At 40.5% G+C, this 72089-nt stretch overlaps 1 pseudogene; it reads right to left on the bottom strand.

Annotated features, from left to right (window-relative positions):
• Positions 1 to 34151: 34151 nt before the first annotated feature.
• Positions 34152 to 50285, bottom strand: LOC125121967 (tissue alpha-L-fucosidase-like; annotated as a pseudogene).
• Positions 50286 to 72089: the final 21804 nt, after the last annotated feature.

Consider the following 72089-nt stretch of genomic DNA (forward strand, 5'->3'; position numbering starts at 1 on the left):
GAAAGCTCCTTAGCTTAGCCTTTTAGATCAGCGGATTCTGGTAAGTAATGACTAGGACTTGAGAGAAGATGGATGCAGAGGCTGTATAGAGGCCTGGCTTAGGGATGGCGGCTGGACTGCAGCCTGTTCCCAGGCATGTGACAGAATGAGAAAGACTGGAAGACTCTTGATGAGCCCATTCTATTAATTTCAAACTACTCTGAAATAAACCCAAACATATGGGTCTCCTGTCTGCTGCTAAAGATCTCCAGGAGGTAAATTCCACAGGCTTCTTGGGTAAACTATTTGGACTTCTCACAACTCTTCTGAAAGTCAGGACATTTTTCCTTATGTGTGATATAAATCTTTCCTGCATACATCCGCTTGTGAAAAACGTATGCTAACATTCCCCCAAAGCAATGCAAGTTCAACTAGCTAGACAACATGATGCTATAATTTCATGGCTAGAGTATATATCTTCCCTTTTTTTAAAAAAATAGTATACATCCCCTAAATTGTTTTAGAAACCTTTAATGCATACACAAGGGATAGGACAAGTGGGTTTGTTTTTTTTTTTTTACCCCATATTTAACTTAGCTTTAGACTTTATAGAGATGGTGTGTATGTGTGTGCATGTGTGCACTTTAAAATGTTGCTATGCTCTCATTTAATTCTTCTTATATATTTTAATCATAGACTTATGATACTTTTTCAGATGCTGATCAACTTCCCCTGTCATTTCTGCTGAATGAGAAAATGTCACCGTAACTGAGAGGCTTTTAGGTTATTTCTGAATGTATCTTTCTTCTTCAGTTGAGATACAATGACTATTTTAGGAACATTTGGCATCCAAAAAATCCTAGCATTGTGTAAATTAAAACATCTGCTTATACTTTGACACCCTCATTCTTCAAAGGTTAGTTGGATTTGCGGTTGCTTTGTTCAACAAGACTGCTCTTCGAGCCCAAGGATGCACATTTAATTATTAGGAAGATATGTTTGACACAGCTGCCGGGGAAAAATTACCCTTTATATTCAGACCAGCATTAACATTTTTATAGAACGAGATTGCTTGAGAGTCAAAGAAGGGGGGAACCTCTGGAAAATAAATATGACTCTATTTGGTCACTGGTCTTCTACTGATTTACAAGACGCCAACCAACGACTCTTGGCTCTGTTGCCTAGAACTCATCAGTTTGCTCTCAAACCAGCATGTCTGATTTCTGCTGAGGTTAAAGGCAGCAAAGTAAACTCTGCTTCCAACAATAAATAACAGAGGAAGTTATTCTTTTCATTCAAACAGGCTTTAGATCACAGCAGACAGCTACAACCAGGTGCATTTAGCTACATTTGTCATTGCCACGAATGCAAAACATGTAAAGAATCTGTGGCAAACAGGTCTCTATCCAGCCCTTTTCCACCTCAAACATTCTTCCATCCCTGTTGTCACCCAATACCAGAAGGAAGGGCCAAGGTGTCTGTAGTAATAGCAGCATCTCCTGAATGGTTTGTTGATTTACACATGTCACTGGTGCCAGCTAGCCGATTGTGCACTGGAAGTCTTTCTGTGTCTCTGGCCAAAGACTGGTAATCTCTCTGGGCAACACCGAGATAACACATGTCAAGAGGCAGCAGTGGCTGGTGAGCCAACTCATCACTCACCTCACCCTACCACCCACCCTGGCCTCCTCTTGTTGCAGTCTTTTCATTGCCATTCCAGAAGCCGACAGACTGGGAGGGAAGGGAGAGGAGAAGGAGAATGCATAACACAGGCAGCAAGGGGGATTTGGTTAGGCAGGAACCAGCAGGTGAACAATGACTCCTTTGGAAACATGCAGCTGGGTGTGTGTTATTTGCATACCAGGGACCCTTTGTAAAAGCGGCTTGCCTAGCTGTGTGGGCGCATCTGTGTGGGGGCTGCTGTGGGGCGGGAGATGAATTCTCAGGAGAGTGGAGGAACTTCCTATTTAATTTGTTCACAAGTTAGGGGAAGGTGCTCTCATTGGGGACCTGCTGCAGAAAAGCCGCTAGGTTCTGAGATTTATTTTCCTTCTGCCAAGTATATTATTTCCAAACTTGCCTTTTCAAGATCTTGCAAATTCCCTTGAAAAATGATTTAACAATTTACTGAAAACAACAGTGGAACAAAAGCCACGTTGATGATGGACAGAAGTAAGGTTGGATCTGAAAGGAGCGACGAACCTCGTAATGAGATGTGCAGCTTTGTATGTTAACCGATTTCTCTGCGGTACTTTTCCAGATGTGATGGAATACATTTATTTTTGTGCTCATCTGAACTGAAATAATACAAATGAGATACTAAAAAGATATCATTACGTGCAGAAGTAGGCGAAGAATTTAGAATCCCAATTCCATACGTTAACAGCTGTGCGTGAAGCAATTCGAAACTGCTTGGAGTCTGCAGGTTGCCCAGGAACCTCTGTCAAGCTCGTACGGACCAGTGATGATCAACGTGTGAATCCTACATGTTGATAGTTCAAGGCGACTTTATTTCAGGCAAAAATAAATAGGTAGTAGTAAGAAGTCCTTCCCCACCGAAAGCCTGCAGTATGGCTGAATAGAGCCACTGCAGTAGTGCAATAAAACAGGATGAGTTTTAAACTACCAGATGGTACCCTGTACAGTGCCTGAAATAAAATGGAGAATTAGGGTGCCCTAAGGTGTGCACAGGAAAGGCAATTACATGAAATAAATGGGCCTCAGGCCTACAGGATGCTCAAGTATGCTACACAGGAGACAAATAGTACATCTGGTGAACAGGTTTTATCACACACTGGAAAGCCATAAAGCACGCCGTTGAATATCGGATCCCCATCTCACAATGACATTTTACCTGTGTTAGTATTCAGTGCTGTTTATTTTAAAAGGTGCTGTAATCTCGATGATGTGTTTTAAAAGCCTCTTTAACATTGTTTTTGACTATGCACCATTTTGCGGGGGACAGACTGATACAATGCAATGAGATTTTGTGGACAAAGAGCCACTCGGGTCGCAGGAGATCAAGTGTTTTTATTTCATTTATCTTATTGTATGTGATTTTAGTAATAGGATTATACTTGTCAGCACTCCCTGTTTGGGAAAATGCCAACATATTTTTAATGCTAGTTCCCACATCTCCATTTCATTGTCTGTAACCTCACTAGAGTTGTCCTCCCCGCCCCACCCCCTTTTCCTTAATTCTCAAAAAAAATGCAATTTTAGGTGGTGGTGGTTTGTGTGGAGAATTCATTGGCACAAAGCCCTTTCTTATTTCTTCTCCACAAATGCAAATCTGTTTTCTGTTTGAAAATTGTGTGTTCCTTTTCTATTGTAAAAAAGACTAAGGAATACGTAACATTCATTATTGTTTTAAGGGTTGCTGTAATAAAATCCTCTCAGTATTTAAAGAGAGTTTTAGTGTCCCTCCTAGGATTCATTCTAGCTTTGATAATTGGGTAATTGCATCCCCTCCCCCATCAATAAATATTTTCACCCAATTAAGTTTAAAACGATAATAAATTCTAAAGAATTATAGTCTAAAAATTCATACCCTAGAACCAGTATTAAGTATGAATATTTATCTTAAGCCGTGGAGCAGTGCAGCCTGTTTATATGCTTCTCTACCGTCTGTGCAGTGTCCTAGCTCTGGAGAGCTGCCACCGGCAGTGTGGCTTCCCTGAGTACCAGGCACAAGCTGCAGGAGCCTGGAAACTAGTGCCCTTCACTGCCTGTGTGATTCCCTCACTTCCACGTTCCAGCTCTTCTTTATTTCCAGATAGCATTCTTCTACCCTTCGCTCATTCATTCATTCATTCATTCCTCCATCCAATAACTTCTAACTGAGCCACGAGGCCCGTGCTTGGAGCTGAGGCTGGGCGTGGAAGGCATACGGATCCACAAGGCAGCTGTTCGTTTAGGGCTCACCTTGGACTCCTTCCCATCTGCTCCACAAACCAATGTGTCCAGATCAAGCTTCCAGGGTTTTATTACAAGTTAAGCCCTCAGTTGCATATACTCTCAATGCTAAAGGGCAATCGAGCAACCCAGGGCACTGACCACATCGTTCGAGTGTGCAGTAAGTGCAGAGCAGCACACAGAAGGCAGTCCAGGCGTTCACATTTTAAGCCCCAGCCGGCTGGAGATGCACAAACCTTCTGTTCCCTCCTTAACCAAATAGGAATACAATCACAGCCCCCAAAGCCAGTAGCTTTTGGCAACAGTAAGGTGGGGGACCCTGGAGCCGGCAGCAGGGACAACAGGGCACCAGTGACGCAGCTGAAGGCAAAGTCTAGGTGAAGGGAAAAGAGCAGGAGAGACATAGTGTAGCCACAGCAGGAGAGAAAGAGGCCAGGAGCTGATTACAAGGGGAGAAAGAGAACCAAAAAAAGCAACTGGGTTAGCCCAGCTAGCAGAGAGGAGAGAATGGGCCCTGGGCTCTGTCCACCATCGCTGGCCTCAGACCTGCTGCTTCCTTTCATCCACTCTGCGCCCTCCTCCTAAGCCATCCAGTTCTATGCTGCTGATCTCAAGAACCCAGACAAGCTCTCCTCTGGCCCCTCTGCCTCCTCCATCAGCCATCTCTGCCCCATTCCTACTTATTACAATGCAGGGAAAGCACACAGAGGCACTGAATGCACAGGTGCTTGTACTTTAAGTGAAACGTGGAGAAAGAACAATGGCCTGAAAACACAAAAAGATGTGGTGCTAAATCTCCAGGGTAACTCGGTTTTAGGTGCTGAATTCTATTAAGGAAGAATATGCCACTGATACAATTAAGCTGGGGGGGAAATGATAAGATATTCAGGAAAACTTTAGCTTCTAAAGCTCTACATAGATTTCAAGAATTTCTGAGGACGTCCTCAGAGAATTGTTTTTTAAAATCAGGATTATAATACTTGAAAAAAAATCAGAATCTAGGAACCTTTGCTCTTCAAAACCTTTCTGACAGGTGGTGAAGTTGGTGGTAGCAATTGAGGTTTACGAAGAAAAAACATTTTAAATTTTGAAGTTCAATAGCCAAGTTGGAGCTAAAACTAGTCTGATATCTGGCTCATTACATCATATGCAGAACCAATCAAGATGATGGCAGTAATACATGATGTTTTATTCACTTTCAAATACTTCAATTGATTTTGAAGATTTCACTTGGGGAAGTAAAAGTAATGCATTTAAAAAATAGCTTATTTAAGCAAAGGGCAGGAGAAGATGGCAGGAAAGAAATGGTAGAGAATCTCTTTTACATCTGGATTCAATTTCTACCGTATCCAGATTTTTCATCAGTTCTTAATAAACAGTTAAGTCGCAGGGAAGGGTTGCATCAAGGAGGAGGATGTGGACAGTTATGTGTTTCTAGGAGGCTGTAAAGGAAAAGTTGTGTGGAGACAGGAGTTCTTGTTAGGAAATGTGCAAATTTGTTTCAAAGCTGTTTCTCCAAGGGCAAGCTGGACCACAGGTGGCTGCTTGCTGCCTCATGCCCCTTAGTGTGTCCCTTGTCTTGAGGCAGGTTAGCTGAAGAAGGGATCAGACCAGAATTAGCCCAGGTGGCAGAGAGCCCCCTCCCAGATGGAAGCTGCCTGAGCAGGTGCAAAGAAAGGTCGTTTCCGTGGCAGCCGTCACTAGGCGCTCTGCCAGGGAGGCCCTCTGGGACTCAGTGGACTGGAGGCGAGATGTCAGCATCTCCGTCCTGCATGGCTGCACCAGCAATCATCGAGTCGCACCCGGCTTCATAGAGCAAAGCCTTCCAGCACGACAGACACAACCAGACTGCATGGGTCTCACGCCTGCTGCTGTTACTTTCTAGCTGTGTAAACTCAGGCACAGTATTTCATCTTTTTAAGCCTCAGTTCTCCACTCTATAAGTGGACATGAAAATAGTAGTACTTCCCTCATTAAACTATAATGAGGAATAAATGAGATAATCCAAATAAAATGTAACGTACACTGCCTGGCTCACAGTAAGAGCTCAACAATTTTTAGCTATTCTTACAAATAACTCTGTAGACAAGGATAAATGAATTAGAGGCATAGAGAGGAGAGGGAAATGAGGCTTTCTTTGGGGCATTATAGAAAAGCATCAGAAGGCATGTAAGAGAAAAAAACTTGGAGGATGGTACAGTGCCGTGGAGGACATGCAGGTGGTGAGGAACAGAATTAAATTGGACTCATTCTCCATCTGATGTTGCAGGGCCCCCTATCATTAAGGAGCCTTAGCCAAGGAGTCCTTTGGGATAGAGGAAATTGGTGGATGTGGGAGAGTAAATCAGAAATTATGAGAAAAAAGAAAAAAGAAAAGAAACTATGTTAGAAGCTGGCCTGTTGACAAAAAGTGATGAGAATTGGATGGCAACTCACCTAGCCATTGTTGGATGTGGGGAGAGTTGGGTCATAGCTAACAAGGAACATGTGGGTATAAAGACAGGGGAAAGGGGGAGATGGCTCCTGAAGGTGATTGTTGGCTATTAAGAAGGAAAATAAAGTGAGAACAACTCCAGATTGTCATCACAGGGATACTGTTAATGTCATTTGAAGGTCCTTAGAGACCATAGGATCTGCTGAGTCTCAACATGTAGATGAAGGTAGAGCAAATGGAAAGGTTTTTGCTTTTAGGAAATTGGTGACATTGAGGAACAGAAGACAATAAAAGGGTCTGAATGACTATAAATGGTATTAGATGCTGATATTTAATTTTTTTAAGGTGACAATAAAATGCATTTAAATTTGCAGGGAAATAAAAAATGGAGTGAAAATATGAGACTTGAATTGATCTAGAGATAATTCCAAAATGTTCCGAAGATGAAAAGGATTGAAGAAATAGCTGATGTGCCAGAATGCATCAGCAGTAATGCTGGATAAAGCAAAAATGAAACTAGATTGTAGAAATATTTTGATGCCAATCCTACTGACTAAACAAATCTGAGATTTGTAAGGCTCCGAGACCAGCAAAGACCTTGTTTGTTTGTTTGTTGAAGTATAACTGATTTATAATATTGTATTAGTTTCTGGTGTACCACATAGTGGTTCGATATTTATATACATTATGAAATGATCGCCGTGATAAGTCCAGTTACCATCTGCCACCACACAGTTATCTCAGTATTACTATCTTTCCTATGTTGTACATGGCATCCCTATGACTTATGCTATAACTGGAAGTTTGTACCTTAATCCTCTTCCTCTCTTTTACCCATCCCCTTACCCCCCACTCCCCTCTGGCAACCACCAGCAAAGACCTTACTATATATATATAGCTGACTTTTTTGTGCTGGGTAGGAGAATGACAAGACGTGGGATTTTTCTAGGCTATAGACAGAAGAGAAATAGGAAGAGAGAAGCTAGTAGTATATGAGAACAACCTCCATAAGTTAAAACCCAAACATGTATATCATATTTTTGTAATATCATTTTGCACGGACTTCTGTTTTCTCACCACTCTTTCTCACTTTACTGTCTTGAATTCTGAGTTCTCTCTCTTTGACTCCACCGACTCTGTCCTTTCAAAGATCAATTGCCAAATTCACTTACTTGTGTCCATATACTCATTTATTCAATGTGTATTTACCAGGCATTGGCTACATATAGGACCTGTGCTAGATACTGAGTGATATGATCCCTTTAGAGAGCTTACAGTCTGGATAAAAGGTGGCTGGACACAGATAAATATAGAACAATACAGGAGGTCAATATTATGAGTTCTATAAGGACAATTTTTTGAGGATATGGAATATAGGTAGGAACTATGACTTTTCACTGGGTGGACGAAGGGGCTTTGGGGAGTTTAGTATTTTAACAATGAGAGCAGGGATGTGAGAAGGTGTTCCAGAATTTGAGAGGGACAGGAATGAGCCAAGGCGTTTTCAAGAGATGATAGGAAGTGGGGAGGTCAGGAGAGTGGAAGAAGCACTCTCCAGCTGTGGAAGGTCCAGTTTGCCATATGATCGGTTCTGTATATTACAAATACTGCTCTCAGCAATGGGTCAACAGAGAGACAAATAGTCCTGGAGTTGAGGGAGACAGGACAATGATTTGAACTGAGGCTGTAGCAGAGGATATGGAAAAGAAGGGCTGTGTTTGACACACTGTGGACTGTGGAGGTGAAATCAACAATACCCAGTGACCTGTTGTGTGGGGAGGGAGGGAGAGGAGGGAACACAAGATTCTTTTCTGAGTTCTCATTCTCTTTAACCTTTCTCCCCCCATGACACTGTTTACTACTCCCAGCTTCTTGAAGCTCTCTTCTGTTTCATTTAATGAGGCAGCACTACCTTGCTTCTTCTGGTCATGAGCAAAAACTTAATAAATGACCTTTTGTAAGACATTCGGCTCTTCATTCCAACACTCATTTCTTGAAAAGATTAAGTGATTTATGTGATCAGGGTCAAGGCTGAGTTAAGTGCTAGGTCTGAGACCATGAGACTTATCTACCAAATGGAGTTCATCCCCCGGGGAGAAGAAAAGGGGAAGAGGTTTGGTTGCAGGTGTGTACAAAAGTAAGTCCAGAGAATTGAAATGTTCCTAGGACTCTTATGGCTGGGGAACTCAATGCTTCATACCGGCAGGCAAAAATAGTTTAAAGTTCATTCCCAAGATAGTGAGTTTTAAATAGAGATATGATTTGGAATGGTCAACATATAAATCTTCTTCCCAGGCTTCAACATGAAGCACGAGTTTGATCCAACAGACAGCAATGAGTCTTTAAGAGCTGTAATGGCCCATCATGTCAGAGGATATTTATGGATTTACAGAGTCCTCAGCTATCTGGATCTTGTGCAAGGATGATAAAAGCCCCCTGAATTTTTTTTTTTTTTTTGCACAAATAAATGACTGCTTAGCTGGCTGTGTTTCTTAAATTAAATGACTCAGCCATTGTTCACTTGTAAAATACCCAAGGGTCCTAGTCTACATTTTGAAGGAATGTGCTTCAACATTTCTGTTGGAAGAACAAAGCATTTGGAGGGCTATAGGAAACCACTAACTTCTATTTTTGTTTTTCACATTTAATAAGAAATGTGCTGCTGAGTACAGATTTTTATGACAGGAATTTCTTAGGTCATATCTCCAATGACAAACAGGGGTGACAGGAGCAAAACAGTCTTGCATTAAAAAAAAACTGATTTGGGACATAGGTAATAGTCTTAAGAACAATTCTGCTAGACTCTTTTTTTTTTTTTTTTTTTTTTGCTTTTTAGGACCTCACCTGTGGCATATGGAGGTTCCCAGGCTAGAGGTCTAATTGGAGCTGTAGCCACCAGCCTATGCCACAGCCACAGTGACACAGGATCTGTGAACTACACCACAGCTCATGGCAACACCAGATCCTTAACCCACTGAGCGAGGCCAGGGATCGAACCTGAAATCTCAGGCTCCTAGTCGGATTCATTTCTGCTCCAACATGATAGGAATTCCCATTCTGCTAGACTCTTGATAGGATCTACAAGCTAATGATTGTGCAAATGGAAATCCTGCTTCTAGAATCATTGAGTTCTCCCATTCTCCGCAAGTAGTTGAAGAACTTCTTCTGCTATCTCACAAGTTCTCTTCTTGGATAAGGAGAAAAACTAATGGGATTCTCTGTACCTGTATGAAATGTTTGCCATGATATGAAGTTAAAGTAGGTCCCTTTTGTTCAATGTTTGAAACAAAATATTTTATAAATAAAGCTTTACAAGTAGCTGGTACTAAAACAGTCAACTGTGTTGGAGGACATTCAGGCTTCCTGGCTTTTCTGTGTACCAGAAGCCAAGGTGCTTTGGCTTACTTGAAACCAGGGACCAGAGGTTTTCCCATTTGTATCAGGCAGGTAAATCTTGGCCCACAGGGATTATTTCTTTTTTAGCAAATGTTTTTCTAATCTATACTTTTTTGTGAGATCAGCATGGAGGAAGGGTTGGATAAAATGTTTCCTTCTTGGTTTGGAGTACTGAAATGGGAACATGTCATCCAATGATGGCCCTGTCTGGAGCAAAATCAGAGGGCCTGAGGAAGGTTGCCGCAACCATCACTTCCAGGCAATCTCCTAAATCCCCAGGAGGGAGGCAGAGCTCTCCAGCCTTCTGATATGGGGACTAGGAGACTGAAATACAGGGGAGGAAGAATGAGAGGAGTTTATACCTTCTACCTCTGCCAAAGTGACCTTTCTTGCCTTCGAGTCAAGTCCTCCTGGGTTTGAAGGTGTTGTTGATTTACTTATTAAAGAAAAACTCAGCTTTTCTGAAGATAAGCAACCCCAACTTGTATTTACACATGATTTAAGTGACTATTCAGAGAACACTAAAAAGCCATATGCAATGGAGTTTCCCCTAGGAATTACATAGAATTCCTATCAGGTAATACAAGCACACATTTAAAGAAAAGTTGAAGACTGGCACATTAGAGGCACTGCGACAGTAGAGATGAAGGCTTGGCTCCAAAGGGAGAAAGGAATCAGTTTAAAAAGCTGAGTCCCAAGTCCTCTGTAGTGACTCTTCGGGGAGACTCCAGAATCAACATTAGGGCATGAACAGCTTTTCAGGTATATGAAACTATATACATTTCCTTGGTTGTGAAGACATTTCATCTCCAGGCATAGGGGAAATTCATGTGTGTCTTTCCTTAAGCTTTCTGCAATCCAGATCACTGGGTGAATGCTTAGAGGGAGTGATGAAAATCTTTCCTTGAGTGTTCCAGCCTCTGGCTAGCACTGTCCTCTAGTGTGGGACCACCAATTCCACCTGGATTCAAGGCTCCAGGGACTGTCAATAGTATGCCTAGGTCTAAGACCTTATCCTTTGCTTCTGGCCACTAGACTTACTTGGATAAGCAAAGGACATCAGCAGAGACCACTGAGCAGAGAATGGTCATGACTGTGTTCCAGAAAGATCATTTTGGTAGCAGTACAGAGGAATGAATTAAGGCAGAAAGAGAATGATGGCAGGGAGTAAAGTCATAGCTTTTCATATCCTTTGAGTGAGAGATGATGAAAATTTGAAGGAGGACAGTGGCAATTACAATGGCCTGCCTTGTGACTACAGTTATTGTTATCATGAACAACCACTGGCTGAACAAACCTCCACATGACCTTAGACCACGTCATGCCTACCTTACTGGCTTAGAGTCTATGCCTACTTTCTCCCATGAGATCCTCCACAACTTTCTTCAGCCATGAGTATATATGTCATAAGCATGTCTACCACATAAGAGACGTGTGGTGAATTTATGGTTCTGGCACACAGCCATTACCTCATCCTGCTCATAACTAAAGCCAGCAGGATTTTCTTTGCCTGAATCACATTTAACTTCTGATCACAAAGATAGGCAGGGCAGGGATGAGCACATGGTGACAGCTACATAAATGGCCTCTCTCTTTCAGGATGACTAAGGTCAGGAGAAGACCCTGCAGCTGAGATCAGTGTGGACTCATACAATAATAATAGGAGCTCCCTTCATGGCTCAGCAGTTAATGAACCCTACTAGGATCCATGAGGATGTGTGTTCGATCCCTAGCCTCCCTCAGTGGGTTAAGGATCCAGCATTGCCATGAGCTGTGGTGTAGGCTGCAGACACAGCTTGCATCCCACATTACTGTGGCCGCATTACTGCAGGCCAGCAGCTATAGCCTTGATTTGACTCCTAGCCTGGAAACTTCCATACGCCACAGGTGTAGCCCTAAAAAGCAAAACAAACAAATAAACAAATAATTATGACAGCTTTATACTGAACACTTGCTTTGTGCTAAACTCTGGGATGTGTCTTACACAATTTTTGTCATTTAGTTCTCACAACAACCCTATGAAGTAGGTAGTTAGCATTCCTATTAAAGACAAAACCAAGGCTTAACTAGAATTTAAGAAATCTTAAACAACCTTAAACTTACACAATATGTCAATTATACTCAATAATACTGAGACAAAAATACAGACTATCACACACACACACCCTTAAAATTTCATAGGTAGTAGGTGGCAGAGCAGGGGTTCAAATCCAAGTCTGCCTTATTCCTGAGCTCAAACTCTGTGACCTTGTACCATGAAGAACACTGGCACCTCATCATGCCTGCACAGATGCTAATCTATTTCTGGTACAACCCCATGGTGTAAGGTCAAACTAAACCAAACAGAAGGCATTTCTTCCAGTCTAATTCAATATAGGAAGAAGAAGCTGTCCTACATCATGAGAGACTCTCTTAGATTTAATCCAGCACTTGGAACCTGGGTATTGGCAGAAGAGCATTTATCAAAAGGTCCAGACCAGATGAACCCTCAGATTCACTACACATGGGTCCAATCCAGGTCTTACAGGAAAGGAAGAGAATGTATCCAGCGTCCACATGGACCTCTTTCCAGGGTTGGCCCTTGACAGGCACAGGTTCCTTTCCTCAGTTCATAAAATTTATGAACCAGTAGATAGTCTTGGCAGACTTATAAAAAGGCTCAGGTGAGGTTTGTACCTGGGCATTAGTGATATATAGTCTCAATGAGCACTAGGTTGTCATATCTGCCAAGAGAAGTGGGTCTATGAGCCAAGGTTCCAAGACCAAGCCTTTACATGCAACTGCGTATTGTCAACTAAAAACTCAGTCCCAAGTGGAGAAGCAGCTTCTGGTCATCAGTTAAGAGTGTATTGCAAAGAACTTCTAAAAATCTGACGGCATAGAGAAAGTAAACAAAAGATTAATTTCCGACATTTATATGCAAGCAATACATCATTAATGATCATTATGGAGAACTTGCTTAGTTCAAATGAGGTTCCAGAAGACTGGAAACATTTCACCGCAGCTCCAGTATTTATAATAGCCACCCTGGGGAACAGCAGGCCCATCAACTTGACACAGCTAATATGCAAGGTAATGGAAATAAGCAGAGGTGAAACGGAGCACTGAATTATCTTGGGAGCCAAACTCCATGCAAATAATTAGAGACTGCCCTGTTTATTAGCACAGTGGAGAGGACGTTCCTCAGACACCTTAGGTCACACTTTCACTTACCATTTGAAACTGGCACATCAAGTCACCCTGCTGCTTAAAAAATCACAGCAAAGAACATTCTGATGAAATTTGAGGACAGAGTTTGTCCACAGGGTTTGGGAAGCAGCATTATGTTGAAGAAGAGGGTGGTCTGGATTTTAGTCCCAGTCCCAGGAGACTCACTGTGTAGCATTTTCCAATTCACTTAAACTACCCTGTCATTAGTTTCCTCAACTAAAAAATGTGGATACTATTGCCTAACTTATCCTATAGTTTGTATAAAATAAAATAGAAGAGCTACTTGAAAGTGCTTGGTAGTGTGTCAGACAGGAAAGGGACATGCAAATGGCTCAATGGATCACAGGAAGGCACAGGGGGAATTCTGCAAACTGGTAACTCAGCTCTTGTCCAGTTTTTTAAAAAAATTAAAAAAAAAATTTTATGGCTGTACCTGTGGCATATAGAAGTTCTTAGCCCAGGGACTGAATCTGAGCTGCAGCTTCAGCAACCCTGGATCCTTTAACCCACTGCGCTGGGCCAGGGACCAAACCCGAGCCTCTGAAGTGACCTGAGCTGCTGCAGTCAGATTCTTAACTCACTGTGCCATGGCGGGAACTCCATGGTCCTCCTATTTTAAAGCAACACTGGAAGTACCTTTTGTGTATGTGAGTGAGAAATCTCTCAACTTTAAAATGCAGCAACCAGGGAGTTCCCATTGTGGCAAAGAGGAAACGAATCCAACTAGGAACCATGAATTTGCGAGTTCAATCCATATCTGGCATTGCTGTGGCTGTGGTGTAGGCCGGTGGCACCGGCTCTGATTAGACCTCTAGCCTGGGAACCTCCATATGCCAGGGGTGCGGCCCTCAAAAGACAATAAAAAGACCAAAAATAAATAAATAAATAAATAAATAACATGCAGCAACCAAAACAAAAATTTCTAAAACTCTATTCATGCAGCTGGCATTCTATTCATAGGCTATTAGTTTGCAACCTCTCCCTAATGGATCATCTAGTATAAGAGCAACTGGGAATTTTATTAGTTGATAAAAATAATAATTGCTAACATTTTTAGAATGCTTACTATGTACTAGGTACTCTTCTAAAAATTACATGAAGTAGTCCCAAGAAGCCCAAGGCACAGGTAATTTCATAATCCCTATCTTACATATGTGGAAACTGGGTAAGATTATCACTGGCTAAAGTTATCTGAATTTTATAGGAGCTTTAATGTTGTTTAATTCAGCAGAAGGTGTGATGTAGAAACCTCTGCTCTCAACTTTTCTTAACAAAACACTTCTCTGTGGGAAATATTTTCTTAAAACATGATTAATTCTTTATGTTGTAGATAAAATATCTACACAAGATGCATAGATATTGCTTATTAATAAATACAGAGAATTTGTCCACATTTCCTCTTATACTTTCACTTTAGCTTACCCTGACCCATGGAGTTAGTAAGCCAAATAAAACTAACAATTCATTTATACTTTGTCGAATAATAATCAGTATCTAGGCTGCAAAGAACAAATAACTTTATCTAGGGTCTTAAGAATTGCAATTGAGGAGACACGGATTCAGGTAAAGCTGAAAGATTGTTCCAAGAAAGAGAAAAAGTCAGGGGCTTATAAAGACAAAAAGTCACAAGATTGTTAAAGTTGCTGGGCAAGAATTGTGATTAACTCTGATGCAAGTCAGAAATATTTGTCCTTCAAGGAAATACAGGTTATTTTAGGGTAAGGGTTTGATAAATAGATAGGCTGTCCCGATATTTTAGGGTAAGGGTCCAATAGGTATCTTGGGGAGGACAATGAGTGGTCAAAAGGTCAGGAGATTTCGTGCCCAGTAAGATATGCATAGTCCCACTTCCTCACTGGCCTCCTAGCTCCATTTCAGAAAGCTCTCTTAGCAACACCAAGCTCCATTTTAATTCTCCTCTCAATTTACCTGGGCAAAGCAGGGAGTGGCCAGGGGAGGCAATCTCTTAGCCTGACTTATATCCTAGGGCTGCACGTGGAGTGGAAGAGGTAAGCTGCACACCTCCGCCTTGGGTCAGCTTCCAACACCAGATCACTGAGCCCAGAGGTGGCACAATAACGTTTCAACTTCTTGTTATTGTGAATTAAAGACTCCACCAGAAGTCTTTTGTTTGGAAAATAATATGGGAGGGGGGAGCTTTTCAAGTTTAAGAACAGTATTTCCAAGAAGATGGGTAATGAATAGAGAGGAGGCTGACTGCAGAGGAGAGGCCTCTGTGTGTGAGCCGTCAGGAGGTCAGGTGGTTATCATTGGAATGAGGCCACCTCACAGTCCCTGCCTCCTTCTCCCTTAGCAGGGCTTTGTCAGCATCTTCGCTGGTTAGCATGACTGTCAGAGAGCACATGGAAGAACCCCTGAAAAGCAACGTTCCTCATGGGACAATGAGCAGAAAATGATCACGTGTTGAGATGATTAGAAAAGGACTAGCAGGGAAAGACTTTTCTGAGGCCCTAAAATCCAGGAATGTACAGGAGCCTCCCGTCTCTTGGAGTTGGTACGCCTCCCATCCGGCATCCTATTCCCCACACTTGCGTTTTCTGGCCCAGCCATGCCCATTCTGTCGCAGCCTGGGGATGAAGAGCTCCGAGGCGGCAGAAGGCAATTAAAAAGTAAGGAGCTGGCCGGGCAAGGTCACAGCAAAGGGAGGTAAGAGATGGAATCTTACCAAGGCTCAGTGTGGCACTCGGAAGATTCTGGTGCTGCACGTGAGTGACGAACTTGGGTGTAAGAGAAGCCCAAGCGAGCGGCCCAGACGCAGAGGAGCCTGAGGGGCTCGGGGTCCTCACCCCTCCTCTTCCTGTCCGTCACAGGCTGAGTCCTTCCCCAAGGAAATGGCGAATTAGAACAGGATGTGTGTAACCCCCAAGGGAATGTGAAACAAAAGCAAAACAAGAAAAGAAACTTCCCTTCATGTGCCCTTCACCAAAAGGGCATTCATTCTGAGAAGCAGAGAGAGTTCGCTTAAAATGGCGTTTCCTTGGCCTGTGAGAGGGAGCTAGTCAGTAAATTCTCAGAAGCAATGACAAAGGAAGAGTCTTGGGATTATGACAATTTGTAGGTATCCTTGATATTAATCATGAAAGGAAGTGTTGACCATTAGAAAATTCCCATGAATAGGTTATACGGAGACAGAGGGGAGAACGGCACTAATTTTTTTAAAGGAGCGGCACACCTCTCCTCTGCACTCCACCCCTCCCTGCCCCCCACAAAAAAATGCAGCCTGTGGATCTTAAGCCTTCTGAAACACATTCAACTGTTAGGCATTTAGGGAGATGTGCCTAGGACTGTGCTAGGTGTTTCTTTTCATGGCCGTTAAGAGGAGGCTTTTTTCATTAAGCAAAGTCATCACATTGGGAATGGAGCTGTCAGGGTCAGGAGTGGTTTTCAGGCCCCTCAAGCTTAATGAGGGATTTCTGTCCCAATCCTCGATCTGAAACGGGAGAACTGCCTTTGTGAACATTCCGCAAGTGGACATCTCAGAAGGTGAGGGCATCCTGACTATGGGAGAAGTCATGGGGCTTTCAGACAACTTGCAGTCCATTGCAGGCCCAAGCCTGATACTCTAGGAGAACTAGACCCGGATCGGCTGGGGGACTGCTTTGCAAGTACCAAGTTTCCTGCAACTTACGATTCGGAATAAGGAGTAGAGGCAGCCCCAGAGCAAAATGAGCTGAGTCGGGAAAGGGGGAAATAGATTCAGAATGTAAAAAACAAGATTCTTTGATGGGCTGAGGAACTGACACAAGGAAAATGTAATGCATTATTGACAAACACGTAGGCTGGCTGCAAAAATAATTAACACAAGCAGAAAAGAAATAGGAATGAAATGGAGCAGAAAGACTTTGAAAGATTGTGAAGTGGCTGCTGAAACTGCCAAGCTAATGTCAGAGAGATGATTAAAATTTTCCAATAGAACAGGTGACTAGGTAGTTAGGAAAGTAGAATGAGAGACAGTGGATCATTCTATGAATCTACACTGAGGTACTAATCAGCATTTTATATGAAACTTTGCAGTGCACATTTCAGCAGATGGAGGAAGCTCTAAAAAGCTGCTAGCTAAACCAAGTCTGCCTGCCTTTCTGTTCCATAATAACCATCCTTGCCCAAGTGAGCACTGCAGGAACAGTTCACCAAATAGAATTCCAGACATATCAGTATGCTCACAAAGACAAGATATCTGCAAAACACCAGGACCAAGGGGAGGAAGGGGAAGCAGTGGGAGGTTTCAGTCTTCCTAAGTAGAGGTGCCTGGATGAACAGGCTCTAAACAGGTAAGCTGGAGGCTCAGTAATCAGAACTCAAAGTGAAGATCAAGTAGCAACAAGGAGAGATGCATCTGCAGGCCAAACTCTATGCATGCTTGCAGGCACACACACACACATCCGTGAAACTATTGCTGCCATAACAAAAACAATTAGATGGTGGATTGTGGGTATGTTAAAAGGGAATAATTCTTAATGATCAGAATGAATTTTTTGCTCATTCAACAGAAAAAAGACTCTTATTTTTTATTTGTTGGCAAAGCCAAATTAGAAAAAATATATATCTTTACGACCATAGGAGACAAATGAATGATACCAAATATCACTAAAAATGCTATTAATCTACAGTGATATAAAATTACCATCTCAGCACAAAGAAAGCCTATATAATCTGAATTTCTCTAGCATCATAAAAACGAATGAGAAGCGAAATTGAGAGTAAGTATGCTTTTGAGATGCTGTTAAGAGTTACATGCATTGTTAACAAATGTGGCTGGGCAGACTGGTGATTTACCTTGAGAAACAAATCTATAAAGCCCCAGAAAATTTCCAGATGATACCAACGCATTGCCCTTCTCATTGGCTGATGACACCTTTGATGGTGTCATTCTCCTTTCTTAGATATTTAAGTGTGGCTAACTAGCCATTGACTTTGGGGATTATTTCCCCTTGTTTTCATTTGCCCATTTTCTGCACACTTCCAAAGCCAAAAGTAGCTTAGGGTGGGGGTGAGGGTGCGGCAAGGAAGAGAATACAAGTCAAGCTTCTGCTTCAGGTACCAGAGGGACCCCAGGGACCCTTCCCCCTCCCCTGCATGGCCAGTAAGGAACAGGAAGCCCTGTTGGCTCCATCACTGGGGCAACCCCCCTCAAACCCGAACAAGGCCATCTCTCTGTTATTCTTCCACTGTGGCTTGCCCAGTCTGGGGGAGTAGCATATTAGCTCAATTCAAGGATGTTTCACCAGCCTCTGGATGAGCTGGAAGAGGGTAGTAGCCAGGTCAAAATCCAACAGGAAGTAGAGGACATTGGCTTTGGGCTGTTGATGGGGTGGGAGGCTAATGAGGAAATGGCAGAGGAAGGGTTAAGGTAAAAAGACAGAGAAATGGGACTAGGAGGGAAATAAGTGTTTCCGCTTCTTCCATATATAAGAAAAAGAAAAAACACCAGCACCACCATGAGCAACAACAGCACTTTGGGGAAATTTAGCAAGGGACATTTGACAGTTTTTCAACTGGTCTCAAGGGTGGTGTGGGAAGAGCAAATTAAGGTGGTAAAATAAAGCCTTATCAAGATGCTACCTGGAACCTCAGTTTGCCGCCCACCAGGGAATATGAAAGGAGTGAGAGCAATGGCTTTTTCCTTTTTGTTGGCCCCCCTCTTCTGCAAACGTTTTAACATCTATGTTGTAATACTTCTTTGCAGGAGGGACATCCTTGTGACATGAGGAGGCGCTCTTATTTAGAATCCCATTTTATTAACAGGAAAATGTCACAGAGCATTACAGTCTCCTGCCCAGGGACACGTAATTAAAACAAAGTTTATCCAGAAATAGAATTATGTCCCACTCCAGTCCATTGTTCTTTCCATGAAACTGAGCTAGACACCGATTCCTAACACTCTTGTCAGCAGAGATATCCCCTGAGAACACAGGGGGTGTGGGCATGCCTTTTGCATCCCAGCAGAAGTTCCAGGAACAGATCCTCATTTGTGGCACCTGAAGCTTAAAATTTTCACTCTTTAAGAAAAAGAATTATAACAGATGAATGCAAAATCAAGTATGAACAAGAAAATTAATTTGAATGAGTAAGAAATAGCATCAAATCAGAGATTTTATAAAACTGGAAAATATCTCAAATTTCCAAAAATTCAAGAAAAATAACGCTATATTTTTTTATTAACTGTCTGATATAGTTCTGTAATGCTGGTTCCCCTATATTTTTTGCCTTCATACTCTTTGATTGCCTCTTGCTATGATAATGATATTTCCTAGAAAGAAGATAGACAGGAAGTTTGATCTTTCCTCTAGCACGGTTGATCAAAATCTATTTATTACTGATGGTTTCAAAATATGACATTTTGCTTCAGCCTTTATTGGCAAGGCAACACCTATAAAGTCCTTCAGCAGTTTCTTGCTTGAGAGGTGTTTCTTAGCTGAGGCCACAGCTTTGGGAGACTGTAGCCATCTGATGGAGCTGAGAGCCTCTCCCTCCCACCCACTGAACCCAGGCTTAGGTCCTCACCTTCTTCCTCTCCAGACCCTACCTGGAGAAAAGGGGCAGGACTGCCAGGTGCCGTGAAGCCCAGATCAAAGTGGTAATGAGCTGATCCCAGTTCAAATACTTTCTCATTGAAAGCAGAGAGAGGTCTGCCCGCCAGAAGAAGCTGTCATTAGGGGCCAGGCCAATGGAAAGGTTGTATTCAGCCGTCAGCCCAGCCAGCAGCCCCAGGACTACTGCAGGCCAGGGCAGTGACACCCGAAGTTCTTTGTCTTCTAGCTCAGGTGACTACCTTCTCCTGTGGGCAGGAGCTTTGGAAAAGACCTTGACTTTTCGACTTCTCCAGCTACGATGTGAATTTGCCTCTAGTGAGCCCTGGCCACAGTATGAAATAGAAGCCTTGTTTTCAGAACCTCACTTTCTCCTGGAAGTATTTCCTGTTTTTGGAATCTAACTGCATTGGAAAGTCATAGGTAAGGCATTTACAGTATTAAGTGCTGAAGCTTAGAAGAACTTTTCTAACCTACTGATCAATAAACTATCAAATCTTGATTAATCTTATTAGAGGAAAGACTAAATTATTGTTCTCTCTGTAGTAAATATTGCAAAATTGCAATCTGAAGAGTGAATCAGAGTATCCAGCCAAAAACAAAAAACAAAAAAAAAAACTGTAGTAAAAAGTACTGTAGTGGTTTTTCCGCCCCCTCCCCAGCTGCCCCAGAACCTAGAGGAGCTACTATCCCCCCCATCCCTGAGATAACCCCAACCCTATGGGGGACTCACTCTTGGCTTCCTGATAGAGCTCATTAAGAAATGCTTCCCTCTCAAATAAATGCCTGGGAACCATTTAAGGTGCCCCATACCTTGAGTGACTGAATTTAGATCAGAAATTTAAAAGAAAAATCGTCAAGATTGTAAGGAACACAGCTGCAACTGCGAGGCTCCATGGAAGCAGTAAGGAAGATATTGTGATAGAGAATGTCCCCTCAATTAAGCCAAAAAATAGGCACATCCATCACATGTATGTATACAGTCAACACCAAGTCTGAGCTTGGCAGGTTTTGACCATCCACCAGCTGTATGAGCTGTAACAAATTTCATAACCTTTTTATTAGTCTTAGTTTCCTCACCGATTAGAAAGGGAATGATGTTATGGTTATACTTAACTTGAAGGATTTGAAAGCACCTATTGCAGCGCCCTACATATGGTGCTTAATAAATGCTATTTCCTCCTATGACTTTACAATATAGGCTCTTGAATTTTACAGACAGTTTTCTATGGTGTCTTTCATCTTCACTAATGCTTCTTCTATGTAACTTGAGTTCCTACTGGAACCCAAGAGACCCCATTGTTTTTAAGACCTTACTAATTTTTGACTTTGTCTTCTTCATCCAAAGACCACTTTGCTGAACTCTTGCTTCCACTCTACAGTGCCTGTTTTCTATGCGTTGACACTAATCCTTAGAACAAATGAGGTGACAATGTTAGATCATTTCTTCATATAGCTTTTGATGTTCAACCATCCCAGAAAAACTGGTTACACATCTCAGAGGGGGTATAAGCCATCATGATACTTACTACAACTTTTTCTCCTACTCAGACTTCTCCAGGCTGCACATATTTCTAATTTTAAGAGTGCCTGTAAGCAGTTAGAAGTCACGCACTTACATATTCAATGGTATGTGCCAAAGCTGCTCATGTGTGATCAGATATCACGTGCTCAGTTATTCTGAGCCGTTTCCTTTGAAATGGATGCTTTAATGCTTCAAAGTTTTCTGATATTTGGTGATATACTTTCCCAGACCTCTTCCTAAAGCATGGTGATTTTCAGGTCTGCAGTCAAGCTTTTAACTGCTCCTAGCTATTGAATATATCTGGTTCATTTACTATTATTATTTTAAATTCTGTGTCTGCTTGTAGAAAGGCAGGGGACTGAGGACAAGAAGGCAGGTAAGGTAAGATTTTGGATTAAAACAAGTTGATTAGAAAGTAGGGATTGCCTTTCAGATGCTTGGTATCACTCTTAATTTGAGATAGTTGTTTTCAAAGGTGAAAAGAGATGGCTATAAATGAAGGCAGGTCCACTTGGATATAAAAGTGATCAACCTGGACATAATCTATATTAGCAGTGCCTTCTGATTGCAGAGGAAAAGGGTACCATGTCTTCCTTCAAACTTATCTGTCTTCCCAAACTTAAAAGAACAAGACAAATGCTTGCAGGGATTTTTAACTTGGACAAATATGCTTGCAGCATTAGCATAGTACCTTGAGTTCTTTGGAGTCAAGCTGCTGGCTAGATTTTCCTTGCTAATAAATGTTTGGCCACCAAGTCGTATCCAATTCCATGGTCTGTGTTGTACATTCAAGTTTCTTTGGTTTGAGCAGACCATTTTGTATTAAAGTTATTTGAAAATCATGATCTATTGCTAAGATGTATCCTCACAAGAAATGAATCCTTATCATGACCACAGAAGCAATCAGACTGTTAAAGGTAACTTGACCATTGAAGTAAACAGACTGTCAAAAAGAAGCCTTAGGAATAATTTAATTTAATCCAGTCATTTTACAGATGAGAAAAATGAGGCCCAAGTTGTTCATGTGATTTGGTTAAAGAAAGTTAGCAGCCAGCCATTAGCATCCCGGTGTGCTGATATCTGCCTGAAGCCAAGACAAGATGTGGTAATATTTGTACACCATATTGGAATAAACTAGCGGGGACTCGAGGACATCTAGGTGAAAATATTTATTATAATTTCTTTATACTTTTACGATAAGCATTAGAGATGGATATTAAATATTGGATTTGTATAAAAGCCCCAAATAAAATATTTTCCAAAATTTTTAATGAGAAAGTTGAGCTTGCTTTCACACACATAACTGTTTTATACCAAGTTTTATGTTTGAAATGGCTAAAAGCAAGTCCTGATGAAGTCTTTTTAATGATCTCTTCAAATTCTTGATAGTCACCATTGAGGAAACTTTGTTCCCACAAGTAGGTGATAAAAAATTTAAAGCCATTTTTAACAGCCATTCAAAAATTTACAATAGTCGGAATTAAAAGAGTTGAAGAACTCTTTTATTTTCTTTGACCGATGTAAATGTTGAAAACGTCTTTCCATAACAGAAATATATTTCAAATCCAGTCAAACTTTTTCACTCTAAGGATTTCAAAAGAAAGGTGCTTGAACATGCAGAATGTGCACGCAGCACTAGAGCTTTGCCCTGCCTCCTGCGTGGACTTCATTAAAAGGCGCCCCTATGCAAATAGGCTTAAGTATCAAGTACATGTGAAAAAAGAGGTTCAGAGCTTTTGGAGCTCTGCATCACAGAAGTCCCACCTGGCCTCCTTGCCTCCCTATCTTCCGCTCTCAGCCCAGGTTTGGATCACACATCACATTCCTCAAGCCCTAGGAGCAAAAGTCTCTAGCATCTCTGCAGACTTCATGCCCACAGTGGGTAGCAGTGTGCTCTGCAGTGGACTGTTGAGGTATTTAGCAAAGAGCACCTTCTTGGGAATGCTCAGTGCCTTGTCGAGAAGCTCAAGGACTATGGTATTGGCCACCTACAGGGTATTGGCCATCTACAGGGACTGTGGGGTGTGCCATCAGAGCCTCTCAGAGCCTTGATGGGTCCTGGATTAACAACCAGTTCGGGGCCTCAGTTACCCCAGACCTTTGGTGCTGAGGATTCATTAGATTGCAATATACCTGTGACTTCTTTGAGCACAGCCATCAGGAAGCCCAGAGAGGTACCGATAACTGGTCCAGGTGACAAATGACAGGCCAAGAGCAGAATAGGATTTTCTACCACTCAACTTGCATTCTCTCTCCTTTCCAACATGCATCTTGGTTAATAATCTGGCCAAGAGATTGTCCTTGAGGCTGAAGGTAATTTCTCCCCAGTTCTACTGGTAAGTCAGCAAATGTGGTAGGTTTACTTCTGTCTAATAAAGGGTGGTCCTGAAAATTCATACAATTAGTATCCAACTAAAATTTTATTTTGTAAATAAATTATTATACTTAATCCTATTATGCCCACTGTGAGATCATGCTTTCTTCCCCAAAATGCTCAATGTCCATGAGATCTGCACTATTGACCTCTTTAAAAACAAACATCACTATGGATAGAAAAAGAAAATCAAGCAATTTCTTTATCATTTTTTCACCCAAACTCCATTCATTAGCTGACTTTGCATACACTTCATCCATTTCAATTCCCTTGGGCTGAGCAGTTTATGTTGTAAAGAGCTGCAGCCTGCACGAAAAATGCCCTTCTTCCATCTTTCTTTTCAAAAAGAAAAACTTTTTTCTGTTCCCGGTAAGAAGTGCTGAGTGGACAGTCCTGGCGGCTTCTGTTTATTCTGTGAGCAACTGCGGCACAAATCAGCACCAAGTTTCTCTTGATTTCTGCCTGGAACAATATTATCCTGCAGAGACCCACTCGGGGGGGGAGGGGGGGAGGCAGAGGCTGATGTATTCCTTGCTGTCATATGCATGTGCCTAAGAGAGCAATTTTAGCCCCTCTGAGTCCACCAGAAACAGTGGATGGTGATGGGGTGGCACCACGCCACCATATTCTTTGCATAACCCATTAGCAGCACATGTTTATTAAATCCCTATATGTACAAAGCTGTGTTAAGTTCTATCTGCTAGCTTTATGTACTAAGTACTATGTACCGTCTATGTGCTAAGGATAGAAGAAATAATAACAAATATTTGTTGAACATTTCCTATATGCCAGGTACTAAATCAAGTATGTTAAACATCTATTATCTAATTAGGTCTCCCTCACTATGATTCAATGAAGGCTTTATTGTTATCCCAATTTTATGCATAAGCATATTCCCAAGATTATGACACCTCTATAAAAAGTTTCTCCCTAATTCCCTTAACTAATGCAAGTACGTTTTTCTCCATCTCAGTTCCTTATTTGTTTTCTTCATAACACTCCTCATACTTTTACATTTATTTGTTCATTTATTGGATTTTGAAGAAATCCCCCAATGAAGTCATTGAGGAAAGACAGCCCCCACCCGGCATCATCAAGGGAGGTTCATGGGTATTGATAACAGGCAATGGGCCAACTAGACCTTTCAACCTCATGCATAAAGTAACTGGAGTGTCTCTGTAGCCCATCAACATGTGCATTCAAATGAAGTCCTATTCACATTATTATCTCAAATTATTTTCTCTCACAGCCTCACCCTGCTCTAACCTCCCTGCCAAGTCTTCCCAATATATTCTTGGGAGTCCCCAAAGAGTGTTTCATCTGGATTGCACACCTTTCATGCAAGTCTCTGAGCACTCCAACATTCTTCTACTCCTGCTCTGGATCCTCCACTCGTGACACGCTGGAAGAAACCTCACCATAGCAGCAAAGATGATGCCCATGACAGGAGCACAGAGTTTATAACACAGGCAACACCTCCCTAACCCACCAATCTGCAAGGAGCCAGAGCTCTCTGGGTTCTTCAGAGAAGGAAGGGTGGATGGTCCTCCCCCAGGTTCTGTGCCACACTTCAGTATGCACAAGAGGGGTCACTTTGGGGTCTAGATGACAAGGTCTCTCATAAAAATAGCTCCTTCAGCTTCTCCCATCAGGTGATAATCCAGTCCAGGGAATCTGTTAAGACAGAGGCTAGACCATGTCTTCCGTTCTCCATGTCTCTGTGCTCCTATCAGAGCCCATGCAAAACAAAACAAAACAAAGCAGCCACTAACAAGGACAATACTAACATACTCTGTCCTCCAGTTCTAAAAACAAGAGCTCTCACAGATACCAACTCATATAAAGTTGTAACCAGAATAGTCACCCAGAACAGAATAGTTGTACCCAGGTACATACTGATGTGTGTATACTGATGTGTGTATATGTGTGTGTGTATGTATATGTATAAATATATGTATATGTATCTATATACACATATATATAAATATATGTGTGTATATGTGTGTGTTTATATATAAAAATAATATAAATATATTTATAAGTCTCTCCTGTTCCACAAGCAACCAAATTCTAACCCTTGATCTGTGTTCAGCAAGAGCATCACACTACCGTGCACCGAGGGTATGTTCTATATGCTAGCCCCTACTGTTCATGGCTTAGGGACTCCACCATCTTGCTCACTCACTGTGGCCTATAAACACATACAATGCATACTTCTTGCCTCCTTTACTTGCTCAGTCAGCAGTTCTGCGTATGTCAGTTAGCTGTCACCACAAAATGTTACACAACAAATCACTCCCAATCTCAGTGGCTTAAAAGAATAGTCATTCGTTCTCACTCATACATTTGGTTTGGCTGGTCCAGGCTTAGTTCAGCTAGCCTTGATTTCAAGCTAGAGACTGGGTCAAGATCTGCTATACATGTTTTTTTTCATCCTTCTTAGACCACCAGGCTGGGCTTGGCATTTTTTTCTCATGGTGGAAACACAAGAAGGGCCAGCTCAAGTGCACAAGGACATTTCCACTCTCTGCTTCTGTCACGTCTGCTAATATTCCATTAGACAAAGCAAGTCACCCAGCCAAGCCCACCATCAATAGAGCAGGAAAGTATACCCCTCAGTGAAGGTATGGAGGGGGAGGAGTTGGGGGCAAGCGTGAATATTTGCTGAACAATCACCTCATGTACCACATACCCAAATCCAAATGTACAGGGTCAAGACGTTTACGTGAAATACACCCATGTCTCATATAGTACAAATAGTTCACATCAAAGCATTACCACTTGGCTTCTGGGTCAGCTCCTGGATGACCTCGTTTGAAAGTCATGACTTGACCAGTAAGGGACCCTGGTTTCCAGAACCAATGCAGCCCTGTCATTAAAAGAAATCACCACTTCTTTCTCTCACTTGTATTATATATATAAGTGGAACTTTCTGGGGTCCAGAACCTTCTGTTTGCTTTCTCTCTCCCAATCCCATGCCCATTTTCAACTCTCTTGGGTTCATCCTTTTCTCCCTGTCCTAGACTACTTCTAGATAAGTCTGACGGCTTTGTAAACTCAAAGTAAGAGGAGATAGAGGTCCCTCCCTAATGCCCTCCTCCTTCTTCTAGTTCATATTACATAAGTGTGGGGAGATGTCTCTCTCCATATATGATACACCACGTTCAGCAACCACACACACAGCACTTACCCTCCCTTCAGGGAGGAAGTTACAGCCCCCTGCTTGGGTCCCTTCTTGCCTCTATTGTTCTGCATTGCCTTTCGGTCTGAAATAGTTACATAGAAACTTTCTTTTACAGGGACAATGACATAATGTTTAGTCCCATGTTTAATACTTGAAAGTCAATATTTGTAGAAAACATAAGCACAGCATGATGTTGCCTTAGAGTTGTTGATTAATCCCTTTCTGAGGCTTCTCTTCTTTAAATTTCCTTCTTATTTTCAGCTCATCATTAGTCCTGTAATGGAGTGTGGGCCAGTTTGTGTGAGTGCATTATCTTGTTGCCCTAAAGCCTGGTAAGGACCACAGTGAACCTTTATTTTGGATGAAGTCATACAGACCTCCTCCTTCCCATCTTGTTCCGGGAAGAACGATAAGAATGACTTAATCTAGCATCCTTGGGAAACAGAGACCAGCCATAGATGGCTGAGAGAAGCAAAGTTGGTATCGCTGTAATCTGCGAACTAGATGATGAGGATGTTTGTCACCTGTTTAGAAAGCTAAACATCACCGTAAATAGTTCTTTGATATCTATTTCATGTACAAAGAAAAGAAGGCACATGGACATATGAAAAGACAAATAAGAATCACACTCTGAATTGGTGGGGGCTTTAAATGAACTTTAGGAGACTCTGCTTCTCAAGGCATTGAAATTCTCTACCGAGACTTGGCACCATGAATTTTTCATTGTGCAAATCCCCTTTGAAGTGGCTTTTTAAACTTATTTTATTTTATTTTATCTTATTTTATTTTGTTTTATTTTATTTTTTTGCTGTTTTAGGCCCATGCCAGTGGCATATGAAGGTTTCTAGGCCAGCGGTCAAACTGGAGCTGTAGCATCTGGCCTACACCACAGCCACAGCAACACTGGATCCAAGCTGCATCTTCAACCTACACCACAGGCCATGGCAAAACCAGACCCTTAACCCACTGAGCAAGGCCAGGGGTAGAACCCACATCCTCATGAATCCTAGTTGGGTTCGTTAACTGCTGAGCCATGAAGGGAACTCCTTAGGTAGCTTTGAGGCGGGAGCAATTAAACTGAGAAAATATCAGAAAAGTTCTGTAAGAGAAAGGCTGAGCCCCTTCAGTTTCTTACCAACTTTCTGTTCCTCCCTTCTCAAGGTTTAAACAAATTTTAATCACAAATCTTTTGGCCCACTGGTTTTCCAACCCATCTGTTACAATACAAGATAGGGAATTTTCATTTTGTGTGTCTGTTTGTATGATTGCTTATGTAGCCTGCAGACCTCAGAGAAATACAACACTGGTTTCTTTTCATGTATTAGAGCTTTATTTTATGTTCAGTTCCAAAAATGTAAATTATGAATGTCTTAGCTTGGGAACATTAAGTGCAAAGAAATTAGCTGAGTAACGTGGCTCATAGAACTTGGGACAATTACAACTTCTTGCAAAGCTGAAAAGAAGAGCTTTTGAGTCAAGGCCATTCAGCAAAGCTCATGTTTAATAAAAATTCCATTAAATTTTGTAAAATCTTTTTGCTGGGCAAGAAGTAAAAAAATAATTTAGATACCAATGAAGAAATCTAAAAGTCATTCAGACAGGCTTCTCTGGGGAAAGGACCTCAGTAGGTTTCTGCCTGTTACTGGAAGTCAAAATATCTAACGTCCATTAACTCTTGGGTCCTATTTATTCCCTACCCAGAGCTCCTAGTCCTCCTGTTTCCAGTTCGTCTGTGCCAGCATATCTGTTAATGCCGCAAGTGACTTCCTTTACAGCCGTGTGATCATCTGTGTATTATTAACTAACCACAAATTAAAGTCATTACTTGGTGCTTAATTTTATGTAACATTTCTTTGTAATGTGTACAAAAGAAATTTGTTTTTACAGGAGTTTGGTAAATAGCATGTGCCATGATTAATTAGACAATATAATAGTTCTGTTGATTTGAAATTAAATTCAGTCCAACAATCTTCTCTAAAAATGATTTCTTAAATGACATTTCAAGGTGTGTAAGCCTGTTTTAAAAAGTGAACCTCCTGCAGTCTTTATGCCCTGTCCTAGATCTGTTGTATTTCACCTGCTAAATGTCTCATTTTTCTTTTTCCCAAATCTATAGGCACTTTAAGGAACAGCAACTTTCAAAGAGAATTTTTTTTTTCTCTTTTTTTAGAGCCGCACCCACATCATATGGAAGTTCCCAGGCCTGTGTTGAATCTGAGCTGTAGCCACTGGCCTATGCCCACAGACACAGCAACACCAGATCCGAGTCCCATTCACAGCCTACACCACAGCTCATGGCAATGCCAGACCCTTAATCCACTGAGCAAGGCCAGGGATGAACCCTGTGTCCTCATAGGGTTCATCCCTGCTGAGCCACAGCAGAACCCCTCAAAAAGCTTTTTTAAATCCTTTTTAGCATGTAAATGAATAAACTAACAAATAAGCAAAGCCCTAAATACTTGAAGGTCAGTTATAATTCAGCTTGGTTCCTTCCCTTCAGCTACACGCACTCTTCCTCTTCTTCATGCTCACTAAGTGCATTCCTGCCTCAGGGCCTTTGCACTTATTCTTTCTGCCTACACATATTTCTGCCTGAGCTTTCATGTGACTCAAACTTTAGACAGGGACTTCTCTGACCATCGAAACTAAGGAAGTTCCCTGCCCCAGTTCCTATCACACTGCTGTGTTTAATGTTTTATTCACAGGACAAATCACTCTGATTTTATCTGGCTTTCTGTGTGTTCACTGCTTTTCTTCTGTCTCCTTCTATGGAAGATTTTTATTCTCCTTCCTTGAGAATAAAAACTTGTCTGCCTTATCCTCCTTGCATCTCCAGCACCTAGAACAATGCCTGATACATTAGTTGGTGCTTAATAAATCTTTATGAAAGGAATGAATGATTGCATTGCTCTTACAAGCCCCTATAAATAATCATGTGCCTAATAGAAAGAAAGCACAATTGGATTTAAAAGTTTTCTTGGAGTTCCCATCGTGGCGCAGTGGTTAACAAATCCGACTAGGAACCATGAGGTTGCGGCTTTGGTCCCTGCCCTTGCTCAGTGGGTTAACGATCCGGCGTTGCCGTGAGCTGTGGTGTAGGTTGCAAATGCGGCTCGGAACCTGCGTTGCTGTGGCTCTGGCATAGGCTGACAGCTGCAGCTCCGGTTAGACCCCTAGCCTGGGAACCTTCATATGCCGCGGGAGCGGCCCAAGAAATGGCAAAAAGACAAAATAAATAAATAAATAAATAAATAAATAAAATAAAAGTTTTCTTGAAGAAACAGAGAGAGAAACAGTATTTGCTGGCTAGGCATGAGATGGATTGGAAGGAAATGAAAAATTAAAATATAAATAAATTGAACATTAAGAAGAGCAGGAGTAAATACTGGTATTAATTGCTAAGTTTGCACAAACATCAAATACCAACTATGAAGTAAAAACCTTCAATCAGTAGGCACTTTCTTTATAAACCCAACAATTAGTTTAATGGGAATTATTCCCATTAAAACAACTTAGTCAAGATACCATCTTTGCTGATAGTAAACAAAAAGATCTGAAGATTCTTTCACCTTTCATGTATTTAAAACAGAATTCTTGGGACTGGGACAACATTTCACTGTGTGGAGATATGAGGAAGCATGAGATGAGAGTGCTGCAGTAATACAAGAGTTTCTGACAGAGAAGAAACTAAGAGGCATACATTTCCATGTTAAGTGTCACACCACATTAAGGTTTATCCTCAAAATATACTGAAGTCTCTCTTTGTTCCCAGACTCCTGTGCCTTTTAAAGTTTTTCTCAACTCAACACAAAGGCTATATCAAACAATGGGACTGGCCTAACAGTATTAATAAGATTTTATTCCCCAGAAGATGTTTAATATCTGGTTTTCTCAATGTGCTTAGGGTAAACAGAAGCTCAGTGTGTAATGAGTTATAATTTCCTCATGTTCAAATCCTATGACTGCCATTTACTAACTGTAAACTTTGGCAAGATACTTAATTTCTTTGACTCTCAGATTTCTCATCTGCAAAAATGGGTCTGATGTAACTTTTGTGGGTTAAATGTAAAGCACTTGTTTTCATATAATTGTACATGTCAAACTTTTTACTTATTACTTTAGATTAAAGTTGTAATTTAGAGAGTTGGTCCCATAATGGATTATAGAGTAATACAGCCAGATTTTTTAATATGTTATCCTTTATCTGCAAATTTCCCAATCATTTAAAATTTGTCCTGGTGTACAGTATAAGGAACAGCTTCAATTTTACCTCTGCGTATGGCTACCCAGTTATCCTAATACCACTTATTAAAAAGTCCATGTTTTCCTCACTAATTAGGGATGCCCACTTTTACCATATACTAAATTTTTATATACAATTAGGTCTACTTCTGAATTTTCTACTCTATTTGTCTAGCTATTTATGCATTAATACCAAACTTTTAATTATAGAAGTTTATGCTGTATTTTAATATTATAACATTGCTTTTCTTTTTGAGGGCTTTCTAAGCTGTTCTTGCATGTTTATTCTTTCAAACACACTATAAAATCAATTTATTGAGCTCTGGGGGAAAACCTGATAGCATTTTTACTACAATTTTATGAAATTGTTCAAATAAACACAGGAAGAACTAAGATCTTTATGGTGTTGAGTTTTTCTATGAATATAGTTCATCTTTCCAAGTTTATATTTTCATGATTGTTTATAATTTTCTTCATATAGGTTTTGAACACTTCTTGTTAAACATATACTGAAGTATTTTATTTTGTTTCAAGCTATCACACACGTGGTCTTTTCTTCCATTATGTTTTCTAGTTAGTTTTTGTTTGTAACCATTGATTCAGTAATCATGTTGTGGTAGTATTGGTATCAGTGTTCTGAAACCATTGTGTATATAACAAACTGTACATACACTGGTGTCATTGAGAACTTGGATTTGCAGCTTTGGTAAGAGCAGACACAAATGTAAGATCAAGGAGCGAAAGTAAAAATCCTATAGTTCTGAAAATGAATCGGAGGTAGCAATACTAATTCATAATATGTTTTATGTTTTGAAAGTACTCACTTTTTAGTTCTGTCCACTGAAACAGCCTATAAACAATGGCTAACCCAACAACAAAAAACACTTCCAGAACCCTGATTACGTCTCTAAATACTATTTCCCACCAAAAGGAACCAAACCTCTTGGAAAAATGGCTGATTCCAGGTCTGAGGCAGGAAGTTAATCAAATGAGTCTGAAACATCTTGTCATACTGATAGGGATGGAGTAGGCACAGGTAGTTGGAGAAATCCTAATAAAGGATCATAGATAGAGAGGGAAATCTAGGGCATGTTGGGAGATCACTGTAAGTTAACAATTGCTCAAGAAACCTATCAGAACGAGACAGGTTTGCTTGACTAGTAGAAGCTCAAGACATTGGGTGGGGAATGGGATGAGGCCTGAATTCAGATTCAGCCAAGGGCAGGAGTTTGAGGACTGTCCTTCTGCTGATTTGAATACACACCAGATACCAAGGAGGAGCTACTACTCCCAGAAAGGAAGAGGTGATCTTTTCCGACCCCCACTCCCCTTGGATTATAAAACTGTAGCCCACCAGATCCTGAGGGCAGAGCTTCCTTGCCTGCCCATTTGCATCTCTCACAAGCGTCCTATCCTAATAAATCTATTTCTTGCCTATCACTTTGTCTCTTGCTGAATTCCTTCTGTGTGGAGGCATGAAGAACCTGAACCTCACTAAGTCCAGACACAGGGTGAGTGCCAATTAAAATGAGGGTTCAAGTCTGAATAGGGTTTAGGCTGTGTTTGAGTCCTGGTATGTGGGTTCAAGTCCCAATCTGGGTTTAGGTTGGGTGTAGGCTGGGTTCAAGTCCCGGCATGTGGGTTCAGGTCCCAATCTGTGTTCTTGCTAGGTTCAGGCCTTTAGTTAGTGCTGTCAGTTTCAACACCAGGCAGCAAGGAAGTGAAGGAAAACTACTAGGATTCTGTCCAAAGGATTTTGGGTACCAGCTTAAAGAGGATTCAGCTGGCTAGACATGGGATCATTTGAGCACCAGTAGTCTGATAAATGCAATGGATTGAAACATATCAAGTATATTTAAATCCATAATTTCAATATGATACCAAAAACTAAGCTCATTAATCACCTTTAGAGGATGCTAAGGAACCAATTCATTGTATTAAAAAACAAACAACAAAAAACTGATCTCAGAGTAACGAAAGAATCAAAGGGAACTTTCTCTTTACAGATGTTTTTCAACAAATAAACTAATAAGGAATGACAAAATTAGGATATCACCATTTGCAACCTCCTAATGAATTAATGGATCTGGGAAAAGACTACCAATGGTTGCGCACATCACCAAAAAGAGACAATCAGGAATTATATACCTCTTGGAGTTCCCACCGTGGTACAGTGGTTAACCATGAGAAACCATGATGTTGCGGGTTCGATCCCTGGCCTTGCTCAGTGGGTTAAGGATCCGGCATTGCCCTGAGCTGTGGTGTAGGTCGCAAATGCGGCTTGGATCCCATGTTGCTGTGGCTCTGGTGTAGGATGGTGGCTACAGCTCCGATTAGACCCCTAGCCTGGGAAGCTCCACATGTGTGGGTGCAGCCCTAGAAAAGGCAAAAAGACAAAAAAAAAAAAAAAAGGATTATATACCTCCAAATAGAACTACGTGTGAAATATTCTTGACAAAATAATTGAACCTGAATCTTATCTTATCAAGCCTCTATATCTACCTACCAACTTACAGTTTACAACGCAGAGGATCACTTTAAACAACATCATGAGGACACAATCAACAAGATCCAAACTGTTAGAAGTCTCAGGACAAGCTGCCTGTTTCTTCAACAGTAACAAACATTTCAAGGAAAAAGAAAACAGATAAAGAGATAGTAGTGAGACCTATAAATTTTGTTAGCATGCAAATTTATTTATTTGATCATTTTGAAAAGGTAGAGTAGAATAAATCCATTTTCTTAATAGTATCACTGTAAACAGACTGAATTCAGAGCTCATGCTTTGCTTTATGAACTTCTGAAGAGTGAACATTAGCAGCCTAGCAAGCCTTTTCCTTCCCCTCCAGGCTTTCCTGCACTTGGTAGATGGGGGAAGGGGGTGCTATTTGGGGGGTTGGTGATAATTGATGCCAAATAAAGAACATATGGCTGAATTTGCCAAACTCTTTCCACCTCCTCCCCCCCATTGGCAACAGGTGACTTGGTTTATTCTTTAACTAAAGTCAAGGAGTAAGCAAGTAAGTTTATCAAACACAGAGAACGGAGGGAGGTTTCCATTGTAGATAACTTCTAACAGTAGGAGTGGATGAACTCAGGGGCTTAATTATTCAGTCCATTCTTTTGCTGACCAGAGCAAGGTATGCTGGCAATAGAGCTCAAAACACTGGTTCATTGAGTCATCAATATAATGCACTCAGTTCCTTTGATTAAAATATGTTGGAAAAGCCATCTTTGGATGGGGAAGAAAATTATTATACTGATATTACTATATGAGGAAAATAAAAGCAGCAAACAGCCAGACAATGACCCTTTCCTCTTGAACTCCATTCCTGTCAGTTCTACAGTCCAAGCAAACTCAACTGGGAGAGCAGAGGGTGAGGTCAAAGAAAAGAGGAGGCCTTTATCCAGATCTGTGGACCACTTTAGATCTTTTTGGATCCTTACCTTTGTAGGTGAGATAGTTATGGGGGATTGAAGGTTTAAGACTCCATTTTTTTGACCAGTGTAGTACAATGGCATAATTAACTTATCTTTTTAAGGTACACCACACAGATGCCTTGTTCCTTTCCCATTGCATCCTCCATAGTTTAGATGCATAGATAGCTTCCCCATTATACTCAGTCACTTCCCAGCAGAAAGACACCTTTATTTGAAGATGATAAAAATCTTTATCTTTATCTCAGTTGGTTCAATGTTGAGAAGGTAGTTGGCTCCCAAACTTACTGTCTGAACCAGTTCTGAAATGATTTCATATTCTCTTTCAATGTCAGACATGATCCAACAAGAGTCCTAGGGTGCCTTGTTCATAGTGGTGAACACCTCCCACTTGTAATCTAGCCATCTCCCTGGCTTGAATTTACCTCAATAGTTCTAGCACCCTCTGTGACAATAGAAGTATTTCTGACCCCATCATGAATCACTACTACTTCATCCTTGACAAGGCTGTCGTAGAGCCAAGAAAGAAAATCTGTTGAGTTCCAATATGTATTAGAGACATGCTCATTCTACATCAGACCAATTTAAGTCAAGTTCCTACCTATTAACAAGGTCGTGGAGTTCTCTGGTGACTCAGTGGGTTAAGGATCCTATGTTGTCACAGCTTGGTGTGGGTTGCTGCTGTGATGCTGATTCGATCCCTGGCCCATGAACTTTCTTATGCCACAGCCCCAAAACAAAAACAAACAAAAAAACAAACCTCCAAAAAATCAAATTAGATCAAATAGCTCTGACATTGTTTTTGCACTGAAAAATGCTGTTTTGAGGCCATTTTTATTAAAAGTAGGTAGAGTGGATGGAGGCATTCTAAGTGTGGATGATAGAGCCCATAGGCATTTGTTCCTCTTCTAGACAGCTGTCCCCAACTCATCAATTCATCAAAATACAGTGGGGCCTCAGGTCCTCCAAGCTCCAGCTCCAAGACATAGGACTTGGCCTGTTTGTGAGGCCTTGGTGATGCTTTGTGCTCAAGACTAAATATGCAGCCTGGAAGAAGTCAGCCCACTAGGGGTGGAAGAGGTGGACAGTGAACCATGCATGGTCCCAAATCCCTGTAGCTGAAGCATGGTGGGTGGTTGTCATGCCTGAAGTGCTGGTACTGGGGTGGCTGCTCCCCTTCCAGTACCACCAGAACACTCCACACTCCTGGGCCAGCACCCAGAACGTGCCCTGGGGCACTAACACCTCAAATGTTGCCTCATCGAACCAGCCTGGAGTGTAGATTCAGGGCATCCCAGGTGCAAGGGCACCCAGCCTGCACTGAGCCCCAAGCACTCACCTGGCCTTCCAAGTAAGCAGCAGCCATCCCATCTTAAGAGTAAGGACATCTGTCTATTGAAGTTGACTTTTAATTCACTAATCCTAATGAATGGAGCTTGTTTGGAACGTGACTCAAGAAAACATTTTGTTTTGCTTTGTTTTAAGGAAAACAGAACCAGTATGGTGTTTATGAAAAATAGATGAGATAGGCTCAGAAATCAGAAAGAATGAAGAGTGCTGGGGTCCAGGGAGTTCCTGTTGCGGCTCAGTGGTAATAAAACCAACTAATATGCATGAGGATGCAGGTTCAATCCCTGGCCTCGCTCAGTGTGTTAAGGATCTGGCCTTGTCATGAGCTGTGGTATAGGTCACAGACACAAGCTGGATCCTGCATTGCTTTGGCTGTGGCATAGGCTGGCAGCTACAGCTCTGATTCGACACCTAGCCTGGGAACTTCCATATGCCATAGGTGTGGCCCTAAAAAACAAAACAAAACAAAACAAAAACAAAGAGTGCTGGGGTCCAGAAGTTGAGGAGGGTGAAAGTGCAGGCCAAGTGAGGCAAATGTAAGACCTTCCCCACTAAGTGATACCCATCACAACCTCAGGTATGTACTGTCTCCAGTTTGCCCACCTGGGAAATATTTGGGTTTGACAAGAATCTTAGAATAAGAATCCAGTGGAAGATTAGCTGTATTAAAGCATATCCTCCAATTCAACCAGAGATGAAACAAAAGAGGAAGGAGACATATCTCCAAATTCAATTCTCCTATCTTCGCTTATGTTTTATGGAGAACTTATGTCATTCACAAAAGAGATGTAGTTTCCCCAAGGGAGACAGCAGGTGTACATTTTTTCTCAAGGTTATTTAATTGCTGTCAAGAAGACATATGATTAACAAAGCCAAATGCTGGAAATATGAAGTATAGACAATTTTAAAGTTGTTTATATAGTTGATTCCAGTATATCATACAATGTGTTTATTTGCCATAAACCTGCCTATCACAAACTGTTTCCACACCTGTGCATCTGCACAGAACATCCCACTGCTTAGCTGTGCATAATTTCCCAGCTGAAAGAATGGGTGGCACCAGCAAAAACTAGCTTATTTTGGAGTTCCTGATGTGGCACAGTGGGTTAATGATCTGGCTTGTCTCTGTGGTGTTGCGGGTTCAATCCCCAGCCCAGCATATTATGTTAAGGATCTGGCCTTGCTGCAGCTGTGGTGTAGATCACACCCTGGCTCATATTCAATCCCTGGCCCAGGAACTTCCATATCTTGGGTGCGGCTGGAAAAAAAAGAAGAAAAGAAAAAGTAGTTTATCTTGTGGTATCTCAGTCATGCCCTGTGCCCTAGCTTTGCACCAGTGAATGTGAGGGCCTGAGTCCTGCTGACCTGTGCATCCCCTGCTTTCATGGGAGCACTTTGAGCTCTATAGGAAGAAAACAGTATGGAAATGACAGGGCTTTGGGGTCCCTCACTGTTCTTTATGACAAGGCTGCTCAAAGTAAGGCCCACAGTCTGTAATCTGTTGGTTCTTGCAGAGATGAGACAAGAACAGAATTGAAAGGAAACATTTAGTGCTGGTGAGAGCCATATGGCAACCTAAGTTTATATTTGTTGAATCCAGTTCAAAAATGGACTTGAATTTTGTGTTCACTGACTTTTTTAAAATTCCATTTTAAGTTATTTTTTATCACACTTTACAAAATAATCAGGCTATGACAGGTTGCTGGGCTGTGGTATAGGCTGCAGATGCGGCTCAGATCTGGCATTGCTGTGGCTGTGGTGTAGGCTGACAGATGTAGCTCTGATTTGACCCCTAGCCTGGGAAGCTCCATATGCCACAGGTGCAGGCCTTAAAAAAAAAAAAAAGACAATGATGCCCACTTTCACCACTCTTATTAAACATAGTACTAGAAGTCCTAGCTAAAATAATCAGATAAAAAAAAATAAAAGACATACAAATTGGAAAGAAAGAATTAAATTTTTTTTGTCTTCAGATGATATGATCTTATATACAGATAATCCTAAAGACTTCACACACACACACAAAAAAAACCTGTTAAAGCTAACTAATCAATAAATTCAGTAAAGTTGCAGGATATAAAATCAACATGTGGAAATCAGTTGTGTTTCTACTCACTAACAATGAAGTATCACAATAAAAAATTAAGAAAATAATCCCATTCACAATAAAATCAATAACAATAAAATACTTAGGAATAAATTTAACCAAGGAGGTAAAAACCTATATGCTGAAAATGGTAAGAATTTGATGAACAAAACTGAAAACACAAGTAAATGGAAAGCTATTTCTTGTACAATATTGTTAAAGTATCCACACTACCCATACCACCCATAGGTTCAATGCAATCCCTATTAAATTCCAATGCCATTTTTCATAGCAATAGAAAAAAAAAATCCTAAAATTTCTATGGAACTACAAGACTCAAAATAGCCAAAACAACCTGAGAAAGAGGAACAAAGTAGGTGGCATCACACGTCCTGATTTCAAACTATACTACAAAGCAATAGTAATTAGAACAGTATTGCACTGGCAGTCACTTGAACATAATGGAGAATAATGTGAGAAAAAGAATTTATGTATAGATATGATTGGGGTCACTTTGCAGTACAGCAGAAATTGACAGAACATTGTAAACCAACTATAATAGAAAAAATAAAAATCTTAAAAAAATAGACACTTGTGCAAATGGAGCAGAATAAAGACCCCAGAAATAAACCACTGTAGAAATAAACCCTTGCATACACAGTCAACTAGTATTTGATAAGGGAGCCAAGAATATTCAATGGGGAAAGGACAGTCTCTCCAATAAATGGTGTTGAGAAAACTATAGATACATACAGAAGAATAAAACTGGACCCCTATCTTACACCACTCACAAACACTTACTCAAAATGGATTTAAAACTTAAACATAGGACATGAAACCATAAAACTCCTAGAAGAAAAGACAGGGGAAGAACCCTTTGACATTGGTCTTGAAAAATTTTTTTTTTAATATGACACCAAAAGCACAAGCAAAAAAATCAAGAAATAATACATGGAATGACATCAAACTAAAAAGCAAACAAAACAGTTAACAAAATAAAAAGCCAATCTATGGAATGGGAGGAAATATTTAAAATTGTATATTTGATATGCATTTAGTGTTCAAAATAAAGAACTTCATACAACTCAATACCAAAAAACAAAAACAAAAAAAAAAGAAAAAATCCAATTAAAAAATAAGCAAAGAACCTGAACAGACAGGTCTTTTCCAAAGAAGACACACAAAAGCCAACAGGTACATGAAAAGATGCTCAGCATCACCAATCATTAGGGATCTGCAAATCGAAACCATAATAAGATATCACTTCACACCTATTAGAATAGTTATTCTCAAAAAATTAAGATCCTTGGCAAGGATGTGGAGGAAATGGAATCCTGGCACACTGTTGGTAGGAATGTAAATTGATGTAGCCACTATGGAAAACAGTATAGAAGTTCCTCAAAAAATTAAAAGCATAACTACAGTATGATCCAGAAATCCTGCTTCTGGGTATGTATTCAATGCAATTAAAATCAGGATTTTGAAGAGATACCTGTACTCCCATATTCACTGTAGCATCATTCATAATAGCCAAAAATACACAACCTAACTGTTCACCACCAGATGAATAGAGAAAGAAGATGTGGTATACAGGGAATTCCAGCCACTATCTTGAAATAACTTATAACGGGATATAATCTGCAAAGATACTGAATCAATATGTTGTATACCTGAAACTAATATAATATTGTAAATCAGCTATATTTCAACAAAAACGAAGATGTGGTATATATACAATGGAATATTATTCAGTCATGAGAAAGAAGGAAATTTTGCCATTTGTGACAACATGGATGAAAGTTGGGGGCATGTTAAGTGAAGTAAGTCGGACAGAGAAACACAGATACTATATGATTTCACTTATGTGTAGGATCTAAAAAAGCCAAACTCAGAAACAGAGAGTAGAATGCTGGTTACCAGGGGCTGGGGGTAAGGGAGATGGGGAAATGTTGGTCAAACTTTCAGTTAGAAGATGATAAGGCTTGGGGGATCTAATGTACAATTATAATTGGTGAATACAGTTAACAATATTGTATTACATATTTGAAAGTTGCTAAGAGACTAGATCTTAAATGTTCTCACCACAAAAAAAAAAAAAAAAAAGAAAGAAAGGGTAATTATGTGAGGTGATGAAGGTCTTAACTCCATAGTGGTAATCATTTCACAACATACATGTACTAAATCAATGTTTTATACCTGAAACTTATATAATGTTATATATCATTTATGCCTCAATAAAGCTGGAATAAAAGATTTTTTTAACTGGTAAAATGGTGATCTTGTGGGGGAAAACCCCCACAAAGACATGTTTCTTTTTGCACACTGGTTCTTTTTTGCCCTGGATCAAATGCTTCATTCGGTGACTGTTAATATTGCCCATCTCCTCTCTTCAAAATATCCAACTGTTGTTTTCTCTTATGGTTCTTCTTGGAATCTGAAACCAAATATTCTAAAGAAATTCAAGAATCAATCTAAAGAAATTTTAAAATCTACTGTTTAAATAGACTGAATTGTGTCGCTACAAAATACAATATTTTTTGTCAGCTTTCTACAGTCTAGGCAAAGAATTTCTTTTCTCTCCAAGTCCATGTGGTTGAGAAGCTTACCAGGAGCATTCGCAAAGCTGGGTCTTAATGTTAAAGTACACTCCCAGAAGTGCAAAGATAATGTGTTAAAAAAATCTGTCAGTGATGTAGATGAAAATGAATGTTACAGCAATTCCTGGGCAGCAGAGAAAGAGCCCAATGTTTTCATAATCCTAATGTGCATACATGGCTTCTTCATATTTTCCTGCTAAAACTCATCTGGCTTTGCTCAAGACCTCAAATGCAGTGAATTCTAGGTAGCACCTAATATTTATTCATGCCATTGTCAAGAGCATCTTTGCAGTTCTTGCCAAGGTCTGTCATTGAATATGTTTATCCAGCTGCATGGCAAAAACATAATACACAGTCATCATTTTACTCAGTCACCTACTCAATATTTTCTTCTATGATTAAATTAACTCATAAATATTACACTTTTAATGCCAGAAAGCTATGGTTCATCCAGCCAGTTGAATACTTGTTTGTCCAATTTCTAATGTTGCTGGGCACTCAGTCATTTCATTATAGAGTTTGAAATAATGAAAATCATTGCATTTACTTAACATGCACAATAAACAGAGCAGAATCCTTCTATGAGCTCCTTTATTATGCAGTGCAAGGTTGTAGGAGAAATTTTGTAAGAGGCACTGAAGAACTGTGGAGGCTGTGTTGGAAATAGTCTTGGTGTACATAAGCAAATAGCCCCTGACTGCCTAATGCAAAGGACAGAAATGCTGGCTCTATTTGCAGCTGGCACAAATTTTTGCTTAACCCAGGAGGGTTTCAAATAAGACATCTTGGTCTTGCTCGTACATGATTCTTTACCAGACTGTGCTCACGAACCCTATAAGCTGTTTGCATGTACTGTGGCACTTTTGAGACTCTTTCCTTTAAACATCCACAACCAGTCTGGTTTTTTAAAGCAGCCTCCAAGACGCTTATATACTCATCTCCACGGTAAAAGGATGGAAGCTTTCAGGCAAGAATCTGCTTTGCCCTCCAATGCTGACCCTGGTGACAACAGCACAATATGCCTCTACATGGCTACCTGGCCCTGGAGGCAAGAGCCATGTACCACAGGAACCCTATCAAATCACCTTCTGAATGAAATATTTATAGCTGGCACTGCAGGGCAGTTAGCTTTTCTAGAATTATATCCAAATTTGCTTCATCATTCTGGGAATAGCCTTGGTTCGCAATTGCTCATAATGTCAACGCTTTTGGAAACTTTTTACAGTCGTTTTATTGTTTTTATTTCAAAAATAAAACTTAAAGGAGCTTGAAAAGTAGGTTTTTAGATGATCACACGATGGCCTGATTTCAGTGGTTTCAGTTCTGTGGATTTTACTTTATGCGCACCCACTGAAATTAAAACCAAAATTAATCCATATCTGAACAAAGACAGTGGATACAAATGAGCCCTAAATTCCTAGCTCCTCTGTGCAGTGCTCTAGCTGAAGTGTTAGGAATGCATTGGCCCTGGGAGGCGAAGAAGTTATAGCAAACAACATATGGGCTTTAAAATCTGGAGCTATCCAAGACAGAACAAGAAAGCTATTTTCACTTTCCTTGTTCCTTTTTTTTTCCTCCAGAAGATGAATAATTCCTAATCACATTTTATTTTCATCTTTAGAGCTGCATCCAGAAAGAGCTGGGTCGGTTTAAAACTGCTGGTGAGTTTGCAGCCCTGTCCAATGCCAATGATTACCTAATGCATTTGTGTCATCTGCTTTCCTTGTTGTATAAAAACACACTAAGGAAATGTGTAAGTCCACGGAATTGTTCCCAAATCTTTTATTCACCTTTCAGCATGCTAGTTCCTTCCCTTGGCATTGATATCATTATGCATTTGTCAAAGAGAGACTGTCACTATAGGGCCTCTATTATGTGCAAGAATTGGCAGCAAATTTTGCCACTGGGATTTGCTTATATCCTCTGTATGTTATTGTACTTCTTTGGCATTCAGTAAATTCCATACACCCACTTCTTTGATGTTCATTCCAACCCCTAAATGTGGAAACAATGACTGAAATTTTGGATCAAAGCATCTTGTAGATGGCAGGCAACACAGCTCTCTGATTATTCACCAGAACAGAAAGGACTCTCTTCCCCACCTCCCCCCTAAAGTCTAGGCCAATAGTCCTCCAGGAACAGCTCTGGCTTCCCCAGTGCAAAGGCAAGGGAGGAAGTTAAAGAAAACAACTCCAAGGTTTTAGGAAAAAGAACGAGACTAAACCAAACAGCTAAAGTGAAGCTCATGGTCATTTCTAACTGTAGAGAAAGCTAACTACTGTTCCAGTTGGTTTGCATGTTTCTTTCCCTTGGTCATGCTCTAGTCTAGCACTTCTACTGGGCCAGGCTTTTTTTCAGGTTTGGAAAAGTCTTCAGATCTAGTTTCTGTATAACGTCAGCTGTACAAGATGCCCCAGATTTTTATAAATGCATATTTAAAAGAAGAAGTCAAGGGTCTATGAATTAAGAAATTTTAAAAGTAATTGAAAAAACCCCCAGAACTACCAAAATTTCCACAATTTACTTTTGCAAACTATAATTAGCTGGAACACATGTTCAGTGTTTGCTTTTGCTTTACTCTTGGGATGCCAGTGAAAATAATTACTTCATTCAATTTATTTCACAGGTCAACTTTGACTCATAAAAGCATTAAAGCAGGTAACCCCCTAGGGATGTTGGGAAGACAGATGAGCAAATAGATATGAAACTGTTGTAAGCTCTTTGAGGGGAAAAAAGGCACTTTATAAATCCAGGGTATTTTATGGTTATGTATTCACTTCACCCCATTTGGTATCCAGAATGTGCTAGTTATAATTAATACACAATGTTGGGACGTATTATAAAAGTACCATACTTCTTTTAAATACAGTAAAGAACATAATTGTGTTTGAGGAATCTCATTCTGTGTAAATTAGAAGAATTCCCAGTAGAGTGCCATAACTGAGAACTAGGGTGACTACACTGAATGGAGAAGAGAGTTGTCTTAGCATGATAGCATGTGTTCAATCAAAAAGTAGAGTGTCAAGGAGGTAAAATGATAGCCCTTAAAATTCCAGTTTCAGATTGCCTAAATGGAAAGTTTTTACTGCCAGACGTATGCAACAGTGACATCCAGCGGTTGTGGAGATAATTACAAGTGTATTTCATTTTAAAATATAAAATGTTTTATTATAATCAAAGATTCCATATCGTCAATGTTGTCTACATTCTTAAGTCAATAAATTCAAGCTGTATGCCAAGTAAAGCAAAATGTACTTTGTTTATTTCCTAAGTAGTTTCCAAAGTCTGTTATTCTGTTAGTGTTATTTTGATGTTTTTAAATTTTACTAAAATTATAGTGGGTCTACTCTCTAAGGATCTCCCTGACCCTCCTAAACACACTTAGATATTTTTGCAAGCACAAATGAGATGGCATACATGCTGCAGACACAGCAAAAATGAAAGCTGTACTTGACTCCTCTGGTAAATACTCCAGGGAAGGCATCTGTGACCCTGAACATTGTTGTGGAATTGCTCTAAGGAGTTCATTACTATTTTTTCAAAGTCATTGAAGATGAAGAGAAAAAAGAAGGGGATAGAGAAGAAAAGGAATGGAAAATAAAGGAGAGGAGGAAAGGGAGGAAGGAAGGAAGAAGGGAAGGAGGGAAAGGAGGGAGAGAAGGAGGGACAGAGGGAGGAGAAAGAACAGAGCTACTCACTGATCTTTAACAAGTTTTAGCAATTAGTCCATTGGGTGACAATATATTTAAAGAGGGAATTCAAAGAGATACTAGCCTCCCCCCAATTTTTTGTTTTAAATTGCATTCCTTCAACTACCAGCCAATTAACTAAGATAAAAATTAATAAAAATAATCATTTTTGTTTTAAAAAAATCTGAGAATAGCTGCTATTGCTTCAAAGTACCTAGAACGGTGCCACTTGTAAGAGGATGCTGGCAAGGCATCCCCCTCCGTCATGCTGGCAAAGAACCCTCAACCGGAGTCTGTTAGGTCACCTGGGCCTATAAGTTATTTATACCCATGTCAGTGCTGAGCACGTCAGGTGACTGCTTACAAACTTCCCATGAGGCACTCCTTCAGAGAAACTGTCGTCTTGTGCCAAGTCATTTCTCATTCTTAGACTCCCCCCCAATATTGGGTTTTTTCCCTTTCATCTGCCTCCCTCCTTAGAGTTCTCAAGATGGAAAGAACTTACTGCTGGCCTCTTTCAAGCCCTCCTTGTCAGAGGAGGGTAAAAACAAACAAGCTGAACACCTATCCAACTCCAAGAAGAAAATCAAGCCATAATTCCATAAGAAGCTCCTAATGCCCTTTAGCTCCTATACCTGGGTTGTGCCCTAAGAGAGGAGAAAGAACCTCACAGAAGCTGTGGCAGACTGAAGGAGCATGTGTGGTATGCATGAAACCTGGGACAGGCACTCAGCAGAAAGCACCAGGACAAAGAGATGGGGATGGTCTCTGCAAGGCAAGTCTGGGAAACCATTCTCACTGTGTCAGTGAGAGTTAGGGGAGATATGCACTGAAACAGAGCAGGTAAATCTGCAGGCTTCGGCCAGGTTTGTTTGCTTTTACAAGGCCTTTGATCTGCAAGCTGGATTATCCAGATTCTGAAGCAAAAGAAGGCGCGTTTCTATCACTGCTCTCCTAGTATCTTCACTTGGAGATGCCTCTGGCTTCTTGCTTCTTTGTGAGCAATATACAGAGAATTAGTACTCGCGACGCTCACATCTCCTTTTAGTTCTGCTGGCGTCTGGCTGGGCTGGCTCTTCTCTGCTCTTATCTTGTGCACCCTGAAACTATGATTTGATGATTTCTCAAGCCTGGGGTCCCTCCAGAGTGAAAGGCAGAACTTTCCCTTGATAGGCCAGGGTCTCCGACACCAAGATGGCCACAGCTAACGCATTACCAGCTCCTGCCAGTCTGAGGAGCAAGAGGCTGGCATGTGGGATCAGTTCCCTTCTTTTCTCCCTAAAGAAAAATCCTGCCTTGCAAGGCTTTCTTCAGAGTTTCAGGACCAGGAAAAAAAAAAAAAAAAAAAGCAGTTGTACAACATGCATATCCTTTCCTGGCTTACAGCTTCGGGTGTAGTTTTACTGCAGTATATAATCTAATAATCCGTTTAATTTCTTCAGAGAGATCTTATAAATATACTGGTGGCATTTGGATGCAATCATATGCCATAAACCTGTCTGCTCCTATCCAGGTTCAGAATACAGAAGAAGAATCTGTTTTACAGACAGTCTAGAATTTTTACATGGTCAATTGGCTGGTTGTGTATTCTGGAACATATCAGAGCATCGATAGGAAAAAATATATATATAAATTCTATAAAATGGTAGCAGGATTTCTGATTTACTGATACTGCTGGTTTGAATTTTCACAAAAATATTTAGCTATAGGACAATGTATTAGGCGTATTCTTAAAGGTAAATAACTGCAGCCAATAAAAGTTTGGCCCATAAAGGGTCCCATCTTCTACTAGTTTTCTGCACCGAGAATTACTACCAGTATAATCATGGCTCCCTGCACACTAATATTTCCTCTGATACAGTATGATCAATGTTGTGGAAAAACATTTATTATATTTCTTCTAGCTACTTAAAGGCATTACTGAATTATGGGCATCGCAAAACGAATCCACTGTGCATTTTTTCTTTATGTGACGTTTTTACAATCTTCATTTTCTGCTTTGCAGCCACTGAGCTATAGAGATCCACACTTTGTCCCTCTTACAACTGCCACTGGGGCCACCCTCTCCTTTCTGCTTTATTACATCTGAAATGCACTTCATATGATAACATTCCTTTTCATTCTGTGCCGGACTCTTCTTTGAAAGGAAGAAGTTATGAAAGAAATTAAACAATCAGTGTTGTTAATAACAGTTCTTAATCTTCTCTCTTAACAAAGGTTATGAAGTTTAGACTGAGAAAAGGACAAGGGGAGGAGATGGTATTTTATGGAACCATTCCAGAAGAGCTGATGGACTCTGAAGAGGTGTGGGTTTTGCAGTTTTGACATTTAACAATTTTATTAACGTCTTTGCTTATTATGCACCTTAATCCACAGGATCTGCAGCTGGGAGAGTGTCCAGCTAACAGCCCGTGTCTCAGGCCCTGCCAGGGGATGAATCAATTAGCAAGAGAAGCAATGATGCAAATGCTCCGGGGTCACTCGGGATGCTGTTTGCCTTTTTGATAGAGAAAGCACGCCATAAATAACATCACACCTCAGGAAATCATTCCGGGAGGCCCAGATGCCGCCAGGGCTGCTGCCTGCGACGGAAGGAATCATTTGCTCATTGTGTGTATTTCCCCCCATCTCAGTCAATGGAGGATTTGTAGTAAAATCAAAGTATTTAAAAGGAGGACAGTATGTGGTAACGGAGGCATGTTTAGTAATTTTTTTCGTACCCAAACCCATGATTTATGACCCAGAGTTAAAGCCAACTTTATTACAAAAATGACTTCACCCATAATAACCTTATTCAGGGCTCTCCGGAGAATGATGTAGTATCCAATAGCATTATAACCTAGCAAATACTCACAAACAATTCCCTCCTCAGTCTCATTTCCAACCCCCGAAGAGGCAGGCTTCTCCCTCTCCCTGCTGAAAGAGATGGGATCCCAGGCAATGCTGGTGCTCTTTCTGTGGTGATTTGCCTGGATCAGGCATTTATAATAAGCAAGGGCAGAAGCTGCCTCCTGGGCTTCAGTCGCATCTCCCCCAACCTTGTGTCCTGAGGAATAATGAGCAGAAGACACCCACTCAGCCTTCATTTCCTCTCTGCACAGAGCCTTCCCACTCCCTGCACTCCCACCCACTCCCCTAGTGCTTAGATCCCCACCACTTCAGAGAGACTCGCTGAAGCTCCCGCCCCTTTTAATTGCCATGGTAACCGCTGGCTGCACTAAAACTGCCAGGGCTGGGTGTCCAGGCAGGGTCCCCTGGGCATACCAGGATCTGGGAACTAGCCTTCCATCTTATTAAACTCTGGTGTCAGTTCATAGCAATTGTTTTAAATTTACACCCTCAGAGTGGCTTAGTGGGATTACATGTCCATTTGCATTAAAACAGGTTTCTGTCATTAAACTGCCACACAATAAGCTTCCTTGGGGCAAATTAATGAGCTCTAAATATCATCAAGTAGAAGTTCACTTCACCAAGATGGCCAACGAGGGGAGCAGAAGGAAGTGACTGCTCAGAAATCTTAGCCCAGGAGAAATATAAGTGCCAACTACAGAGGGAGGTCTTGTCTGGGTCCTTCTTCACTGTGAGATAAGTGGTTCTGATTTAGAGCTGATCTGGGAAGAGTTAACAACATTCTTTCTATTCACCAAGAGCTCACCATTCACTTCCTAGTCCCTACTCCAAATACGCCTTTACACTTGACCATATCTGCTGAAATTTACCAATAGACTACTGGCCTCTTGACTCTGTGACAGAGTCTCATTCTCATTTGCTTTACCCTGCTGTCTGTCCTTGAGAAACCTGAGTTTACCAGATTGCCTGGAAACAACAGGAACACAGCAGAGCACTACGTGTAGCTGGAGTGAGTGGTCCCAACTCTAAAATGCCTGGCTGGTTGTTACGGGACTGTCTGGCCCATGAATCAGGGGCCTGGGCCCTGGGACACTGGTCCTGATAAGCAGCACCCTACTTTGGTCATCTAGAAGCAGAATAAGGAACAGTTTTTAGGCTGGGTTGTCTCTGCTCACAAGGAATGCCAACACTTGCCCTTACAAATATATATGTGTGTCTAAGTAGAAGTTTTTCATCAAAAACAAGTAAATCAACTTCCAAATATTCTTTTACGTAAAAGAGGAAAGACTGGCTGCTAGACAGTCTTTCCATTCCATAGAAGCTATGATCTCATTTCTGTGTAGTCTTAACAGGGGACAGTAATGTATGATTGAGACACTGCTATATTTAGGAATGACAAGATGGGCATTATTAATAGCTTAATTGACATTAAGGCAATTACCCCTACCCTTATTACAGTTTGTAGAATTACACAGAAAATATTGGCTGAGGCCTTTTTTTCCCTAGAGCTACCCAAGGATACAGCATTTTATTTCATGCCAGATCCCGGCTTTGACATTAGATACTTAGCCATAGAATGATTCCAGTAAATCATTATAAATGCATTATAATAAAGATGTTATGAGCTATCAGATATTAACCCCCAACCCCTAAAGAGAGATAAATAGTCCAGTTGCATGATTCCCACTTTTGTTTCATAAGAAATAAGCTTTTGCAAAGAGCAACTGACTAATGAATTATAAAATGGTGTGTTGAGCTCAGATAATTAAACAATGCATTTTAGTGTCTAGTGCAGGATGAACACTAAATCATACACAAATAAAAAGGGAGAAGCCTAAACCCCAAGCCGAACTCCTATTTTCAAATAACATTACAGCTGGGCTATAGTCTAGGAATGCTCAACTGTTTTCTTATCTGATTAGAGGGGCTTATCGAGTATAAGATCAAGACACAAGTAGGTCAACAGACCAAGAGTCAGAGCAAGAATTCTGGAGGTGCTAATTTCAGATAAGCCCACAAGGTTATTTTAATGGAGATTTTACATGGAGATTACCTTTCTTCCCAAAGTGTTTAATGGGGCAAGTCTAGAAGAACCTGGAATTTTCTTTATACTTTTGTTTTTATTTATGAATTCATAAAAAAAAATTTAACGGCGAGGGGGAGTAAAAATTCTGGTACTGATGATGGTCTTGGTCTGGTAGGGCTGGAAAGACAAACAAGAGGTAGCGAGATACAGAGGGTATTTTGGGTTTAACAACTGTCCTCAGTCAGGTATGTCACCAAGCCCAGCAGGGCACCATCTAGTGGTCAATATTGGATCACCATGAAGTTGTTGCCTATAGCAGCACCAATGGATAGTTTGCCACTGGTGGCCATTTTGGCATGTCCTGGGTTGGCCACAAGATTTGAAGCTGAGCCTCAGTATGTCCTGAATACCTGTTTTAGTCTTCCAGCCTCTCAAAGACGTGATGACTGTTTCAAGGCAGTCCTCTGTTTCTTGGTCAAATAGCATATCACTAATGACTGTGTGGACAAAATCAGAGATGGCCTTGGACTCTGTGTGGACAATGACCACCTGTGCTATGAGCAGGACCTGCCTGGAGTGCCTGGTACCTTGTGTTCCACTCAGCCAGCCCTCTCCTGTGCTCCAGTCAAGCCAACCACACAGCCCTGCCCCATGCCACCTCCACTTGCCTAACCCCATATGTCACCCACTCATCAACTGACATCATCTTTCTAAAGTTTCTTTTATTCAAATGTAAAATGAGGATACTAACAATGCTTAACTTGGAGAGTTGTGGGAACATTAAATGAGATTGGTTATATAAAAATCTATCTATGTAAAGTAACTATTACAGAGGAAACCCACAATTAAATATTTATTTTTATTTTAGTTATCTTGTATTTTTCCTCTCCTGGTTCTTCTCTCTTCATTCTACCTTTACACATCTTCCAATTCTCTCTCTCTCTCTCTCTCTCTCTCTCTCTCTCTCTCTCTCTCTCTCTCTCACACACACACACACACACACACATCTTCAAATCCCTGAAGGCAGAGTCTCTGACTTATTCCTTCAAGAATACCTTTTAGTGTCTAGCACAGTGTTTTGCTGATGGTCACACTCTGTGCATGTTTGCTACACTGAACAATACTAATAACATAATGGGTACTACTATTCTGACCACTTGGTATGAACCAGGCACTATGCTAAGTATCATTGCCTCATTTAATTCTTACAACAAGCCTCTAAAACAAGTACAATTTTCATCCTTATTTTATGGGAAACTAAAGTTTAAAGATGTCCTATAACTTGCTTAAGGTCATAAAAGCTCATAACTAAGCAGCCAAGATGCAAATAATTGGCCTAGATTTGGAGCCTCACCTCTTAAATGGCGCTGTGTCAAGCTGATTCTGTCATTGTTCTCCTCTTTTAGATTGGGCTCCTTCAAGGGATCAGTCATGAACATGTACCCTCTCCTAGATGGATTGAATTACCTTGATCTCTGGTGTTCCAGGAGGTCCAGAAGTATATGCTACCCAAAAATCATTTGTCTGCAAACTCCTGGGTCATTACACAGAACCAGCCAAATAGACTTTACAATTGCAACCCCACAAAGTTAATTTCACTTTGAAAGAATATGTCTGATGGAGGTGATGTACTCAGTTATGTATTCAGGTTGGTGGCCACAACAGATGGAGCTGTCCCATCATCCTTGACACCCTAGCTCCCTGGGAGCCTTGCTCTATCACACTGTCACAGAGAAGGGATGGCCTCCCAGTCTTAGCTCAGAATGGTTATGCTTCCTAAAGGTCTAAGCTTCACAAAACCCACACCTCCTTTAATTAAAGAAGTAAATTAAAAGGAGTATTTCAACTTTAGGGATGAATTATGTTAGTAATTTAAGATAGATGCTTTATTGAATAAAGGACACACATGGGTTTATTAAAAATGCTGCCTTCATGAACAAGGAGCTATAGAAGAAGCTGCCTGAGGTGGTAAGGAGTTTGTGTATCCAGAGAGATACACTTGTAAAGAAGCAACCAGAGGGGCTAGGACTGAGGTCTGTTGCTGCAGAACACAGCCTGGCTATTTGTTCTATACTTGTCCTTGAGGCATAGCAGCCAAACATTTGGTATCTTCCATGGTCTTCATCTCAAACTTGCTGACCCTGAGTCGGCAAGTGGACACTAATGAGTCAGGTGCCCTCTTTTGTCAGCCAAGGCTGCACAGCTCAGCCCCTTTGGAGGTGGATAGGCCATGCCATTGGTCTGCTGTTGTGAGCAGAGGTAGTGTGTATCACTTCCAGGCCAAAGCATTTTATTTCCAGAAGACACTCCAGCTCTCTCTGTCTCTGCAGCAGTGGGCTTGGAAGTATGTTTGGAGATGACAGAGGGTGCAATATCCTGGATTCCTAAATGACTTGATGGAGCCAAGTCCTCCACAGGCCCATGTTGGACATCAGCAAGAAATAAACTTTTTTTGGATTTAGCCATTGACATTTGGGGGCTGTTTATTACCACAAGGAAACACAGACAATCCTGACTAATCCAGGAACTAACTTTTTGTTCAGAAAATATGGTTCTTCTTTCCAAGTCATAAGGCATTTTTACTTTTTCCAATAGCTTTATCCACCCATTCAGCGGTTTACACTTTCTTTTTCATCCTTTTGGTATACTCTCAGATGCCTAAAATTACCAAATGACCCTAAACTGGCAGAGTGGTGGTTTACCTTTTTTCCACTGATAAATACTGGTACTGTGAAACAAGTGGGAGAGACAGAAGAAGACAAAGTCAGGCTTTTGAAAATAACATGGCAGAATAAGATAGTGAAATAGAAGGGGAAAACAGAGAAAAAAAGAGAACAAGAGAGATAAAAAATGAAAAATATAGAAAAGATAAAAAGAGAAAAGTAGAGAAAACAACACAAAAGATGGGCAATTTATTTCAAGTTAGCTATAGCCAATTGCTTGCAGTTGAGAAGGTATCTCTCGGGATATCCTGGACTTTTGGCACCTGGTATATGTGCTGAGCATGTCAGGGAGCTTAAGAAATGTTGGTTGAAAGAGTAAATATGGGAATGAATGAATCTTTGTTGTAGTTATTTATTTATTTTTTAATCGTTATTTCCCCAATACAATTTTTTTTCTACTGTACAGCATGTTGACCCAGTTACACTTACAGGTACACATTCTATTTTCTCACATTATCATGCTCCATCATGAATCTTTGTTTTAAAATCTTGGAAGCATGTATTACTTGAACTGTTCTATGATTATGAATGAACATTCCACCATACATTGAAAGGCAGTGGAAAAAGTGAGAGGGGAACTAGAAATAATTGAATTGAATAGCTCCTCATAACCTTTAAACCTGAGTCCTTGAAAAGAGTAACTATGAGGTCAGAGTAATTATTCTTTGTCCTAGAAACAGGGCATCACTGATGACTCAGAGCAGTCAGTTTAAGATAGCGTTTCAAACAAACTGGGTAGAAATGTCCTTGTTTTGTTTGCCTCTTGCTGGGTTGAACTGAATGTACAGTCAGCATTGAAGTATCTATGGCCTTGATGTTGTGGAAGGTGAAAGGAGGGAAATGGAATAAAATCTGCCGCATAATTTATTTTTAAAAAACTTCAAATAAGGCAAGGAATAACAATATTACAAGAGGGTTAATAAGAAGGTGGAGCTGGGAGATATTTGGCTGCCAAATGGGAACCTCCAGTAGAATATTCACCTGGTTGGAGTAATTCACTTTCCCAAGACTTATGAAGGGACTCTGGTAGGACTACCCCCCATTCAAGGATGCTCTCTGGTAAAGTCAATGGATACCTGTTCAAAGGATATGGAAGGGAATTAGCGCTTCCTCTGGGGGAAAGTGTGAATCCATTGTCTCTAGTCTGTGGGCTTATTTGTGAGTGTGTGTGTGTACATGTGCATGCTCACATGCTCTCACACACTCATGCAAAGTTCAGATGTCTAGGACTTGTGATGGGAATGAAAAGCACCGAATAAACAGAAAGTTGCTGCATGGCTGACTGAAGGAGGATGACTGGAGTGGGTAGGAAAACATTCTGCACAGTATGAGTGTCACATGGAAACACAGCAAAGTGCTGTTCCACCCTGGCTACAATTTTCAAGAAAAGGAAGATCTCTTGGGATGAACTTTCTTCTGGGGATGAACATACTGTCTACAGCCAAATTCAAACCCATCAACTTCCACCCGTCATCTCAAGCTACATTCCTCTCCCATTTCTCATCAAAGGGACAAATAGGCATGTTTCCTTTTCTTCTCCCTGCTGGATCATATATCTAGCTGGTCTACCTAATTCTGGATCATTGCCTTTCCCATAGGAAATAAGACCCACATGCAAATAATGAAATACTACCCCATAATCCATGGCAGAAATGATGAGTGTTATAGGCCCTAAGTACTAGATTTCCCAGACAGTCCAGATTTCATGTAGTTTTATTATTTCCAATAAAGCCAATTTGTTAAATGCGTATGTTGAAAGATAAATTTTTAAAAATACTATCTGATTTTTTTTGCATTTCTTTTTTTCCTCTTTGACCTTCCTCTTCCCTATTCAAGTAGTTGGCCAAGTTTCTTGCTCTTTAACCCAATGAAGGGATGAAAACAGCACTAAATAGAAAAAGTATTCTCTTCCTGACTTGCATATTTCAAAAGCACAGCCCCTTGGGAGGAATAAAGACATTATTATTAGGACAGAGGCAAAAGAGTTGGGAGCAAACATGAATATAAGATGGAAGCTACCTCTTCACCTCTTATCAAAGGAAAGACCCCCACTATTGATGGAAAGGGAAGAACTGAAGGGAAGCAATGGAACCCAGATGTTGGGGACTTATAACCCTAAGAATAGGAACTTGGGTCCTGTTAGCTGACTTTTAGATGGAAAGGTGGCAAAACATATGCAGTCGTTTATGGGAGCAGAGGTAGAGGGAGTAAAACTGGCAAGTTAATACAGTTACTCTGGAGGTTAATTTGGTAAAACTGAAACTCTGGAGAATTTTTTTTTCTTCTTCTCATGGCCACTCCCACAGCATATAGCAATTCCCAAGCCAAGGATTGAATCAGCCACAGCTGTGACCTACAACCACATTATTTAACTCACTATGCTGGGCTGGGACCAAACCTGCACAGCAACTGGAGCCACTGCAGTCAGATTCTTAACCCACTAGATTCCAACTGGAGAAATGTTTACACATACATGTAAAGTATTTGTACAAAAATATTTATTGTGGCATGCCTTCTAATGAAAACAAAACAAAACTTCCAACAACTGAAATGTCCACTAATAGAAGAGGGAATAATTAAAATGTAGAGTTGTGTCAAGCATAGACTACTATATAGCAATTAAGAGAAACTGTCAAAACAATCAGAAAAAATTATAGGGGAATTCAGACCTTAGAATCCAACTGTCTGATAACCCTTAAGAATTAAAATATAAGTGCCTCATTATACAGGTGAGAAAAAACAGTGGCCTGAAGTTAAACAGTTCCTCAAAACCAGCCTAATGTTTAGAATTGCCACCTGGCCTTTGTCCACGATGTCATCTGATACCCCAACACTGCCTGGTATAGTCTTCAGTCTATTCCAGAAAGTAGAAAGTTGTTCCCTCTTACCTGCCCAGTACACTGGCATGAAAGAACAAGAAAAGGAAGAGAAACAGGAAGAAGAGAGAGATGTCACCCCATGCTCTTGAGATCACAGTCTAGATGAAAAACAGAATCAAAACTGGAAGTCATAAAAGCCCCTTAAATGATCAGTTCCCATATTTCCCACATTCACAGCTAAGGGGTTGTCTGATCCTCTCTGGATCTCCATTTTCTTATTAGCAACAAGGGGTTCAACTAAAAGAATTATATCCACCTTTAAGTTCAAAATATTATCCTTGCAATGACTCTACTGTTAGCTATAGAATTTAAGCTGTCCAGATTTCACTGTTGAAATCTTCACCCATGAGATAATTTTTCACCTACTTTTCCCAATCTTTTGTCCACACCCTAAAATCTTCCACTAGTTGGTCAAAACTAGAAGCCATATTCAATGTTTCTTTTCCAATATAATGTTTAATTCTCAACACTCCTAAAAACTTGTGGGAAGGATCTTCTGCTTGAGCTTTCAAGATAGGCAATAAATTAAAATCTCAACACTAAATGTCAATCTCAGCATTTTTTCAAAGACTGGCAGCCCAATGTCAGGGAAATGGTCTTGGCACCACCTCTGTGAAAGCCTGAGGTGGGAGTGGAAGTCATCACAGCCCGACTGCTGACCTCCTGGCATGGTCTGATGGGCTGAATGAGAGTGGGAGTTAGGAACTCCACGTAAGGTACTAATTGTGTGACTGACTTGGGCTGTGACATTGGAAGAAACTGTTCCACCTCTAGGCTTCTTTTGCAAAGGAAGAAACAGTTGTAAAAAGTTCCCTGAAAAGTACATTATGTTCTAGAGGCCAAATTTTACAGTCATTAAGGAAACAAAAGGAGACTCAGCTTCTTCCTCTGCCACAAGACTGTGTCCTCCTTATTGTCCCTGCTTACACTGACAGTGGCAGGATTTCAGAATGTCACAGCCCAGCCATCAGAAACAAAGACTTTTATGCGAATGGTTCAAATTCACTTTTCGCTTTTAAAGTAACTCACTTTTTAAAATTATTAATGGTTTATTTGTGTGACCATCCATGAGTGAAGGGCATTTCCCTCTCCCACATCTTTAATGGAAATAATTAATGAGGTGTTAGAAATTAACAACAATTAACAGTGCATAGGAACAAGGGCAGAAGATCAGAGACTTCAAAGAAATATGATTTAGCTTCTCGGGTAGAATCTTGCCATTTTAAGGAAGGAGACACCAGAAGCATCTTCCCTGTTAAATACGTCACCATTATACCGATCTTTCAAATGGAGAAAAATTCAGACAGTGGTTCTGGTGGTCTTACATCTTAACAGTAAAGACTTCTCTGATGACCTCTGAGAATCCCTAGCCCTGGAATGCCTTTCTCAGGCACAAATACAGCTGTTGCTCCAGAACATGGACCCAAATACCATCATTTTTTAAGATTAAGCATGTTAATGGAAGGAAGTAAAGTATCTGACATTCCTATCAAGTTTATTCATTTTGCTGAGCAAACAAAATAGTATAATATATTACATTTTAGCTTAGTATTATTAAACATTGCTTGATATATAGAACAGACTTGTAATTTAGCATTAGTGTGATCATATTAGATTGTACTGGATTCTAGCGGATTTCTGGAAATAACTGCCGCTTTGATCAGTTAGAAACATATATCAGTTATATAAACTGTTTGTGTATATGTGTGGGGTTTTTTATTTAATGATTTTTTCCCCATTATAGCTGGTTTACAGTGTTCTGTCAATTTTCTACTTACAGCAAGGTGACCCAGTCACACATACTCATGAACATTCCTTTTTCTCACATTATCATGCTCCATCATAAGTGACTATATATGTAGGTTTTTTATGTTTAGCTATAGGAGCTCTTTGAGAACTATTGCTATATATAGATAAATTCATAAATAAATGCCTTAACTTTATCTACCTTATAGATAAGCGCCAAAGAATATTACCACAGAGGTACTGCCCCCCCCAGCTTCACTCTGTGTGTTTTTTCCCCATTTTCTAAAGTACAGCCAGAAGTCCTTGAGCCCAAGTCTCACATATATCCCAAAGTTGAACATAAAGTCAGAGAGAGTGAGTCAAGCTCAAACGTGTAAATTGATGATCTCACCTAGGATATCCACCAAGGATACCCTACTAGAGAACAGGCATGGGTAGATCTATTCTGCTTCCACCCACAAAGTAATTACAATTATAATTACATTACCTGTAATTATAAACATAATTAATTATATTCCTGCAGTGCTTTAGAGCTTACAGAGTACATTCACAGACATTAATTATTTAACCTCATCAGTACTCTGTGAGGCAGGCAGAGCAGAAAAACAGCAGAACAGCACCAAGGGCTTTTCACTGAGCCCAGATCTGTTGCCTCCAGGTGGTCATGTCCTTCTTTCTAATGATTATCTCCTTAAATCAAGCTTATGCTGAAATTGAGAAAAGAACCCAATTTCTAGAGGCAATGATGTTTCTGGCTTCTTGGTCAAGCAACTTCCAAACAAACCAGCACCTCGTCCTTAGAGAGGGAATGAGCCAGGATTTGTGGGAGGGGGTACCAGTCCCAGTGACCTCAAGGCTCTGGTTTGGTTCAGGTATGCAGGGTCAGTTGGCACACCCAGAGCCATAGTCCATGTTTTCGTGGATAACAGTCACTTGCAGAACAATGGACTTTGGGAGCTAGAAGATCTATGGCACATCTAGAACATGCACATTGCTGGGAATGCGAAGAGGGAGTCCAAGCCCCACACAGCTTTGGTAATGGGACAGGACCATTGTCATGATACGACCACTGTCATGACACCATGCAGTTCAGCCCTTGGCTTTTGCAGGTTAGAAACTCAAATGTACACGCTTCTGCCTGCCTTTCAAGGTTCTCCCCGACTCTCATCTCTCAAAATCCAGGCTGACACATCTCCCTAGGCTTATTTCCTCTTGCGCCTTCATATCTCATCATCATCTCACAACTAAGCCGCTTTCACTTCCTGGTCCTAGGCTCCTTGTTGCAGGGCTCCCAGTCCTGCCCATCCTTCAAGTCCAGCCCAAGGCCTGCCTCCTCCAGATAGAAGAGAAGGTAGACGCTGGCCCTTCTCTTGAGAACTTACAGTTTACTTGGAGGAGGAATTTGTACTCAAGTAACTAAAACAGAAGTTTTAAGGTGTTCAGGGCCCTAAAACAGTGCTATTTAAAGTGTCAATGAGCAGGGTCAGTAGCACCTGGGAATTTGTTAGAAATGTAAATTCTTAGGTCCTACCCCAGACATCCTGAATTAGCATCTTCAGTGCTAGGCCCAGGAATCAATATTTTAACAAGCTCCCCAGGTGAATGAGATATCTGCAAAAGTTTAAGAACCCCTGCCTTAAGAGTTTTTGTTTGTTTGTTTGTTTGTTTGTTTTTGTCTTTTTGTCTTTTCTGGGGCTGCTCTTGCAGGATATGGAGGTTCCCAGGCTAGGGGTCCAATCAGAGCTGTAGCTACTGGCCTACATCACAGCCACAGCAACACCAGATCTGAGCTGGATCTTCGACCTACACCATAGCTCATGGGAATGCCAGATCCCCAACCACTGAGTGAGGCCAAGGATTGAATCCGCAACCTCATAGTTCCTAGTCAGATTCGTTAACCACTGAGCCACAACAGGAACTCCCCAAAGAAGAGATTTTTATCCCAAGTTAGAAGAAGTGCTTCCAAGAGGTGGCCCTTTAGGACTGATAGGATTCAGACACCTGAAGGGTGGTAATAGGCATTTCAAAGATAAAGACAACAGGAGCAGAGGCCTGATCCGGGGGTGGGGGGGTGGGTGATCTGAGAACAGCAACGACTTCCATATGGCCAGCACCTAGGATGGTTGCTGGATTGGCAAATTTTCAATAATAACATATTAATGTTATTAAATAAGAACAGTAATAACAACAATAACAGTTAATATTTACAAAGCCCTTATGTGCCATGCAGCTTTCTAGATACTTTATTCTCTGATTCTATTCTCACCAACAACCCTACTCTGAGTAGAAAATTAAATGATCCCCATTAAACACAAAGAAATGGAGTCTTGGAGAAAGTAACTAAACTGCCCAACTCATTAAACTTGGGTTTGAATTTTCATAGCAATGAGGACATAAGTTCGAGTTTTGAGCTTGGCAGTCACAGCTTGACTTTAGGACAATTTGAGAACCATTTCGGGATGACTGAGACACAAAGAGATCATTGCTAAAGAGACTGGTTTGACAGCCACAATCCAGGAGAGAGAGGAAAAGGAGCAGGGATTAGCACCGGGGCAATGGGATGAAAAAGAAGGGGCAGTTTCCAGATTGCTTAGGGTCTGAGGAATAGGACTTGACAAGGGATATGATGAAAGGACAGGCTGGAGTCAAAAACTGTTCTGGGAGCTTTATCTGGGAGGAAAATGGAGTCATTAACCAAGGAAGAAAACAGCAGTAACAAACACATCACCCTCTTTTTCATGTATTTATCAAATACTTACAGCCTAGATAGTGTTTTAAGAGTTTTAGAGATCTAAATAGATTAGGTCATTTAATTTTTACAACAATCTTAAGAGGTAGTTGCTATTATTCCCATTCTATAGATAAGAAAACTTATTCTACTCTCACTATGAAATAGCACCGGTATCTTTTCAGTGATAGAGATATTTGTTCCTCAAAAGAATTCAAACAGGTTTATTCCAAACTTGGAAGCAAACAGAACATAGCCAAGTAAAGAAAGGTTAACTAACCCAGTAGTTGTCAACCTTCTTCATGCACCAGAATCACCTGTGGAGCTTTCTAAATGTGCCAGTGCCAGGGCTTCACACCCAGAGATCAAGATTCAGTTGGTCTGGGGTGGGACCAGGGCAGCATTTATTTGTTGCTTAAAGCTGTTTAATGTGCAGACAGTACTGGGCCTACAGAACTGACCATTGAACAAGGTACCGTGCTCCATGCAGTGGTAGATTTCAAGGATGAATGAGACACTGCACCAACTCTAGGAGTTGATATCTTCCAGCATCTGCATAAGACTAAGAAGGAAGATAGAAACAATATTAGGGAACAGAACAAAGGAGGTGAATTCAGCCAAAGACCCAGGATTAATCCTTGGAGCCTGCTAGAAGAATCAGGGAAGACTCAAGAAGGACAGTGTTTATACTAAACAAAGCAGATAAGGAAACCATCAACGGTTGCTGTGTCAAGTTATGCATCCCCTTTGGAGATTAACTGGCATAGACCAATTTGTCATCTTCTGCCTTCATCCTTTGCAAGTAGAGCTCAGAATGGTTTAAGTATCCAGGCCTGGGTCAGGCCGTGGCGCCTACACCGCTGATGGTGGGGCATGTCTTTCTCTTGGCCAATGGGGTAAAAAGGAAAACATTTCAGCAGCTGCTAAATCCTAGTGTCTTTATTTGAACTTCCCCTGGACCAGGCAAGTTAGCGGTATTTATGGCTTAAAAGAATTTCCATCTGCAAGTTTATCTCCTTGTTAAAAATCAGCCATCCCCTACACTAAACAACCAAAGACAATAAATCAAAGTTTAAGTAAGAAGCAAAGACTTATCTCCACAAATAGGAATCCCTATGATTACTAACATACTATTTTTTTAGTATCAGGCATCGTAAGAGGTTAAGTGATTTGTGGGCAAGGGTGAGCTTCCCTTCAACTGGCTACACAGAAGGCATGGAAATGAGACCAGATGTCCGAGCTGCCTGAGGATGAGCTGGGCTAACATTTCCTGATGAGTACCAGCACCTCATCAAGTTTTTACCTTTCACAAATGATGCACACTGGGGCTGTTGTTATTCTTAAATGATTTTGCTAACTGATGACTCTCCTCTCCAATCTGGTTCCTTTCTCTTTCACAGAAACAATGGTATCAAAACAAGCAAGTTTCACTCCTAAATACTGAACAGATGTACAGTTCTATCACTGTCATCTAGGGGATGACAGCCGAGTTTGGTAGCAGCCAACTGGTGCAATAACCTACTACTATTTTATCAAAATGTTAAAAATAAAAAAGGTGCTATTTAATGCCCATTGACCCCCAAATTTCCTCTTCCAAGAAGACTCTGTGCTAATCTTGTTCATCCCTGGGCTCAAGTGTAGTATCAATGATGGGCCCAGACAACAGCCCTTCTACCCAAATTGCATCTACCCCCATCTACATTGTATCACATGAGTTGGGCATGTCCTCGTTTCAAGGTCACCCCTATTCATAGGTAGAATAGAAGGAGACCATATAAACAGAAGCCCTTTTACTCCAAATACATCTACTGATCTGACAGTGTCACATTGTCTGAAATTCTTTCTTCTCTGAACAATTTCTGAATAATCTCTGGCAACTTTTTCCTTTGGAAAAATCTGGGAGGATTGCTCAGTCTCTCAGAATATCATTGAAAGTACATACAATCTTTGGGATTTTGGTTCCACAGCTTAAGCTACTTTCTATTATTTATTCCCCATGATACAGCAAGTTTTCCAGTACTATAGATTAGTAATAATACACACACAGAGTTGAATTTAAAACCTACAAATCATGTTCATGGACATTATTTATTTTTCTCAAACACTGCTCTATGTGGGCCAAGTGAGCTTAACCTCCCGGTATTAGAAGTAGCTGCCTTTTTCCTAGGAGTGTTCTTGGCTCTGTCTTTGGTGTAGGGTGGGGTGAGAAGTCAGGAGGAGGGAAATGAGCTGTCATCAGCTCTGGTTTCTTCCCGGGATAGCCAAGCACTCACTCAGTTTTTCTTCTTTTCACAAAGGGAAGTGCACATTGCTTGGGTCCTCCAAAGCTCAAAGGGAAATTGATATGATTCTTTCCCCCTGACAAGTTTTCTCCCACCCCACCCCCCTTTCTTGGGAAATTTAAAAAATACATAAAAGTTAAACTCCCACATTCATACTTCCCAGAGTTAACAACTGTTAACATCTGGTCATATGTTCCTCCAGGGTTTTTTCTTTTTCTTTTTTTTTTTTTAGGAAATAATATGTTTCAGATTCCAAATTCCATCCCTTTCAACCAGTTCACTCCTCCCACACCCAAGGGAAAGAAAACCACTTTCATGAGTTCGGTGTGGACCTTTCCCATCTATTAAAAATATATACATTTTATACACTGATGCATGCCACAAGTAATATATAGTATTACTTCCTATATGTATTTTGTTATTTAAATAAATGATATCATTCTTTATAGTTTCTGTAATTGCCTCCCCTCCCCTTTAACATTAGGTTTTTGGTGATCTATCCAAGTGAGATATGTAGATCCAGTTCATTTCTTTCCATTATGTATATCTCACTTTTCCAATAGACTATTGATGGATATTTAGGTTATTTTCCAGTTTTTCACTATTTTCTATAATCCTGCAACAAACATTCTTGTGCATGTCCTTTTGTACACACATACAATGGTATTTGTAGGAAATATACTCAGTAGTAGAATCTATAGGCATAGTATATGCACAATTTCTATTTCCCTGAAGTGCTGACAAAAGACTCTGAAAGAGACTCTTCTGATTTACATTCCCACCAGCTGAAGATGACTGGACTGGATCATTTCCCACACATACTGGCCAATACAGGATATTAATGGACATTTAATTTTTTCCAATTGAATGGTTAAAAAATAATGGCTAAGTACTGATTTTATTTCTTATCTCTATGGCTATTAGTATGTTTAATTATCTTTTCATAGCTTTATTGGCAATAGCAGTTTTCTTTTATCATATCCTTTTCTTATTTTTTGTTGGATTATTACATTTTTATTACCAGTTAGTAAAGGTTATATACCTTGGATAGTCATCTTTTGCATAATAAAATAAATTTTCTTTTCTTATTTTTGAATTGGTAATATATTCTATAGTAAAATGTGAAGAGTTACAAGTGTACACAGTGACGAGTATCTCTGTCAATTACCCTCTCCCCCATTCATTTTACCTTCTGGGAGAAAAGCAATATTCTGGGGCAACATTCCAAAGAATTCTATGCATATACAGAAAACAGTTTATATGTTCTTCTACAATTACTTTTTATAAACTCATAAGATAGCATACTTTACATTTGTTCTGCATCTTGCTTTTTATTGCTTAAAGATATCTTAAAGATCATTCTGAATTAGTTTATATTTATCTTTTCTATTTTATTTTATTTCACTTTATTTACTTATTTTTGGCTGCAGTCGTCTTTTATATTGATGGACCAGAATTTATTTAACTAGTCTCCTTCTGATTGACATTTAGCTTGCCTCCAATTTTTTATTATTTAAAATTGTGTTTCAATGGCTACACTTACACATATATTATTTCATACATGTACAAATACCAGTAGGATAAATTGTTGGAAGTAAAAATACTAGTTAAAGCTAAGTGCTTTTAAAATTTTTATAGATATTAACAAATTATTCTCTGTAGAGGCTGTATCAAATTACACCCTCACCAGCAATGTAGGTGTCACTTATCTTTTTCAAAGATTAATATAATAATAACAGATAACACTGGTTTTTTGTTTGTTTGTTTGTTTTATGGTTGCATCTTAGGAATATGGAAGTTCCCAGGCCAGGGACTGAATCTGAGACCCAGGTACATCCTATGCCAAAGCTGCAGCAATGCTGGACACTTAACCCACTGCATGAGGCCAGGGATCAAACCTGTGCCTCTTACCTCATTGCACCAGAGCGGGAACTCCGGCATTGATTGTTCATTATAGGCTAAGCATAGCTCTAAATCCATTACTTGTATTTTTAAGAAATCATTATAGAAAATGCAGAATGTGAATAAAAGAAAAGAACGTATTGAACTCCCATATACTTCACCCAGCTTCAATAATTAAGAACATATCTACAGTGCTGAATGTCAATTATATTTCAATAAACCTGGAAGAAAAAAAGAACATATGGCAAATCTCCATTATCTATATACCCATTCCCGTTCTCTTCTCCACATGCCTGCTGGATTATTTTACAGCAAACACCAGTCACTGTACCATTTCATTCATAAATATTTCAATAGCACCTCTAAGAGATAAGAATTTTTAAAAAGTAACCACAGTGTCATTATCATGCCATAAACATTAACAATATTTTTTATGATAACTTATTCACCAGTCAGTATACAGATTTCCCCAAATGACCCACAAACATCTTTTCAGAATTGGTTTCTTTGAATCAGAATCTAAACAAGTTCCACACATTTCATTTGGTTGCTACCTCTCTTAAATCTTTTAGTCCCTAACAGCCCTCCTCCCTCTTGGTTTCTCACCACTTCTTTATTAAAGAAAAAAAATGCCAAGATGGTCAAAAGTTACTCTTAGGTACAAAATAAATAAACCATAGTGATGTGATGTATATCATGGTGACTGGAGTTAACAATATTGTATCATATATTTGAAAGTTGTTAAGACAGTAGATCTTAAAAGTTTTCATCACAGGAAAAAGAATTCTGTGTGATAATGGATGCTACCTAGACTTATTATGATGACCATTCATATATAATCAAAATGTTGTACATCTGAGACTAATATGTTATACATTAATTATACCTCAATAGGGAGTTCTCATCGTGGCTCAGTGGTTAACAAATCCGACTAGGAACCATGAGGTTGTGGGTTCAATCCCTGGCCTTGCTCAGTGGGTCAAGGATCCGGCGTTACCGTGAGCTGTGGTGTAGGTCGCAGACGCGGCTCGGATCCTGCGTTGCTGTGGCTGTGGCGTAGGTGGGTGGCTACAGCTCCAATTTGACCCCTAGCCTGGGAACCTCCATATGCCACAGGAGCAGCCCTAGAAATGGCAAAAAGACAAAAAAATAAAATTAAAAAAAAAATTATACCTCAATAAAAAGAAAAGTGTCATTTATTCTGTTCAACTGTATTTTAACTCCGTTTATAATGGGTTTTGTTTGTTTGTTGCCATATAAAAGAATTAAATTTTGCTCTAGTAGAATTTAAGTACCTTTTCCTCTATAGTGTGTGTTTTTGTATCTTGTTAAAGAAAGCCTTTCCTACTCCAAGAAAAAAATTCTTTTCAACATAGTTATGTGATTACATTTAGAGTTATGTGATTTATATTTTAGGCCTTTAATCCATCTATAATTTATATTTGCATATGGCATAAAGCAGAAATCTCATTTTATTTTTTTCCATAGGGTGGGTCTATTCTATACCCTTTCTTCATTGATTTGCAATGTTATCTCTGACACAGTGCATGGCTCTGTTTACAGGTTCTTTCCTTTTGATTGATTGATTGATTTATCTGATTCTATCCCAGTACCTTACTATTTTAATGACTCTAACTTTTTAACGTGTCAGGCCACTGTTAGGACAAATTTGGTTTCAAATTTTTTTTTTGTCTTTTTGCTATTTCTTGTGCCGCTCCCGTAGCATATGGAGGTTCCCAGGCTAGGGGTCAAATCGGAGCTGTAGCAACCAGCCTATGCCAGAGCCACAGCAACTCGGGATCCGAGCCACGTCTGCAACCTACACCACAGCTCACGGCAACGCTGGATTGTTAACCCACTGAGCAAGGACAGGGACCGAACCTGCAACCTCATGGTTCCTAATCGGATTCGTTAACCACTGCGCCATGACGGGAACTCCTCAAATTTTTTTAATGTGCAATAAATCAGGGTAAACAGAACCCTCATATGTGCAAATAATGGTAGATTCTGGCTTGGTAGAAAAATGACATTTTACAGGCTGTTGGAACTGAGGGTAGGAGTCTCTGTTGCGCTAATATACAACCTTTAAGAGCTAGATTTACTTTGGGAAGGTTTCATATAGTTCTTCCACAAGTACAGTACTTTCCCAATGTCTTCTCAGATCACAAAGGATTTTTATACCCTTTCTTCCTCTTCTCATCCACGTATGTGGGCAGAGAGAAAGGGAGAGAGGAGTGCTCATGAATCCAGGAGGCAGGTGAGAGTAAACCTGCAGTTCTCTGGTTTATGGATTAAGAATAAGAGGCCCTAGAAATGCGAGAAGGTCAAGCCCCAAGTCATAAGACTCTTGTTATTTGCTGTCCTGCCAACTACTAAATTCAGTACATTTCAATGCCTCAAAGAGCCAATAGCTGAGAGGTCATGATTAATTCATCAGACACCTACTGCTGGACCAGTCTTGAAGATGTGGGAGGGATGCAGCAATGAATGTACTGATCTGATCTCAGATGAGAAAGAGTGTTCTTGCTATAAGGGGAACATGGAGAGCCGCAGACACACAGACCTTTCTCATTTCCTCGAGGCTGGTCCAGGGCATGACTTCTATCCTGCCTTGGCATGAGCACCACAGCGCAAGAGCAAACACAGCTTTCTTCACTCCAAGGCTTCAAAGACCTTTGTACATCTTCTTTAAGTCTAGCTGAATGTTTTCATGGTAAGGCATATACAGGTCCAGAGTCAAAGAAAACACACTTGATAAAAATTAACCCAGAATATAGCAAAGTATTTGAGATGTGGTTTTTACATGTTGTACAGAGAAAAAGACCTGGTTGTTTCAAGGCTCTGATTTGGTAAAGCCCAAAAGATAATAGGCATTTTCACAGGCATGGTGGTTAAGGAGGATGCTATCTCTTTAGACACTTAAAAAGAAGGGCAAAAGCAGAAAATCCACTAATGCTATATTTTCTAAATGGCATATAGCAAAGAGTGATGATGCCAGTGTTTCACTACCATCGAGACAGGAGCCTTTTGTTTGGCAGAATAAGGCCAACAAATAGGACTCTCAATTAGTCATCCAATAAATATTTACTGCTCCCTATTAATACTGAGGAACCCATGGTGAACAAGATAAACATGTGCCACCTTTCATGGAATTTCCATTTTAGAGCTGAAAAGGGAAACAAGCATAAATAGCAAGTTTCAATAACTAGTATGGAGGAAACAGACAAAGGAGCTGAGATAAAGGCCAAATGCAGGTCACCTGTATTATGTAGAGTGGTCAGGGAATGCTTATCCAAAGAGTGACACTTAAGTTGAGACATGAGAGAGGCAAAGGAAGTGGCCAAGCAAATACCAGAGAGTAGAAAGGTCCTAGCGAGTGGATAGCCCCTGAAATGTGCAAAGATTTGTCAGGTGTAGGAGCTTGGAGGAGAGGAGCGAGCTGGGGCCTGTGATACCAATTGGGGGTGCAAGGGTAGGAGGTGGTGGCTGGAGATAAGCCCTAGCCAGGCAATGCAGGGCCTTGGAGGCCAAGGTAATTCATTCACACTTGGATCCTAAAAGCAACGAAATCCTTGGGCCATTCTTTGGCAGGAAAGTGACACAATCTGATTTACATTTTATGAAAATCTATCTGCTGTGTTCAGAACAGATGAGAGGGCAGATATTTACGTAAGAAGAGATGGTGGCTTGGACTAACATGGAAAAGTAAAGAGGCAGAAAAATTGACAGATTCCATTTGGAAGTGAACTCAACTACTCTCACCGGCAGACTCTATAAAGAGGGAGAGGAAATGGGCAAACTCAAGATGATTTTCAGGTCCTTTACTTGAGCAGCTGGGTAGATGAAAATGCCTTCTCCCCTTACAGGAAAGACTGGGTGATGGAGGGTGTAGACTAGAAGTGGAAATTAAGTAGTCCCTTTGGACAAGTTTAATTTGTGGATGTATGATTCTGAAATTCAGAGGAGAGGTTTGGGCTCACAATAAAAATTTGGGAGTTGTCAGCATATAAAAGATACTGGACATGGGAAGGAATGAGATGATGTAAGAAGAGAGTTTGAAGATAAATAAGAGGGACCAGAATCAAAGTCTGAGAAGCATCAACGAAAGGAGCTCACCCAATGGCCTGTGAAGGAAAAGGAAAAACAGTAGATTGTGTTGTCATGGAAATAAAAAATAAAAAGAGAGCGAGCATTTCAAGCAGTATGGAGGGATTGGCTTTGCTGATTATGACCAGGATCCTTGGAGAACAGGACTGAGGGACTAAGCAAGGCGAATGTGCCAGGATTCCGGCTCCTAGGATTCAGTATCTCAGGAAGCTTCTGCTCTTCTGTGTGGCTTGTGCACCTGAAGTTTGGGGATTTAGTTATCAAAAGGATTTGTCAGCCAACCCTCCCATCTGGGAGTTACTAGCTTTGAGGCAAACTCTGACAGGTACCATTATGTGAGATACAGAACCCAGCACCTCATCCCCACATCACTGCTCTGCTCCTCACTGGCTGTCATAATTCCAGACTTCCTAGCTCTGGTATTGCACACTAGTTCAAGATAATACACTGAAATATGCTTGAAATTGGCATCACATTTTTCAGGAAATTTTATCATAATCTATTAAAATTTTAAATGTTCATACACTCTGACCTGGCATTTTTACTTCTATGCATCTCACAAGAGCTAAGATAAATTTTCAAAAATGTTCCAATTTGCAGTATTGTTTGTAATAGTAAAAACTTGGAATAACTATAATGTCCCTTCATAGAGAGGTGCTAAATATTAAATTTTGACCTATCAGTATAGTTGAATGGTATGTAGCCACTGGGGGAAAAAAATCTAGAAAGATTTGTGGACATGGAAAGGTGACCATGAGACACTGTGGTTCTGCCTGCCCAGCATGTACTTCCTTCTCCTCACTTTCTACCAGAACCCCAGTTTTGTTCTGGTCATCACCTTCTCCCCAAGGCAGCCCATGTGACTCAGGTTTTAGCTAAGCCATACATTCCTCTAGAAATTCTAAATGTGAAAATCCTCTCCAAATTCGTTCTCGGAGTTCCCATCCTGGCTCAGAGGAAACAAATCTGACTAGGATCCATGAGGACACAAGTTCAATCCTTGGCCTCGCTCAGTGGGTCAAGGATGCAGCATTGCTATGAGCTGTGGTGTAGGTCACAGATGCAGCCTGGATCTGGCATTGCTTTGGCTATGGTGTAGGTCAGCAGGTACAGCTCCAATTTGACCCCTAGCCTGGGAACCTCCATATGCCTTGGATGTGGCCCTAAAAAGACTATATATATATATTTTTTTCAATTCTATAGCCAAAAGAGATTTTTAAAAACCTAAGCACTTCAGCTTGCCCTTGAAATAAAAATCAAAATCCTTTACAAAAGACTATGAGGCCCGGCATGGTCTGACCACTGACTGACCACTCCTCTAGCATCATCATCCTGCTTATTCTCTGGACTCAGCCACACTGGCCTTCTTTCTGTTTCTTGAATCAATGTTTCTTTCTGCCACAGGCCCTTTGAACATGATGCTCTCTCTGCCATGATCCTTCAGATAGCTCAAATGTCACCTTCTCAAGGTCACCTTCCTGACCCCTCAAGCTAGATTAGATCCACCTACTTTTAAGCTCCAAGGCACTGTGTAATTTTCCTTTTTAGCCCTTCTTATGATGTATAGTCATGCATTTACTATGTGAGCATTTGATAAATGGATATTTCTCTCACTCAACCCCAAGACCTCTGAGTGAAGAAATATGTCTGTCTAGCCTCAAATCTTACCAGTAGCACCCTATACAGTACCTGGGGCATAGTAAGTGCCCCATAAATGTTTACCAAATTAGTGAATCTGAAATTGTGTGTTATACATAGTTGGCCTCCACTAATAATCACTAAATCATTGAACTGAGTTAGAGACAGGACTTGAATTTGTTTTGTTAATTTTGATCAAATCAACAAATGTGATGTTAAGATTTAAATATATTCTTTCTTCAATGCAATCCATCAGTAAATCCCATAAACTCTAGCTCTTAAACACATTATAGTCTTTCCCTCCCCTTCATCTCCACCACCATCACTCTAGTACAAACCAGATCAGCTCTTACCTAGACTACTGAGAGGGCCTACCAACTGGATCCTACTTTTAACTGTTTCCTTCAACAGTCATATTCCACAAACCACATAAGATAAGCTTTTCTTTTAAATTTATTTATTTTATTTGTTTTTCCTTTTAGGGCACACCTGTGCCATAAGAGGTTCCCAGGCTAGGGGTCGAATTGGAGCTGTAGCTGCCAGCCTATGCCACAGCCACAGCAATACCAGATTCGAGCAGCGTATGTGACCTACACCACAGTGCACTTAACCCACTGAGCAAGGCCAGGGATTGAACCTGCATCCTCATAGATACTAGTCAGATTCATTTCTGCTGAGCCACAACAGGAACTCCCAAGATAACCTTTTAAGTAAATCAGATCATGTCAGACCCATGCTTAAAACTTCCCATCATTTCCCAATACACCTAGAAACCCACCTGAGACACAGTTCAGATTCCTTACCCTGACCTCTTCTGGCTCTGAAGACCTCTTTGACATATTCTTACACTGTACTCATCAACACACTGGCATTGTATACACAACATAAACAACATGACTTTGTAGTAATCTAGCTGGCACTTATCTCTACCTGGCATTTTTCTTATTTTGTTCTTCATTGGTCTTGTTTTCTGCTATATTCCCATACCTAAAACAGGCCCCTAGTTGGCGGTTAATAAACTTCTGTTGAATGAATGAACATTTTTAATCCCTTACAAGTTGATTTCCAGCCCTATTACTTCACTAAAAGGACTCTCAGGTGCCTCCAAAAATGGCTTTTTAGTTCTAATTTTGACCTTCCTCCACTCCACCTCTGCTGTGTATTAAATATCTTTTTCTTTCTAGTGTTTGTTTCCTTTCCTTTCAAAATACCTCTCCAGCCACCTAGCTGATGGCTCTTTCTCTCTCCCTTTCACTGGCTCCTCCCCATTCTCCCACTTAGAATGTCTTCTGTGGTTTAACTTTATCTCTTCTCCCTCTCTTAGAAACACCCTACCCCCAAACCTGGGAGTTGAGTTGTGGTTAATTCTTGTTTTCCCTTTGGCCTAGACAGCCAAATTGTCATCTCAGCCTTCTGAGTCTCTTCTTCAACATTTCTTGCATTAGACACTTTTACCATTCCCTTTTCAGGCCCTCTCTGTTTTTAACCTACAGTAAAGCAAACTTTTCTTAGTTCTAAAACTCAGAATCACAGGACGGTAGAATTGAAAGTATTCCTTGCAGTAACCCATCCAACTTCCTCATTATTATTATTATTATTATTATTATTATTAACTTTGGTCTTTTTAGGGCCGCACCCACAGCATATGGAGGTTCCCAGGCTGGGGGTCTAATCGGAGCTACAGCTGCTGGCCTGCTCACAGCCACAGTAACATCAGATCTGAGCCACATCTACGACCTACATCACAGCTCACAGCAACGCCAGATCCTTAACCTGCTGAGTGAGGCCAGGGAATCAAACCTACAACCTCATGGTTCCTAGTCGGATTTGTTTGAGCTGTGCCATGATGGAAACTCCTACTTCCTCATTTTTTGCAAGTCTGAAACAGAATCCCAAAGCCAGCTCCATGGTTGCTCAATACTTAAGCATTCACTTTACAGATTTTTCCACCTCTCCTTCTAGGCGATCTTTTTCTTTATCTCCAAAATGTTCTCCTCTACTTGGCTTGCTTTCCTCCACAGACATCATGTCAATCTTCTTCAAGATGGAAATGATCCCTATATTACCCTACTCAAAAAACTTCAGGGACTTCAAATGATTCAGTTAAACTGAGAAGCCTACTCCCTGTTCCTAGAGATACTCCTCACAGATTTCAGCCTGACATTTGGACTCATGTTTTCACAAGCTGATACTTCTGGTAGCCTCAAAGAACAGAAGGGGGATCGATAGAAGCAAGATATTAGAAGATGAATTTCACATCAATTAAAAGTTTTCTAATTATTAAAATCATTCTCTAATGACATGGGACAGATAGTGAGCCTCTGGTGAGCTTCAGTGTTAAAAAAAAAAGTTAGGCACACAAGAAATGTTGGAAAGGTGGCTCTGATCACAGAGATGGGTGGGGGAACTGGTTGAGATAACCTCAGATTCCTTATAACTCTCAGTTCTTAAGGCCCAGCATTCTCCCCATAGTAACCCACCTCAGTGTTCCTTTTCATAACCCCCTACCCCCTGCAACAAACTGAACTACTATCTGTTCTCCATATGGCCCCATACTTTCCAATCCTTCTATGCTTTTGTTTATGACATTCTTGCTGCCTGAAGTACCTCTTTCAACCATCTCCACGAAACCAGTTTAAATGTCCCCTCTTCTGTGACACATTTGCAGATACCTCAACTTAGGTTTATCTCTCCTATTCTCTTAGCATAGAATCATGTAATTGTTTTCTCCAAGGTGGATTGAAGGGAATGTTAATGTACATCTGGTCCAAACACCTGTGACTCTGTTCCATTGCTGCCTCCCCTTCCGAGGAGTCCTGCACACCGTTGCTAGATAAATCCATATACTCTTCCTTTCATTGCATTTTTTTCCCCATTATGGAAATCTGAGCATCCCTGCCTCAGATATGTGCCCCTCAGCTCTGCAGTTTAGGGTCTCCATCATAAGTGCCCACAGCTGACTTTCCCAGCAAAGAAGCCCCTCCCCTTCAGTCAGTTGGGCTCCATCTGCATCTCCACTCATGTTTCCTGATTCTTCTTCGCTGTGTGCTCAGGCGATTTTTTTTTCAACTGCAAATGCTTTTCCCTTTATTCTCTTCTAAGAAATGTTTTATACACTTCTCTAGAAAGACATTCTTGACTAAGAAGGCTGCTCTTTTTATTTTAGATTTCTTCATTACTTGGCTAGGCAGAAATCAAGTGTCTGGCTCTCTACTGATAGGAATTGTTTTCTAACTGT

The sequence above is a fragment of the Phacochoerus africanus genome, chromosome 3 (genome assembly GCF_016906955.1).
Source record: "Phacochoerus africanus isolate WHEZ1 chromosome 3, ROS_Pafr_v1, whole genome shotgun sequence".
Lineage (NCBI taxonomy): Eukaryota > Metazoa > Chordata > Mammalia > Artiodactyla > Suidae > Phacochoerus > Phacochoerus africanus.